Source organism: Opisthocomus hoazin, chromosome 4 (genome assembly GCF_030867145.1).
Source record: "Opisthocomus hoazin isolate bOpiHoa1 chromosome 4, bOpiHoa1.hap1, whole genome shotgun sequence".
In the NCBI taxonomy this organism is placed as follows: Eukaryota; Metazoa; Chordata; class Aves; order Opisthocomiformes; family Opisthocomidae; genus Opisthocomus; species Opisthocomus hoazin.
In genome coordinates, this window is record NC_134417.1 from 94,879,112 (window position 1) to 94,948,886 (window position 69,775).

The window sequence follows — 69,775 nt, forward strand, 5'->3', positions numbered from 1 at the left end:
GGGTAGATGAGGGGAGAGCCGTGGACGTTGTCTACCTAGACTTCAGCAAGGCTTTCGACACAGTCTCCCATGATATCCTCCTAGGGAAGCTGAGGAAGTGTGGGCTGGATGAGTGGTCGGTGAAGTGGATAGAGAACTGGCTGAATGGCCGAGCTCAGAGGGTTGTCATCAGCGGCGCTGAGTCTAGTTGGAGGCTGGTAACAAGTGGTGTCCCCCAGGGGTCAGTACTGGGCCCAGTCTTGTTTAACTTCTTCATCAATGACCTGGATGAAGAGTTAGAATGTACCCTCATCAAGTTTGCTGACGACACCAAACTGGGAGGTGTGGTAGATACACCAGAAGGCTGTGCTGCCATTCAGCGTGACCTGGATAGGCTGGAAAGCTGGGCAGAGAGGAACCTGATGAGGTTCAACAAAGGCAAATGCAGGGTCCTGCACCTGGGGAGGAACAACCTCATGCACCAGTACAGGCTTGGGGTGGACCTGCTGGAGAGCAGCTCTGCGGAGAGGGACCTGGGCGTCCTGGTGGACGACAGGTTAACCATGAGCCAGCAGTGTGCCCTGGCTGCCAAGAAAGCCAATGGCATCCTGGGGTGCATCAAGAAGAGTGTGGCCAGCAAGACGAGGGAAGTTCTCCTTCCCCTTTACACTGCCCTAGTGAGGCCTCATCTAGAGTACTGTGTCCAGTTCTGGGCTCCCCAGTTCAAGAAAGATGAAGAGCTACTGGAGAGAGTCCAGCGGAGGGCTACGAGGATGATGAGGGCACTGTAACATCTCCCCTACGAGGAGAGGTTGAGGGAACTGGACTTGTTCAGCCTGAAGAAGAGAAGGCTGAGAGGGGACCTTATAAATGCTTACAAATATCTGAAGGGTGGGTGTCAGGAGGATGGGGCCAAGCTCTTTTCAGTGGTGCCCAGTGACAGGACAAGGGGCAATGGGCACAAACTGAAGCAGAGGAAGTTCCGTCTGAACATGAGGAAGAACTTCTTCCCTCTGAGGGTGACGGAGCCCTGGCCCAGGCTGCCCAGGGAGGTTGTGGAGTCTCCTTCTCTGGAGATATTCAAGCCCCGCCTGGACAAGGTCCTTGTGCAGCTTGCTGTAGGTGACCCTGCTTCGGCAGGGGGGTTGGACTAGATGACCCACAGAGGTCCCTTCCAACCCCTACTATTCTGTGATTCTGTGATTTCCAAGAAATGCTTATCACAGTAATGGTTTTTCTGAGAACTCATTAGTATGTGTTAATGTCCTTCAGTCTTTGGGGGTCTTGAGATCATCTTGCAGTCTCCTGATCTCTGTAGTTTGCATACTTGTTCTTCCAAGGCCTAAAGGGATTATTCAGGAGTCTCTTATCTTAAAACCCTCCCAATTATTCACAAAGAACCAAGACTTGTTTTGGTTGTGCAATGATTCTGACCACTTGAAGTGATAACATCCCCTACATGTTACATTTGCTACATTCACAGGTACCAATACTATCTTGCAATTAATGGTATTTTGTAAAAGGGAATGTAAATGAGATGAAATGACATATGTAGATCTGTGTTTCACACTGCGAAAGCAACTAGAGTGGTAGAAACAATGTGAGATACATCCACAAAATTCTATGGTAATGGCTTTGAAAGGGAAAAATCTGATGAGGACTTGAAAAAGTGCTATTCTACTTGTAGTATTGGCAAAACGTGCTTAAAATACAGACCTGAAGAGGACGATACTAAATTAATGGTTGCGCTCCGTCAGAGATAGGGAAATGATCAAAAGGATGGAAATTTGGAAGCTGATGATCCTTCTGCTCCTCTTACGGAAGGGGAACTAGAGGGATTTAGCCCCATTACAGGAAGCACACGGAGAAGGAGGGGGGGGGGGGCGGCTGGATCAGCTCCCCTCCAAGCCCCTCTCTGAGAAGCAGTAGGGAATTGATGCCATGAAAAGCCGGAGCTGAAGACTCAATAGTTGGAAGACTATTAAGCAGGTATTCTTTATTGCGGCGCCGGGCACACGGGGGATCTCTCCTCCAAACGTGCGCACCAAACACCCTGTCATTTCAGGTTAAATACAATCACAATACACATATTCATTATATTTCCGAGAAATGTTTAGCATATTCGTGACTTTTCCAAGAACAAATTAGCATATGTTAATATCTTTCACGCATGTCTCTTAGTGTCCTCGGGTGGTCTTTGGGGGTCTCAAGATGAAGGCTTATACTCCTCATCAAGTGTCCGCTGGTTGACCTTTGTTTCTGCGCAGACTCAGTTCTAACATTACGTATACCGTGTCCTTCCAGGTTGTTTTGCTCCAGTCTTGTTGCCCTCTTGGTGCCTCTTTATCTCTGTAGCTTGGTACATCTGCCCTCCCAAGGCTGAGCTGTCTCTGGTAGAATTATTTAGGAGCCTCTCTATCTTAGAGCTTTCCTGCCTTCTCAAAACAGCAAGTCAAGTTTGTCTAAGTAGTGTTATTGAGGAGCCTCTTTATCTTAAAGCTTTCTTGTCTTCTCAGAACAGCAACGATCTAGTTTGGTTTAATTACAATCACTCTGGTAAGTGGAAATTTTACATTTACAGGTATCAGAATAATGGTCCAGTAGTAGTAAGAGTCCCTTTCTCAATAATTAATTTAAGATCATGGAAAGAGGCTGCAGGCACCTATGGGGAGGATACCAAAAGTGTAGCCAAGGTAATTGAAACTATAATTACCTACTTATTCAGTATCGAACACATGTAAGGGGAAATATCATCATAAATCAGTAGATACTGTTGGTGCGACAGGGCAAAAAGAAAATTGTCCTTTCTTAGAGCTGTTAAAATTTAATTTGGGAGAACAGTGGGTAACTCACCTGTTTCTGTATGTGTCTGAATGTCCGTTGCCTTTGTTAGAACGAGATCTATTAAGCATATTAGATGCACAAATAACTTTTGAAGATGGAGACATTAACTACTGATACCAGAATCAAAAGCCATAAAGGCAAGAGTGTTTATGTTACAGGATTCCTTTAAGGAGGAACAGATCCCAGAAGAAGTGAAAAATGCAGTAACTCCCTTTGGTTTGGGCAAGTGGAGTTCCGAGATGATCTAATTTAACAGAACCGGTAAAAGTGGCTTTGAAACCTGGAGCCAAGAAGGTAAGACCAAAACAATATCCTATTCAGTGAGAGGCTCGAGAATGATTGGAGGGGTTAATAACAAATTTTTTAGAATGTGGGCTTTTGGTAGAATGTGAATCAGAATATAATACTCCTATATTGCCAGTAAGGAAATCCAGAGGCAAGGAATATCGATTAGTCCAGGATTTAAGGGCTACAAACCAGATAGTCCAAGATATACACCCAGTAGTGGCCAATCCATACACTTTATCAACTTCTTTGAAAGAGGAACATAAATAGCTTACTGTACTTGATTTAAAGGATGCCTTCTTTTGCATACCTCTGGACATAAAAAGCCAAAGCATCTTTGCTTTTGAATGGGAGAATTGGAAGTATGGAAAAAACAGAACCAAGGAAGAGGTATATTGTTACAGTATGTGGATGACATTCTGATAGCAACAGAAAGTAAAGAAAAATGTTTTAAAATTAGTATCAGTTTATTGAATTTTCTGGGCCAAGGAAGATACAGAGTTTCCAGAATAAGGCCCAGATAGAAAAAAAGCAGTGATTTATTTGGGATTTGAGATCTCAAGGACAAAGACAATTAGGAAACAAAAGGAAAAAAAACACATTTGTCAAATTCCTGAATGTAACAGCCTGAAGGAGCCGAGAGCTTTTCTGGGGATGACTGGATGGTGTCGACTCTGGATTCTGAACTATGGATTATATGTGAAGCCACCATATGGAGCTCTAAGAGAATACAAAGACTGGTATTTGACTTAGACACCTGAATGTCAAAAATCATTCAAAGAATGTAAAAAGGCATTAATGATAGGTAAAAACATGCACTACACCACAGCAGGGGGGAATGGTCCTACCTGGCATCTTTGGCAGAAACCACCAGGGCAGACTCGAGGTCGACCCCTCAGGTTTTGGAGATGGGGATGTAGAGGATCCAAGGCCAGCTACACTCCAACTGAAAAAGAGATATTGGCAGCATATGAAGGGGGTCGAGCTGCTTCAGAAGTGCTTGGCACTGAAGCACAGCTTCTCTTCGCACCATGACTGTTGATGAAGTCAAAACGTCCACGTGCTGTAGCAGGGGATAAAGTCCCCGCAGTGCACCTGAAGAATATGTTAGGGCAGCCAGTCTGGGTTAGTCCTGCCACGGGCAAAGGCCAACCCAGCTGTGGGATAGCTTTTTCTCAAGGACCTGGGTGCTTTTGGTGGGTGATGCGGCAGGATGGGGAAGTCCGGTGTGTACCTCAAAGGAATGTGATTCTGGGTGAGAATAGCCAGTAATTTAAACTGTATGATGTTAATTGCGATAGAATACTGCATGTTGTCACTTCTATAAGTTGCTGTATGTTATATCAATAGTATTCCAGCAAGAACTATCCAGATTAATGAAGCATGAACTTTGACAAAATTGAGCAGAGCAGCGCTGATAGAATCAGATCTGGCTTCAGCAACTGGTGCTCAGCAACCTCCTCAGGATTGATATCTTCAGCATTCCACAGACCGTGGGCATGGGCCAAATCAGATACACCTGTTGTGAGCTCCAGATGCAGCATGTGACCGCCCCACAGCACCCACCATCTCTCCTGCCCTGAAGGACTGTTATGATGTAGATGGTACAGAATAATCATGGAATCATAGAATCATAGCTTGGCAAAGTCCTCTAAGATCACCGAATCCATCCATCCACCCAACACCACCATGTCTTCTAAACCATATCCTGAAGTGCCACATCTACATGTTTTTTAAACACCTCCAGGGATGGGGACTCAACCACCTCCCTGGGCAGCCTGGGCCAAGGCCTGACCACTCCCTGGGAAATGGTCCTCAGGGACAGGGGAGCAGAACAGAGCTGGCAGGTCTTGAAGGATGTATTCCACAGAGCGCAAGAGCTCTCAATCCCCAAGTGTCAGAAGTCGGGCAGAGAAGGGAAAAGACAGGCATGGCTCAGACAGGAGATGCTGGTCAAACTAAGGAAGAAGAGGGAACTGCACAGGCAGTGGAAGCAGGGACTGGCTTCCTGGGAAGAGTATAGGGAAGCTGCCCGGTTGTGTAGGGATGGGGATCAGGAAGACCAAGGCACAGATGGAGCTGAACTTGGCAAGGGATGCGAAAAAGGGATGCGAAAAATAACAAGAAGGGCTTCTACAGGTATGTCAGCCGGAAAAAGATGGTCAGACAAAGCGTACTCCCGCTCATGAGCGAGACCGGCAAACTGGCAACAGCAGATGAGGAGAAAGCTGAGGTACTCAACAATTTTTTGCCTTAGTCTTCACTGGCAACCTCTCTCCTCACCCCTCCCGAGTCGATGGATGGCATGAAGGTGACCAGGAGGGTAAAATCCGTCCAGCTGTAAGTGAAGACCAGGTTCGGGACCTCCTGAGGAACCTAAACGTACAGAAGTCCATGGGACCTGATGAGATGCATCCCAGAGTCCTGAGGGAACTGGCTGACGTAGTTGCCAAGCCACTCTCCATGATATTTGAAAAGTCATGGCAGTTAGGGGAAGTTCCCAGTGACTGGAAAAAGGGAAACGTTGTGCCCCTTTTCAAAAAGGGTAGAAAGGAAGACCCTGGGAACTACCGACCTGTCAGCCTCACCTCTGTGCCTGGGAAGATCATGGAACAGATCCTCCTAGAAGATATGCTAAGGCACATGGAGGCCAGGGAGGTGATTCGAGACAGCCAGCATGGCTTCACCAAGGGCAAGTCCTGCCTCACCAACCTAGTGGCTTTCTATGATGGTATAACAACAAGGGTGGACAAGGGAAAACCAATGGATGTCATCTATCTGGATTTTTGTAAAGCCTTTGACACGGTCCCCCACAACATCCTTCTCTCTAAATTGGAGAGCCATGGATTTGATGGGTGGACCGTTCGGTGGATAAGGAATTGGTTGGATGGTCGCAGCCAAAGGGTAGTGGTCAATGGCTCAATGTCCGGATGGAGACCAGTGAGGAGTGGAGTCCCTCAGGGGTCCGTACTGGGACCGGTGCTGTTCAATATATTCATCAATGACATGGACAGCGACATCGAGTGCACCCTCAGCAACTTTGCAGATGACACCAAGCTGAGTGGTATGATTGATACACCAGAAGGACAGGATGCCATCCAGAGGGACCTGGACAAGCTGGAGAGGTAGGCCTGTGTGAACCTCATGAGGTTCAATAAGGCCAAGTGCAAGGTCCTACACCTGGGTCGGGGTAATGCCCACTATCAGTACAGGCTGGGGGATGAAAGGATCAAGAGCAGCCCTGCTGAGAGGGACTTGGGGGTACTGATAGACGAAAGGCTGGACATGAGCCAGCAATGTGCGCTGGCAGCCCAGAGGGCCAACCGTGTCCTGGGCTGCATCAGGAGAAGCGTGACCAGCAGGTCGAGAGAGGTGATTCTGCCCCTCTACTCTGCTCTGGTGAGACCTCACCTGGAGTACTGCGTTCAGCTGGGGAGCCCTGAGCACAAGAAGGACATGGAACTGTTGGAGCGGGTCCAAAGGAGGGCTACAAAAGTGATCCGAGGGCTGGAGCACCTCTCCGATGAGGACAGGCTGAGAGAGTTGGGCTTGTTCAGCCTGGAGAAGAGAAGGCTGTGGGGAGACCTGATTGCAGTCTTTCAGTACTTCAAGGGAGCCTATAGCAAAGATGGGGGCAATCTTTTTAGTAGAGACAACAGTGACAGGATGAGGGGTAATGGTTTTAAACTAAAACAGGGTAGGTTTAGGCTAGATATAAGGAAGAAATTCTTTACAATGAGGGTTGTGAAATACTGGAACGGGTTGCCCAGAGAGGTAGTGAAGGCCCCATCCCTGGAAATATTCCAGGCCAGGCTGGACAGGGCTCTGAGCAACCTGATCTAGTTAGTGGTATCCCTGCTCGCTGCGGGGGGGCTGGACTAGATGACCTCTAGGGGTCCCTTCCTACCCAAAACTTTCTATGATTCTATGATTCTATGATTGCCCTCCCCAGCCCAGTGCGGGAGGAGCGGGCAAGCAGACGCGTGGTTCTTTGGTACTGCCCGGGGCTGAAGCCAAAGCTCAGCAAGTGCAAGCAAAAACGCGCCAGCTGGTTTTCCCCTGGGAAGAAGGAAGGAATGGCTCCCCCCGAGGCAGCCTCTTTGGAATGGGCCGAGGTGGCCTCGGAGGTGACGGCGGCAGCTCCGGCGGGCGGCTGCGGGGAGGGGGGCTGGAGCGGTGGGGACGCGGCGCCGCCGGCTTCTGCGGAGGCCCTGGGCAGCAGCCGCCCCCCAGCGGGGCCGGGCGGGGCCGGGCGGGCGGCAGGACTACACCTCCCGTGCTGCACCGGCGGCAGACGGGCTCCCGGGCTGACGCGGCCACACAGCTCCCGAGGCCGCCTTTGTCCGTGCCCGCGGTCGGTGCTGGTGGCAGCAGGTTTGAAGGCCTTGGGGGGAAGGGAAGGCAGCTGCTGGCAGGTGAGTGAGCTTCTGGCCCGCTGTGCTCACGGCAATGCTGTGCTTGGCAGGGACCGTCTGTCCGTGCTGCGCCGGGGCGGCTGGTGACGGGAGAGGCCCCTCCTGCGGCCTCCGGAGCATCCCAGCTGCGTCTTGCCGATCGCTCTTTGTGTGTGCCTCCGTCTCCCCGCCGAGAGCCAGCGGCACGGGAGGGCTCCGGGCTGCTGCGGCAAGGTGGGGGTCAGGCGCAGCCCCGGTGACCCTGCTGTGTGGGCTGGCTGTGCACCCACCGCCCCTCTGCCCTGGCCCTTCCCTTGCACGGGGTGCTCCGAGCTCTCCCAGTGCTGCCCTTGGGATGCCGGAGCCCCCGGTGCTGCCGGGGCCCTGCCCGACAGTGGCAGGATTTGGGCAGAGGTGTTCAGCGAGTGTGTGGCAGAGTGTGCTGAGCCGGTGGTGCTTCTTGCTGCAGATGTCGGTGACTTTTGAGGATGTGGCCATCTACTTCTCCCCGGAGGAGTGGGCAGAGCTGGCGGGCTGGCAGCGGCGACTGTACCGGGAGGTGATGCTGGAGAACTACCAGGCGGTCGCCTCTCTGGGTGAGGACTCTCTCTGGCACTGCCGGGCTGGGGTGGATCCGGAGTTCAGCTCTTTGACTGAGCTGGAGCCCTTGAAAGGGAAAATCCCGCTGCTGCTGTTACTGGCCAAGTCCTGACGTAGCTATTGTGATTGCAGGTTTTGCCCTGCCAGGCAGCCTCCTGTGGAGAGCTATCCTGGTACAGAGAATGGAATGGGATAGGATAGGATAGGATAGGATAGGATAGGATAGGACAGGATAGGATAGGATAGGATAGGATAGGATAGGATAGGATAGGATAGGATAGGATAGGATAGGATAGGATAGGACAGAACGGAATAGAACAGAATAGAATAGAATAGAACAGAATAATATATAATGGACTGTTTCAGTTGGAAGGAACATACAAGGCTTATCTGGTCCAACTCCCTGACTACTTCAGGGATGGCAAAAAGTTAAAGCGTGCCATTAAGGGCATGGTCCAAGCGCTTCTCAAACACTGTCAGGATTGGGGCATTGACCACCTCTCCAGGAAGCCTGTTGCAGTGTTTGACCACCTCTCAGTAAGGAAATGCTTCTTTGTGTCCAGGCTAAACCTCCCCTGGCACAGGTTTGAGCATTCCCTAGGCGTTCTGTGTGCAGGAGAGCGGCCAAGGTCATGAGGACAAGGTAAGAGGAGGCTGTAGGCACCAGGAAGGGGGGCAAGAGATAGGAGCAGAGTGCGGCGAGATGCTGGGGCCACGGGCAGGGGGAAACCAGTACTGCTGTTCTGGCAGTGCAGGAGAGGTTGCCTCTGTCTCTGTCCCGGACAGGCTGGCCCTCCATCAAGCCGGAGATCATCTGCAAGATGGAGCGGGAAGAGATGCCGTGCCTGTCAGACCCCCTCAGGGCGCAGCAGAGGCACCAGACCCCGGTGGCAGGTGGGTAAAGCGGGGCTCGGGGAGGGGTGGGGATTCCAACAGCACCATTCCCTTGGGCCCAGATGCTCTGTGCCCCTCGGTGCTGCCTGGTGAGGCCTGTCCCATCACCAGCAGTGAACCTGGCCTCTCTTCCCCAGCACCCAGTGGCCCTGGAATGAGGAGCAAGGCTGAGGGGGTCCCTGAGGAGCAGTCGGCACCCAGTGCCCTGCTCCTGGGGATGCCCAAGCCAGGTGGGAGCCAGGAGGTCCCGTTGGAATACTCCCTGTTCCATCCCATCCCGGCCCCTGGTCTGGTGGAGAAGACCCCTGCCACCTGCCCCGAGTGTGGCAAGAGCTTCAAGAGCCAGACTGGGCTGACCAAGCACAAGCGGAGCCACACAGGCGAGCGGCCCTACAGCTGCACCGACTGTGGCAAGAGGTTCACCTCCAGGCATAACCTGGTCTATCACCAGCGTGCACACACTGGTGAGAAGCCCTTCGCCTGCAGCCATTGCCCCAAGGCTTACAGGGACAAAACCGCCCTCACCGTCCACCAGCGCTTCCACACGGGTGAGAAGCCCTACAAGTGTGGTCAGTGTGGCAAGAGCTACAGCCAGAAGGCCAGCCTGGTCAGCCACCAGCACATCCACACTGGGGAGCGCCCCTTTGCCTGCGCCCTCTGCCCCAAGGCCTTCAGAGCCAAGAGTGTCCTCACTGCCCACCAGCGCATCCACACAGGTGAGAAGCTCTACAAGTGTGGTCAATGTGGAAAGAGCTTCAGCCAGAAATGCAGCCTGGTCAGCCACCAGCTGAACCACACCGGGGAGCGTCCCTTCACCTGTGCCCACTGTCCCAAGGCCTTCAGAGCCAGGAGTGCCCTCACCGCCCACCAGCGCGTCCACACCGGGGAGCGTCCCTTCGCCTGCACCCGGTGCCCCAAGGCCTTCAGGGACAGGAAGACCCGCAGCATTCACCAGCGCATCCACACAAGTGAGAAGCTCTACAAGTGTGGTCAGTGTGGCAAGAGCTTCGGCCGGAAGGCCAGCCTGGTCTATCACCAGCGCATCCACACCGGGGAGCGCCCCTTTGCCTGCACCCACTGCCCCAAGGCTTTCAGGGCCAAGAACTTGCTCACTCTCCACCAGCGCATCCACACAGGTGAGAAGCCCTACAGGTGTGGTCAGTGTGACATGAGGTTCAGCCGGAGGAGCAACCTGGTCAGCCACCAGAGCATCCACACCACAGAGCGCCCCTTTGCCTGTGCCCACTGCCCCAAGTCCTTCAGAGACAAGAGTGTCCTCACTGCCCACCAGCGCGTCCACACGGGTGAGAAGCCCTACAAGTGTGGTCAGTGTGGCAGGAGGTTCAGCCGGAAGGGCAGACTGATCAGCCACCAGCGCATCCACACCGGGGAGCGCCCCTTCGCCTGCACCCACTGTCCCAAGGCTTTCAACGCCAAGCACAACCTCACTGCCCACCAGCGCATCCACACGGGTGAGAAGCTCTAGAAGTGTGGCTAGTGCAGCAAGAGCTTGAGCCAGAAGGGCAGCCTGCTCAGAATCAGCTCATCCACACTGGGGAGCGTCCCTTTGCCTGCGGCCACTTCCCCAAGGCCTTCAGGGATGAGGAGACCCTCACCACCGTCCAGCTCATCCACACTGACAAGGAGCCTTGCAAGTGCAGTGAGAAGCAGCACCAGAAGAGCCACCAGCGGGTGCACCAGGGGCAGTTGGCAGTACCACAGGGGGTCCAGTGGGTTGGGGGTTGTCCATCCCTGGTGGGGGAGCAGGTGGAGCCCAAGCACTTCCAGTGCAGTGGCTGCGAGAAGCAGTTGCGGGATGAGGGGATCGTGCTGGGTCACCAACAGAGCCCCAGCACACCCAGCCTGTGGCCACCTCTGCACCCAGTGCCCCCGAAAACAGCTACTGACATTCCCATGGGGCAGTGGGGATGTTGGGGTCGATGTAGCTTGAGAATTAGCATGACTAGGCCGTCTAAGTAAAACAGCATAACTCAACAGGCCCCTAGAAAGGACAGCTAAGAATAGCAATTGAGAAAGTTCTGAGAGTGTACATGATGTGGGTTAGGAAAAACAAGATGTGTTCAAGGACGTAGAGGCGGTCTGTTGCTATTGGCGTTAGTGCATCGTTACCAATTATAAGGGAATGTGGGGCATGTGAACAGTGTATGATTTATGTCTGTAGCCTATCCGATGTAAGCGTAATCGTGTGTAACAGATATGGCAAATGTATATAACCGCAGAAGCGGGGCAATAAATGTATCCGACAGTGGATCTTACCAAAGCGTGTGAGGATCGTTCCCGTCCCTTCACGGATGTTGGGACCTGGCATAGAGGCTGCTGCAGGGGTGTCTGCATGGGAGTCACCCAAAGTACCAACGTCCGTCTCCAACAGAGAAGCCACCCATGGACTGGGAGACAGTTGCAGCCGTGTCCCCTTCACCACTGGGTCCAGTTCCAGCTGCTGCCTGAGAAGACTCCTCGCTGGTGTGGGTTGGATCCTCCTTTGCTGCTGCCTTGGGATGTCCTGCACAGCCGCCATCACACTCGCCAGCTGGGGTGGGGTAGGGTAGTCACCAGCGCCTCTTCCCTGCTGTCCTGAGCCCCGCAGTGCCAGCAGCTTCTGCGGGAGAGGCGTGGGTGCAGGACTGGTTGCCAGGGCAGGGGAAATACAATAAATGTATCACAATGCAGTCAGAATGGTTTATGGGACAGAAGGGAAGATGCTGCTTTATTTTGGCGCCCATATAGTAAATAATAAGCTTCTTGCTGCTGACAACAAGCAGTGAGCTCCATAGCAAGGACAAGGGGCAACAGGCACAAACTGAAGCACAGGAAGTTCCGTCTGAACATGAGGAAGAATTTCTTCCCTCTGAGGGTGACGGAGCACTGAAACAGGTTTCCCAGGGAAGTGGTGGAGTCTCCTTCTCTGAAGATATTCAAAACCCGCCTGGACAAGGTCCTCTGCGGCCTGCTGTAGGTGACTCTGCTTTGGTGGGAGGGTTGGACTAGATGACCCACAGAGGTCCCTTCCAACCCCTACCATTCTGTGATTCTATGGCAGCACAGCGTGTGTTACTGCTCGCTGGCAGCAGCACCTCGGGGCCGACGTCCCTTTGCACATCCCCAGAAAACCTCTTCCGTGGCCCCTTCTTATTGGAACACAGCGAGAGGCTGGGATCTACCTGGGGGCTGCAGTGGGCAGCTGGGGCTGAAGAAGGGTCCCGAGGGAGCCGTGGGCATGTGGGTGAGGGCTCATCTCTGCGAGAGGAACCAACAATGCTGGGGCCTCCTGACCTCGCTGGGAACCGCCTGCTCTTCCCATCAGCTTTTAAATTTATTTTTCAGTCAGACAGGAGCACAAATTCACTTGTGCCCAAAGTTTCCTTCCATTCCCGCAAACGGCTGGAGGTGAAGTTGGAAGCCACGACCCTCAAAGCCTGGGTCCTACGTTTGGCTTCAGGCGTGCAAAGGCACCTTGGCTTTTCAGGGGTGCCCATGGCATGGGGGGAGTAGCTGCTGAGCTGTGGGGGGCTGTGGGTTTCTGGGGTTGCAGGGCGTGGGACAGCGGTGCAGATCACCCAGCGCCGGCTGCGTGGGGGAGCAGTGGGTGCAGTGGGAAGGCCGGGGTGCCCCAGAACTGTCTGCATTGCCGGGGGTACTTCAGGGGACCCGGCCGGCTGGGGCCAATCTCGACCCCCTACGCTGGCATGGCGGGTCCCCTCTGTTCCCCGTCCGCGCCCTGGTAGCCCCTCGGCAGCCGTCCGGGCTCCTGCAGCACTGGGCTAATGCAGCCAGGAAAGGGGTTGGTGTGGTGGGGACCAGCCAGTGCCCCCCGCGTGCTTTTCACCGCCCGACTTTCCACACCCCGCTCCCAGGGGCTCGGCAGAAGCCAGCAGCGCTGCGTCCCCACCGCTCCCGCCCAGATCCCCGCATCCGCCCGCCGGAGCTGCCAGCGTCACCTCCGAGCCCACCTCGGCCCATTCCAAAGAGGCTGCCTCGGGGGGAGTCGTTCCTTCCTTCTTCCCAGGGGAAAACCAGCTGGCGCGTTTTTGCTTGCACTTGCTGAGCTTTGGCTTCAGCCCCAGGCGGCACCGAAGAACCACGCGGCCGCTCGCCCGCTGCTATCGCGCTGGGCTGGGGAGGGCAATGGGAAGGAAGAGGCGGGACTCGGGGGTGGGGATGGAGACAGCTCGACCGAACAGCAATGGGAGGGAGCGGTAACAACAGTAATACTGATAAAAGGAATACTCAAAGCCAGGAACACACAACGCTGTTTTCTCCCCGCCCGATGCCCAGCTCCCTCCAGAGCAGCCATTCCCCTCCCCCGCCAGCTCCGCCAGCTCTATCGTGGCCATGACGTCACATGGTACCGAATGCCCGATTTGTTTGGCTGCTTTGGGTCAGCCCTCCTGGCTGTATCTCCTCCCAGATGCCTGTGAGAATGAACCCTGTGCCAGCCGAACCCAGGACAGTGTCCAGCCCTTCTTCTGTACCATCTACATCATGCCCAGTTCTTCAGGGAGTAATGGTTTTAAACTACAGGAGGGTGGATTTGGACTTTATATGAGAAGGAATTTTTTGACATTGAGGGTGGTGAAAGACTGGCCCATGTTGCCCAGAGAGGTAGTGGAGGCCCCATCCCTGGAAACATTCCAGGCCAGGTTGGATGGGGCTCTGAGCAACCTGATCCAGTTGAAGATGTCCCTGCTCACTGCAGGGGGTTCTGCCACATGGCTTCCAAAGGTTCCTTCTGAAGGAAGGGGTTAAAAGGGATTTTAGTAGAAGTACCATTATCTAATAGCTGAGGTGCGTTTAAAGAGAACTGATAGTGCCTATCTATTGTCTAAATTCACTGAAGCAGAGTCTTGCATCTCCATACAAAGGGGTCAGTTCCTGATAGGGTCGCCAGTTGCTGAAGCCAGGTCTGATTCTATCAGCGCTGCACCTTGCTTGGTTTCATCAAAGTTGATCCCTCATTAATCTGGACTATTTTACTGTAAGACTTTTGATATGACATACAGCAACTGTGGTAGTGATCACACACGCTGGCAGGGGGAATTAGCAATTAGAATCATAGAATCATAGAACCATAGAATGTCTCCAGTTGGAAGGACTAACTAAAATTAAACCACATGGCTCAGTGAGTCTTCCAGATGCTCCTTGAACTCTGACAGGATTGGTGCCATGACCATTTCTCTGGGTAGTCTGTTCCAGCGACCAGCCTCCCTCTCAGTGAAGAACCTTTTCCTAAAGTCCAGTCTGAACTTCTCCTGATGCAGCTTCATTCCCTTTCCTTGTGTCCTAGCACTGGTCACCAGAGAGTGTAAGCAGTGATGAGGTCACCGCTCAGCCTTCTCTTCTCCAGGCTGAACAAACCTCAAAAGCTCAACTAAGCTGAATTAACATCATAGAGTTCAAATGATTGGCTATTCTCACCCAAGATCACATCCCCTTGAAGTACACATTGGACTTCCCCATCCTGCCACATCACCCACCAAATGCACCCAGGTCCTTGAGCAAAAGCGATCCCACAGCTTTGCCCGTGGCAGGACTAACCCAGACTGGCTGTCCTAACATATTCTTCAGGTGCACTTCAGGGACTTTATCCCCTGCTACAGGATGTGGAAGTCTGGACTGGGCAGAAATGGCTTTCAGAGCGATTTGGATTATTTTCTCCCCTTTCTCAAAAACTGCTGCTCTATTGCCCAACACAAGGATGTTTTCAATGCATGGAAGGTGTTGCGGAGCTTCACTCTGTTCCAGCAGAGTCCGGATCAGTCCATAGCAAATGGTGGGGCTGTGTTTTCACCGCTGGGGCAGTCGGTTCCAGGTGTACTGGATGCCTCTCCAAGTGAAAGCAAGCGCTGGCCTGCACTCTGCAGCCAAAGGGCTTGAGACAAATGCATCAGCGATGTCAGTGGTGGCATACCACTTGGCTGCCTTGGACTCCAGTTGATATCAAAGTTCTCGCATGTCCGTCATGGCAGTACTCAGGGGCAGCGTGACTTCATTGAGGTCACCATAGACCACTGTCAAGTCTCTACTCTCCATTACACTTTTGCCCTGGCCATACAGGACTGGTAAAGGATGAGCGAGTCCTGCTGATCACACCTTGACTCTCCAGTTGACGAATCAGCTTCTGGATGGGCATCAGGGAGTCTCGGTTGGTGTGATATTGCCACTGGTGCACTGTTGTGATAGGGGTCGGCACCTGTTGTTCTTCAGCCCTCAGCATCCCCACAACAGAATCACAGAATCACAGAATCACAGAATAGTAGGGGTTGGAAGGGACCTCTGTGGGTCATCTAGTCCAACCCCCCTGCCGAAGCAGGGTCACCTACAGCAGGCCGCACAGGACCCCGTCCAGGCGGGTCTTGAATATCTCCAGAGAAGGAGACTCCACAACCTCCCTGGGCAGCCTGTTCCAGTGCTCCGTCACCCTCAGAGGGAAGAAGTTCTTCCTCATGTTCAGACGGAACTTCCTGTGCCTCAGTTTGTGCCCATTGCCCGTTGTCCTGTCACTGGGCACCACTGAAAAGAGCTTGGCCCCATCCTCCTGACACCCACCCTTCAGATATTTGTAGGCATTTATAAGGTCCCCTCGCAGCCTTCTCTTCTTCAGGCTGAACAAGCCCAGTTCCCTCAACCTCTCCTCGTAGGGGAGATGCTCCAGTCCCCTCATCATCCTCGTAGCCCTCTGCTGGACTCTCTCAAGTAGCTCTTCATCTTTCTTGAACTGGGGAGCCCAGAACTGGACACAGTACTCCAGATGACGCCTCACTAGGGCAGTGTAGAGGGCAAGGAGAACCTCCCTCGTCCTGCTAGCCACACTCTTCTTCATGCACCCCAGGATCCCTTTGGCTTTCTTGGCAGCCAGGGCACACTGCTGGCTCATGGTTAACCTGTCGTCCACCAGGACACCCAGGTCCCTCTCCGCAGAGCTGCTCTCCAGCAGGTCCACCCCAAGCCTGTACTGGTGCATGAGGTTGTTCCTCCCCAGGTGCAGGACCCTGCACTTGCCCTTGTTGAACCTCATGAGGTTCCTCTCTGCCCAGCTTTCCAGCCTATCCAGGTCACGCTGAATGGCAGCACAGCCTTCTGGTGTATCTACCACACCTCCCAGTTTGGTGTCGTCAGCAAACTTGCTGAGGGTACATTCTAACTCTTCATCCAGGTCGTTGATGAAGAAGTTAAACAAGACTGGGCCCAGTACTGACCCCTGGGGGACACCACTTGTCACCAGCCTCCAACTAGACTCAGCGCCGCTGATGACAACCCTCTGAGTTCTGCCATTCAGCCAGTTCTCTATCCACTTCACCGACCACTCATCCAGCCCACACTTCCTGAGCTTCCCTAGGAGGATATCATGGGAGACTGTGTCGAAAGCCTTGCTGAAGTCAAGGTAGACAACGTCCACGGCTCTCCCTTCGTCTACCCAGCCAGTCATGTCATCGTAGAAAGCTATCAGATTGGTCAGGCATGATTTCCCTGTGGTGAATCCATGCTGACTACTCCTGATAAGCTTCTTTTCTTCCACTTGCTTCATGATGGCCTCCAGGATAAGCTGCTCCATCACCTTTCCCGGGATGGAGGTGAGGCTGACCGGCCTGTAGTTCCCTGGGTCCTCCTTCTTGACCTTTTTGAAGATTGGAGTGACATTGGCCTTTCTCCAGTCCTCGGGCACCTCTCCTGTCCTCCAGGACCTCTCAAAGATGATGGAGAGTGGCTCGGCAATGACATCCGCCAGCTCCCTCAGCACTCGTGGGTGCATTCCATCGGGGCCCATGGATTTGTGGACGTCCAGATTGCTTAAGCGATCCCTCACACAGTCCTCCTCAACCAAGGGAAAGTCGTCCTCTTTGTAGGCTTCTTCTTTTACCTCCGGGGCTTGGGATTCCTGAGGGCCAGTCTTAGCACTGAAGACTGAAGCAAAGAAGGCATTCAGTAGCTCTGCCTTCTCCGTGTCCTCCGTCACCAGGACACCTCAAGGTCACAAGGATCCTCAAGAGACCGGACAAGGTGGACAGCTGTTCACTGTCCTCTGTCTTCAAGGCAGCTATACCAAAAGCCCACCAGTGCCCTTTAGGGTCCTTGGAATCCCCTCTCCTGAGGCAGTCTGTGCCAAGGATGCACAGAGACTTGGGGCCAGTCACACCATGATGCTTTTGCCACTCGTTCCCAGTTAGGCTCACTTCAGCCTCCAACACAGTCAGCTGTTGGGATCCCCCTGTCACTCCAGAAATACCGATGGGTTCTGACCTTTTGTAATCTGATGGCATTAGGGTACACTACAAGCTTATACTCCTGTGGAGCTGACATGCCAGGCCATCAAATCCATACAGACCAGTAAACCCGGTTGTTCTTCTCCTCCACCTGGCTGGAGGCAGGACCCCTCTAGTCCTAGCCATAGCAGTTGTTGTGGAGGAATGAGTTCATGTGGCACACGTGGGTTACCCCACCCTTGGTACTCACATCTTGTAAAAACCAGTCAGCAGCTCCTTGCCTAGGGTCAGCAGTAAACTCCACCCTTCTACTTTGTCTGGGGAGCTGCCCACTGTAAACTGGAGCAGCAATGTTTTTGAGAGAGCGCCCATTCCTGATTGTTTCTCCTTGCAACTCGCACACTTGTGCCTTTTGCACTGAGACATTTCTCCATCCACCTCCTCATGTCCTCTCCCTGGTCATGAAGGTAAAACCACAGGCTGCCTCATGGTGTGTACCATCTCTCTTGAGACAGGGAATGTTTTCTCGTAGTAGCTGAGACACTGATCTGTACAGGTGGGGAGTAGGACCTATGTGAGTTTTCAGTTTTTTGAACAGCTTTTTGCACTGCTCAGACAGCCTTTCCACAGCAGAAACCAGACGTGTGGGAAGAACAGATTGTCTTTGTATTGCTGGAGGTGGCCAGCCTCTTCATTCACTGTTGGTGCCTCTTCTGCTTTCCGGCCCGTTGCTGCCCATGAATGGGCGTATGACGATGGTGCACTCTGTACGAACTTCTGCCATATGGATCATGCTCATTTGGACTTCATCAGGGTCTGTGGGTGACTACAGGTTGTCCAGGCCATAATAAATCAGCCCTTGCACAGCCAACCCCTCAGTGTGGGTCGGTGGACTTGCTTGGACTCGTGTGTCAAATACCAAAGAGTTAACAAAAGGGAGTGGTTCAACTCGAGCAAGGAGCTCAGCTTTTCTTTTCAGACAGAAGTAAAGGGTGATGGTCCAACACTCAAATCCACTGTGTGACACCTGGGCTGAGGCAAAGGCCTTACAGCCAGATGCTGCTTCAGTTAAAGAACAAATGCTGTCCTTTCAGCTCTGTCAGCCTGACCTCGGGCCAGGGAAGATTGTGGAGCGATTCATGCTGAGTGCACTCACCAGGCATGTGAAGGACAACCAGGGGATCAAGCCCAGCCAGCATGGGTTTATGACTACATACAAGAAAGACATGGAGGGGCTGGAGCGTGTCCAGAGCAGGGCAGCGAGGCTGGTGAAGGGTCTGGAGAAGAAGTCTGCTGAGGAGAGGCTGAGGGAGCTGGGGCTGTTCAGTCTGGAGAAGAGGAGGCTGAGGGGAGACCTTCTCGCTCTCTATAACTACCTGACAGGAGGGTGTAATGAGGGGGTTTGGTCTCTTCTCCCAGGTAACCAGCAACATGATGAGAGGCAATGGCCTCAAGCTCTGTCAGGGAAGGTTCAGATTGGACATTGGTAAAAATTTCTTTGCTGAGTGGTCAGGCCTTGGCCCAGGCTGCCCAGGGCAGTGGGGGACTCCCCATACCTGAAGGAGTTTAAAAACTGTATAGATGTATAAGGGATTATGTCTCTGGGTCTGTCTCTGTCTCTGTCTCTCAAAGGCAGGAGAAGTGATGGTGGTTCACTGGAACCTGTAAGGTCTGTGTATGATGTAGATGGTACAGAATAAGGGCTGGATACTGTCCTGGGTTCGGCTGGCACAGGGTTCATTCTCACAGGCATTTGGGAGGGGACACAGCCAGAAGGGCTGACCCAAAGCAGCCAAACAAATCGGGCATTCGGTACCATGTGACGTCATGCCCAGGACTGAGCTGGCGGAGCTGGCGGGGGAGGGGAATGGCTGCTCCGGAGGGAGCTGGGCATCGGGCGGGGAGAAAACAGCGTTGTGTGTTCCTGGCTTTGTGTGTTCCTTTTATCAGTATTACTGTTGTTACCGCGCCCTCCTTTTCCTGTTCGGTCGAGCTGTCTCCATCCCAACCCCCGAGTCCCGCCTCTTCCTTCCCATTGCCCTCCCCAGCCCAGCGCGATAGGAGCGGGCGAGCGGCCGCGTGGTTCTTTGGTGCTGCCCAGGCTGAAGCCAAAGCTCAGCAAGTGCAAGCAAAAACGCGCCAGCTGGTTTTCCCCTGGGAAGAAGGAAGGAACGACTCCCCCCGAGGCAGCCTCTTTGGAATGGGCCGAGGTGGGCTCGGAGGTGACGGCGGCAGCTGCGGCAGGCGGCTGCGGGGAGCGGGGCGGGAGCGGTGGGGACGCGGCGCTGCTGGCTTCTGCCGAGCCCCTGGGAGCGGGGTGCGGACAGTCGGGCGGTGAAAAGCCCGCACGGCTCCGCAGCCGCCTTCCTCCAGCCCGCAAGGTTGGGTGGGGGGAAACCGCATCCACTCCGGGGGCCCTGGGCAGCAGTCGCCCCCCAAACCGATCCGAGCCGAGCGGGACCGGGCGGGGCCGGGCGGGCGGCAGGACTACACCTCCCGTGCTGCACCGGCGGCGGGCGGGCTCCCGGACTGACGCGGCCACGCTGCCCCCGGGGCCGCCTTTGTCCGTGCCCGAGGTCGGTGCTGGTGGCAGCAGGTTTGAAGGCCTTGGGGGGAAGGGAAGGCAGCTGCTGGCAGGTGAGTGAGCTTCTGGCCCGCTGTGCTCACGGCAATGCTGTACTTGGCAGGGACCGTCTGTCCGTGCTGCGCCGGGGCGGCTGGTGACGGGAGAGGCCCCTCCTGCGGCCTCCGGAGCATCCCAGCTGCGTCTTGCCGATCGCTCTTTGTGTGTGCCTCAGTCTCCCCGCCGAGAGCCAGTGGCACAGGAGGGCTCCGGGCTGCTGCGGCAAGGTGGGGGTCAGGCGCAGCCCCAGTGACCCTGCTGTGTGGGCTGGCTGTGCACCCACCGCCCCTCTGCCCTGGCCTTCCCTTGCACGGGGTGCTCCGAGCTCTCCCAGTGCTGCCCTTGGGATGCCGGAGCCCCCGGTGCTGCCGGGGCCCTGCCCGACAGCCGCAGGATTTGGGCAGAGGTGTTCAGCGAGTGTGAGGCAGAGTGTGCTGAGCCGGTGGTGCTTCTTGCTGCAGATGTCGGTGACATTTGAGGACGTGGCCATCTACTTCTCCCCCGAGGAGTGGGCAGAGCTGGCGGGCTGGCAGCGGCGACTGTACCGGGAGGTGATGCTGGAGAACTACCAGGCGGTCGCCTCGCTGGGTGAGGACTCTCTCTGGCACTGCCGGGCGTGGGTGGAGCCGGAGCTCAGGTCTTTGACTGAGCTGGAGCCCTTGAAAGGGAAAATCCCGCTGCTGCTGTTACTGGCCAAGTCCTGGCGTAGCTGTTGTGATGGCAGGTGTTACCCTGCAGAGAGTGGTCATTGGTATGGAGAACAGGATACGACAGAACAGAATAGAATAGAATAATATACAATGGACTGCTTCAGTTGGAAGGAATATACAAGGATCATCTGGTCCAACTCCCTGACCACTTCAGGGCTGGCCAAAAGTTAAAGCGTGTCACTAAGGGCATGGTCCAAGCGCCTCTCAAACACTGTCAGGACTGGGGCATCAGCCAACTCTGCAGGAAGCCTGTTGCAGTGTTTGACCACCCTCTCGGTAAGGAAATGCTTCTTCTTGTCCAGCTGAAACCTCCCCTGGCACAGGTTTGAGCCATTCCCAGGCGTCCAGTCTGCAGGAGAGTGGCGGATGTGACAAGGGCGAGGCGAGAGGCGGGTGTAGGCTCCGGGAAGCGGGGCAGCATAGACAAGCAGTGCAAGAGGAGATGGTGGGGCTGTGGGCAGGGGAGCTGGTGCTGTTGTCCCAGCAGTGCAGGAGAGGTTGCTTCTGTCTTTGCTCTGGACAGGCTGGCCCACCCCCAAGCCAGAGATCATCTGCAAGATGGAGCGGGAAGAGATGCAGTGCATTCCAGACCCTCTCAGTGCGCACCGAATGCACCAGACCCCTTTTGCAGGTGAGTACCAGGGGGGATGGGGGGGCATGTGGTGGGGTGAGGGGTTCTTGCAGCACTGTCCCCTTGGCACTAGATGCTCCATGTCCCGGTGCTGCCAGGTGAGGTCTCTCTGCTGTCCCATGGTGCAGGGAGCTGCTGACCATCAGCTGTGTGCTTCAGGCAGGAAGGGTGGGGGGCTGGCTTGGTGCTTGTGCCAGTTCCCATGGTGAAGCATCCCACGTCCTGTCCTGTCGCTGTCAGTGACCCCGGCCTCTCTTCTGCAGCAGCTGGTGGCCCTGGAGTGAGGAGGGAGGCTGAGGAAGTCCTTGAGGAGCTGTCAGCACCCAGTGCCCTGGTCCTGGGGATGCCCAAGCCGGGTGGGAGCCAGGAGGTCCTGTTGGGCTGCTCCCTGTTCCATCCCATCCCGGCCCCTGGTCAGATGGAGAAGACCCCTGCCACATGCCCCGAGTGCGGCAAGAGCTTCAAGAGCCAGACTACGCTGACCAAGCACAAGCGGAGGCACACAATCGGGCGGCCCTTCAGCTGCACCGACTGTGGCAAGCGGTTCACCTCCAGGCATGACCTGGCCAGGCACCAGCGTGTGCACACCGGTGAGAAGCCCTTCGCCTGCAGCCACTGCCCCAAGGCCTTCAGGGAAAGGAAGGGTCTCATCGTCCACGAGCGCATCCACACAGGGGAGCGTCCTTTTGCTTGTGCGCACTGCCCCAAGGCCTTCAGGGACAAGAAGACCTTCACTGTGCACCAGTTGGTCCACAGCGGCGAGAAGCCCTTTGCCTGCAGCTACTGTGGCCACCGCTTCAGCCATAAGGGCCACCTGGTCAGACACCAGCGCATCCACACTGGGGAGCGTCCTTTTGCTTGTGCGCACTGCCCCAAGGCCTTCAAGGACAGGAAGACCTTCACCATGCACCAGCGGGTCCACAGCGGCGAGAAGCCCTTTGCCTGCAGCCACTGTGGCCACCGCTACAGGCGGAAGAGTGACCTTGTTATCCACCAGCGCATCCACACCGGAGAGCGTCCCTTTGCCTGCACCCATTGCCCCAAGGCGTTCAGGGACAGGAAGACCTTGACCATGCATCAGCGAATCCATAATAGCGAGCACTTTGCCTGCGCCCACTGCCCCAAGGCCTTCCACTATAGGAGGACACTCACCCTCCACCTGTGGGTCCACAGAGGAGAAAATCCCTTTGCCTACAGCCACTGTAGCCACCGCTTCAGCCAGAAGGGCAACCTGGTCAGCCACCAGCGCATCCACACCGGGGAGTACCCCTTTCCCTGCACCCACTACCCCAAGGCCTTCAGATTCAAGAATGTCCTCAATGCCCACCAGCGCATCCACACGGGTGACAAGCCCTACAAGTGTGGTCAGTGTGGCAAGAGCTTCATTGAGAAGCGCAACCTGTTCAGCCACCAGCGCATCCACACCGGGGAGCGCCCCTTTGCCTGCTCCCACTGCCCCAAGACCTTCAGAGCCAAGAATGTCCTCACGGCCCACCAGCGCATCCACACGGGTGAGAACCCCTACAAGTGTGGTCAGTGTGGCAAGGGCTTCATCCAGAAGCGCAACCTGGTCAACCACCAGCGCATCCACACCGGGGAGTACCCCTTTGCCTGCGCCCACTGCCCCAAGGCCTTCACATCCAAGAGCGTCCTCAATGCCCACCAGCGCATCCACACAGGTGAGAAGCCCTACAAGTGTGGTCAGTGTGGCAAGAGCTTCATGCAGAAGGGCAACCTGGTCAGCCACCAGAGCATCCACACCGGGGAGCGCCCCTTTGCCTGCGCCCACTGCCCCAAGGCCTTCAGAACCAAGAGTGTCCTCACTGCCCACCAGCGCATCCACACAGGTGAGAAGCCCTACAAGTGTGGTCAGTGTGGCAAGAGCTACACCCACAGGAGCGTCCTCTTCAGACATCAGCTCATCCACACTAAGCACCCCTTTGCCTGAACCCACTGCCTCAAGGCCTTCCAGGATGAAGAGACCCTCACCACCAACCAGCTCCTCCACACCGATGAGGAGCCTTGCAAGTGCAGTGAGTACAGCAAGACCTGCAGTCAGAAGCAGCACCAGAAGAGCCACCAGCGGGTGCAGCAGGGGCCATTGGCGGTGCCGGAGGGCATCCATTGGGATGAGGGGTGTCCATTCCTGGTGGGGGAGCAGGTGGAGCCCAAGCACTTCCAGTGCAGTGGCTGCGAGAAGCAGTTGTGGGATGAGGGGATCGTGCTGGGTCACCAATAGAGCCCCAGCACACCCAGCCTGTGGCCACCTCTGCACCCAGGTGCCCCCCAAAACAGCTACTGACATTCCCATGGGGCAGTGGGGGCTGCTGCAGGGGTGTCTGCATGGGAGTCACCCAAAGCACCAATGTCCGTCTCCACCAGAGAAGCCATCCATGGACTGGGAGAGAGTCGCAGCCGTGTCCCCTTCACCACTGGGTCCAGCTCCAGCTGCTGCCTGAGAAGCCTCCTCACTGGCGTGGATTGGATCCTCCTTTGCTGCTGCCTTGGGATGTCCTGCACAGCCACCATCACACTCGTCAGCTGGGGTAGAGTTGTCACTAGTGCCCCTTGCCCACTGTGCTGAGCCCCGTGGTGCCGGCAGCTTCTGCGGGAGAGGCGTGGGTGCAGGACTGGCTGCCAGGGCAGGGGAAATACAATAAATGAATCACAGTGCAGTCAGAATGGTTTATGGGACAGAGGGGAAGACGCTGCTTTATTTTGGCTCCCAGATAGTAAATGAAAAGCTTCTTGCTGCTGACAAGAAGCAGTGAGCACCATGGCAGCACAGCGGGTGTTACTGCTCTCTGGCGGCAGCACCTCAGGGCTGAGGTCCCCTTGCTCGTGAGCAGAGAACCCCTTCGCTGGCCCATTCTTGTTGGAACACAGCGAGAGGCTGGGATCTGCCAGGGGGCTGCAGTGGGCAGCTGGGGCTGAAGCAGGGTCCCAAGGGAGCCGTGGGGATGTGGGTGAGGGCTCATCTCCGCGAGAGGAACCAACCATGCTGGGGCCTCCCGACCTCACTGGGAACCACCTGCTCTTCCCATCAGCTTTTAAATTTATTTTTTCATCAGACAGGAGCACAAATTCACTTGTGCCCAAAGTTTCCCTCTATTCGTGCAAACGGCTGGAGGTGAAGTTGGTGGCCACGTCCCTCAAAGCCTGGGTCCTATGTTTGGCTTCAGGCATTCAAAGGCACCTTGGCTTTTCAGGGGTGCCCAGGGCATTGGGGGAGTAGCTGCTGAGCTGTGGGGGGCTGTGGGTTTCTGGGGTTGCAGGGCGTGGGACAGCAGTGCAGATCACCCAGCGCCGGCTGCGTGGGGGAGCAGTGGGTGCAGTGGGAAGGCCGGGGTGCTCCAGCACTGTCTGCATTGCCGGGGGTACTTCAGAGGACCCGGCCGGCTGGGGCCAATCTCTACCCCCTACGCGGGCACGGCGGGTCCCCTCTGTTCCCCGTCCGCGGCCTGGTAGCCCCTCAGTAGCCGTCCGGGCTGCTGCAGCGCTGGGCTAATGCAGCCAGGAAAGGGGTTGGTGTGGTGGGGACCAGCCGGTGCACCCCAGGTGCTTTTCACCGCCCAGCTTTCCACACCCCACTCCCAGGGGCTTGGCAGAAGCCAGCAGCGCCCTATCCCCACCGCTCTCGCCCTGATCCCCGCATCCTCCTGTCACCGAAAATCTGGGAATAAAACCTCGTAACACCAATGTAGTGTTAAAAGGCAGGCATTCTTTATTGCAGCGCAGGATGCACAGGGGATAATTCACTGAACGTGCATACCCCATACCTTTTCCGTATAGTTTATATAGATCAAAATATACATATTTATTAGGTTACATAACTTATCCCTTTCATAGTGAAATTAGTTCATTTTCATACACTCCTCCCACCCGCGCTTGCGCAGTGCCTTCTAGTGGTGGTCGTCGGGGCTCTCAAGATGAAGGCTCATCTTCTTCATCACAGTGTCCGCTGGTTGACCCCAGCTTCTGCACATGCGCAGTCCTCTTCTGGCTCTTGTCCCGTAGCTAGGTTGCTGTAACTATGTTGCTGTAGCTAGGTCGCCTTGACTGGCTCTAGGCGACCGCTATCATTTCAGGTGGGAAACATGGGACTTATTGTTTCAGTTAATTTAGACAATACATAAAAACCACAAACACACCTGCAACCATAGTAATGCTATTCCTATTAAAAATCCCCCTTTACCGTTATTGTTTAACATTGATAATTACCTGGAAACCAAACTCTCTGTTGCTGGACCTAACATCCAGATGGGCAGGGGCTATACAAGGGACATAACTAGCAGCATGGTTTATGTTTATTGTGAACAGATTCTATCACTCTGGTTACACGCCCGCCGGAGCTGCTGCTGTCACCTCCGAGCCCACCTCGGCCTATTCCAAAATGGCTGCCTCGTGGGGAGCCATTCCTTCCTACTTCCCAGGGGAAAACCAGCTGGCGCGTTTTTGCTTGCACTTGCTGAGCTTTGGCTTCAGCCCAGGCGGCACCAAAGAACCACGCGGCCGCTCGCCCGCTGCTCCCGTGCTGGGCTGGGGAGGGCAATGGGAAGGAAGAGGCGAGACTCGGGGGTGGGGATGGAGACAGCTCGACCAAACAGCAAAGGGAGGGAGCGGTAACAACAGTAATACTGATAAAAGGAACACACAAAGCCAGGAACACACAACGCTGTTTTCTCCCCGCCAGATGCCCAGCTCCCTCCAGAGCAGCCATTCCCCTCCCCCGCCAGCTCCGCCAGCTCTATCGTGGGCATGACGTCACATGGTACCGAATACCCGATTTGTTTGGCTGCTTTGGGTCAGCCCTCCTGGCTGTGTCCCCTCCCAGATGCCTGTGAGAATGAACCCTGCGCCAGCCGTACCCAGGACAGTATCCAGCCTTTATTCTGTACCATCTACATCATGGCCAGATCTACAGGGAGTAATGGTTTTAAACTACAGGAGGGTGGATTTAGACTGGATATGAGAAGGTATTTTTTTACATTGAGGGTGGTGAAAGACAGGCCCATGTTGCCCAGAGAGGTAGTGGAGGCCTCATCCCTGGAAACATTCCAGGCCAGGTTGGACGGGGCTCTGAGCAACCTGATCCAGTTGAAGATGTCCCTGCTCACTGCAGGGGGTTCTGCCACATGGCTTCCAAAGGTTCCTTCTGAAGGAAGGGGTTAAAAGGGATTTTAGTAGAAGTACCATTATTTAATAGCTGAGGTGCATTTAAAGAGAACTGATAGTGCCTATCTATTGTCTAAATTAACCGAAGCAGAGTCTTGCATCTCCATACAAAGGGGTCAGTTCCTGATAGGGGCTGGGAGTCGCCTAGAACCGGTTAAGACCGACCCTGCTGTATGGATGGGAGCCAGAAGAGAACTGACTTTGCACAGAAACAAAGGTCAATCAGCTAACACCGTGATGAAGAGGATGGGCCTTCATCTTGGGACCCCCGATGACCACCACCAGGAGGCACTGCGCAAGCACAGCTGGGAGGAGTCTATGGAAATTACTTCTTGGAACTGATTTTACTATGGAAATTACTTCTTAGAACTAATTATAATATGAAAATTATTTCTTGCAACTGATTTTGATATGAAACAAGAATAGATGCATATGTATAGACGTATTGGGAAATCTAATGTATGTGTAATATTTGATTGTATAAATTGAAGTGACAAGTTGCTGCTTGGCACGCACGACTTTGGTGGGACTACCCCCCGTGCTGCCTGGTGCTGAATAAACATACCTACTTTACAGTCTTACAGATAGTGGAGTCTGCTTTCCGCACGTCACTTCCAACCCAAAGCATTCTATGATTCTACGTTCTTGTGCTTTCCCATAAATCACCACCACTTCTCCTGTCTTTGAGAGACAGAGAGAGAGATAGATACCCACCCAGAGATATCATCCCTTAGTCTACGGGCCATCCCTCTAAACTGTCCATTGAGTTAATTTAGTCCATGACTTTGGGCTCCATCTGTCATAACATTCATGCAAGGCAGGAGAGATGGTGGGTGCTGTTGGATGGTCACATGCTGCATCTGGAACTCGTGGCTAGTGTATTTGGTGCGGCCCATGACCACAGTCTGTGGTTTGAAGATGTCGATCTCAAGGAAGTTGCTGGTCGCCAGTTGCTGAAGCCAGGTCTGATTCTATCAGCGCTGCACCTTGCTTGGTTTCATCAAAGTTGATCCCTCATTAATCTGGACTATTTTACTGTAAGACTTTTGATATGACATACAGCAACTGTGGTAGTGATCACACACGCTGGGCAGGGGTAATTAGCAATTAGAATCATAGAACCATAGAATATCTCCAGTTGGAAGGACTAACTCAAATTAAACCACATGGCTAAGTGAGTCTTCCAGATGCTCCTTGAACTCTGACAGGATTGGTGCCATGACCATTTCTCTGGGTAGCCTGTTCCAGTGACCAGCCGCCCTCTCAGTGAAGAACCTTTTCCTAAAGTCCAGTCTGAACTTCTCCTGATGCAGCTTCATTCCCCTGCCTTGTGTCCTAGCACTGGTCACCAGAGACTTCCTCATCCTGCCGCATCACCCACCAAATGCACCCAGGTCCTTGAGCAAAAGCGATACCACAGCTGGGTTGGCCTTTGCCCGTGGCAGGACTAACCCAGACTGGCTGTCCTAACATATTCTTCAGGTGCACTACAGGGACTTTATCCCCTGCTACAGGATGTGGAAGTCTGGACTGGGCAGAACTGGCTTTCAGAGCGATTTGGATTATTTTCTCCCATTTCTTAAAAACTGCTGCTGCTCTATTGCCCAACACAAGGACGTTTTCAATGCATGGCAGGTGTTGCGGAGCTTCACTCTGTTCCAGCAGAGTCTGGATCAGTCCATGGCAAATGATGGGGCTGTGTTTTCACCCCTGGGGCAGTCGGTTCCAGGTGTACTGGACGCCCCTCCAAGTGAAAGCAAGCGCTGGCCTGCACTCTGCAGCCAAAGGGCTTGAGACAAATGCATCAGCGATGTCAGTGGTGGCATACCACTTGGCTGCCTTGGACTCCAGTTGATATCAAAGTTCTCGCATGTCCGTCATGGCAGTACTCAGGGGCAGCGTGACTTCATTCAGGCCACCATAGACCACTGTCAAGTCTCTACTCTCCATTACACTTTTGCCCTTGCCATACGGGACTGGTAAAGGATGAGCAAGTCCTGCTGATCACACCTTGACTCTCCAGTTGACGAATCAGCTTCTGGATGGGCATCAGGGAGTGTCGGTTGGTGTTATATTGCCACTGGTGCACTGTTGTGATAGGGGTCAGCACCTGTTGTTCTTCAGCCCTCAGCATCCCCACAACACAAGGATCCTCAAGAGACCGCACAAGGTGGACAGCTGTTCACTGTCCTCTGTCTTCAAGGCAGCTATACCAAAAGCCCACCAGTGCCCTTTAGGGTCCTTGGAATCCCCTCTCCTGAGGCAGTCTGTGCCAAGGATGCACAGAGACTTGGGGCCAGTCACACCATGGTGCTTTTGCCACTCGTTCCCAGTTAGGCTCACTTCAGCCTCCAACACAGTCAGCTGTTGGGATCCCCCTGTCACTCCAGAAATACTGATGCGTTCTGACCTTTTGTAATCTGATGGCATTAGGGTACACTACAAGCTTATACTCCTGTGGAGCTGACATGCCAGGCCATCAAATCCATACAGACCAGTAAACCCGGTTGTTCTTCTCCTCCACCTGGCTGGAGGCAGGGCCCCTCTAGTCCTGGCCATAGCAGTTGTTGTGGAGGAATGAGTTCATGTGGCACGCATGGGTTACCACACCCTTGGTACTCACATCTTGTAAAAACCAGTCAGCAGCTCCTTGCCTAGGGTCAGCAGTAAACTCCACCCTTCTACTTTGTCTGGGGAGCTGCCCACTGTAAACTGGAGCAGCAACGTTCTTGGGAGAGCCCCCATTTCTGATTGTTTCTCCTTGCAACTCGCACAATTGTGCCTTTTGCACTGAAATATTTCTCCATCCCACCTCCTCATGTCCTCTCCCTGGTCACGCAGGTAAAACCACAGGCTGCCTCATGGTGTGTACCATCTCTCTTGAGACAGGGAATGTTTTCTCGTAGTAGCTGAGACACTGATCTGTACAGGTGGGGAGTAGGACCTATGTGAGTTTTCAGTTTTTTGAACAGGTTTTTGCACTGCTCGGACAGCCTTTCCACAGCAGAAACCAGACGTGTGGGAAGAACAGAGATTGTCTTTGTATTGCTGGAGGTGGCCAGCCTCTTCATTCACTGTTGGTGCCTCTTCTGCTTTCCAGCCTATTGCTGCCCATGAATGGGCGTACGACGATGGTGCACTCTGTACGAACTTCCACCACATGGATCATGCTTATTTGGACTTCATCAGGGTCTGTGGGTGACTACGGGTTGTCCAGGCCATAATAAATCAGCCCTTGCACAGCCAACCCCTCAGTGTGGGTCGGTGGACTTGCCGGACTTGTCAGTGCCAGAAGGGGACCTGCTTGGACTCGTGTGTCAAATACCAAAGAGTTAACAAAAGGGAGTGGTTCAACTCGAGCAAGGAGCTCAGCTTTTCTTTTCAGACAGAAGTAAAGGGTGATGGTCCAACACTCAAATCCACTGTGTGACACCTGGGCTGAGGCAAAGGCCTTACAGCCAGATGCTGCTTCAGTTAAAGAACAAATGCCGTCCTTTCAGCTCTGTCAGCCCGATCTCGGTGCCGGGGAAGATTGTGGAGCGATTCATCCTGAGTGCGCTCACCAGGCATGTGAAGGACAACCAGGGGATCAGGCCCAGCCAGCATGGGTTCATGACTACATACAAGAAAGACATGGAGGGGCTGGAGTGTGTCCAGAGAAGGGCAGCGAGGCTGGTGAAGGGTCTGGACAGCAAGTGTGCTGAGGAGCGGCTGAGGGAGCTGGGGCTATTCAGTCTGGAGAAGAGGAGGCTGAGGGGAGACCTTCTCGCTCTCTTCAACTACCTGACAGGAGGGTGTAGTGAGGGGGTTTGGTCTCTTCTCCCAAGTAACCAGCAACAGGACGAGAGGCAATGGGCTCAAGTTGCGTCAGGGAAGGTTCAGATTGGACAAATCGGGTATTCGGTACCAGGTGACGTCAGGTCCACGAATGAGCTGGGGGAGGGGAATCGCTGCTCCAGAGGGAGCTGGGCATCAGGTGGGGAGAAAACAGCGTTGTGTGTTCCTGGCTTTGTGTGTTCCTTGTATCAGTATTACTGTTGTTACCGCTCCCTCCCTTTGCTGTTCGGTCGAGCTATCTCCATCCCCACCCCCGAGTCCCGCCTCTTCCTTCCCATTGCCCTCCCAAGCCCAGCACGGGAGCAGAGGGTGAGCGGCCGCGTGGTTCTTTGGTGCCGCCCGTGGCAAAAACGCGACAGCTGGTTTTCCCCTGGGAAGAGGAAGGAATGGCTCCCCTCGAGGCAGCCTCTTTGGAATGGGGCGAGGTGGGCTCGGAAGTGACGGTGGCAGATCTGCCAGACGGCTGCGGGGAGCGGGGCGGGAGCCGTGGGGACCCGGCGCCACCGGCTTCTGCCCAGCCCCTGGGAGCGGGGTGCGGACAGTCGGGCGGTGAAAAGCCCTCACGGCTCCGCAGCCGCCTTCCGCCGGCCCGCAAGTTTGGGGAGGGGAACCACATCCCCAAGGAGGGGCACCATGATTCTGCACTTGTTCAGGGCTGAAGTTGCAGAACGCTGGAGGTGCCCAACACCCTAGGCATCTGCCCGTGCTACTCCACACACTCCACCACACATAACTACCCAGCCTCGGGGCAGATCTCCAGACAATATTCTTCATGTGCTTGCTCACCTTAGACAAAACTGAAACACTATTCACAAGAATCATAGAATGCTGTGGGTTGGAAGGGAGCTTCAGAGGTCATCTAGCCCAGCCCCCTCCAGTGAGCAGCGACATCTTCAACCAGACCAGGTTGCTCAGAGCCCCGTCCAGCCTGGCCTTGAATGTTTCCAGGGATGGGGCCTCCACTGCCTCTCTGGGCAAAGTGTGCCAGGGTTTCACTAGCCTCATTGTAAAAAGTTTCTTCCTTATATCGAGTCTAAATCCACCCTCCCTTAGTTTAAAGCCATTACTTCTCGTCCCATTGCAACAAGCCCTGCTGAAAACATTTTCCCCACCTTTCCTATAGGCCCCATTCAGGTACTGGAAGTCTGCAAGCAGGTCTCCCTGCAGCCTTCTCTTCACCAGGCTGAGCAGCACCAACTCTCTCAGCCATTCCTCATACGAAAGGTGCTCCTGCTCTCGGATCATCTTTGTGGCCCTGTGGACACACTCTTATAGCTCCAATGTCCTCCTTGTGCTGGGGGCTCCAGAGCTAGACGCAGTACTTCAGATGGGGCCCACCACAGCAAAGCAGAATGGCAGAATCACCTCCCTCGACCTGCAGGCCATGCTTCTCTTGATGCTGCCAGGATAGTAGTCAAAATACGTCTATTCCCAAGAAATGCCAATAGAAAAATTTTAACTACCCAAGGATATTCAAGATACTGAAAAGTTGGGGGAGGAAACATCACAGAAGATGGTAGCGAAGGTGCCATTCTGCACTTCCTGTTAAGGGAGAAGCTGCTGCCTGAGCATTCACACACTGTTCAAGGAGTTGCACACACACCACCCGAGACTTTAACTGCTGGGACCAGGGTCCCTTCTCAGTGGGCAACTCCAGTGAGCCAGTGGGTGCCCCTTTTCGATTACACACACACACACACTCACTCACTCACTCTTGGGCACTTCCTCATCCCTCAGGCTCAACCCAAAGCTTCCTGAAGCACTCTCTGACATGACATGCGCTAGATGAATTTATTGAGTGGTATAGCATAAAACACCTTGAGCTAGGGGGCTCCAGAGAGGGACCCTGAACAAAGAAATCCCTGGGCAATTATAGCCTGACAACTTACACTCCCACCCCACATGAGTTCTCCACCTGGTGTCCAAGCCACAGCTGACCTAATGGTGTATTTGGGTTTGGGGGCTTTTGTCCCTCATTGGGCCACTCCATTGACTCTGAGTGGGCTGAAGATTCTTCCCTCCTCTTCAGAGAGGCCCTGCTGCTGTCAGCAGATGACTTAACTTCCTTATCTTTGAGCCACAACTGAGTCCTTGGGGTCTCCTTCACTGAGCTTGGTAAGGGTTCAGTGGGAGTTCACTGTATCCAGGTGGCAAATTCACAGGTGCGGCTGTTATGGTTTAGCCTGGCTGGATGCCAGGTGCCCACCAATGCCCCTCTATCACTCCCCCTCCTCAGCTGGACAGGGGAGAAAAAATATGAAGAAAGGCTTATGGGTCGAGACAAGGGCAGGGAGAGATCACTCACCAGGTACCCTCAGGGACAAATCAGATTGAACTTGGGAAAAAAGAGTTTGATTTATCACCAATCAAATCAGAATAGGATAATGAGAAATCAAAACAAATCTTAAAAACACCTTCCCCCCACCCCTCCCTTCCTCCCGGGCTTAACTTCACTCCCCATTTTCTACCTCCTCCCCCCAAGCGGCGCAGGGGGATGGGGAATGGGGGTTGCGGTCAGTTCATCACACCTTGTCTCTGCCGCTCCTTCCTCCTGAGGGGGAGGGCTCCTCTGACTCTGCCCCTGCTCCAGTGCGGGGTCCCTCCCACGGGAAACAGTTCTCCACGCGTCACTGGAGTTGACCACCAATGCTCGGAAAGTCAGTGATATGAACTTATACATATATCTACGTGTATATATATGAGCAGCATACCGGAACACAAAACAGCGCCTCTTCTCCCTTTCTGACCGGCTTTTTCTATACCACGAGGAACTCCAAAGGACTAGCAGGGCAGCCTTGAAGAGCCACAGCTGTAATTAAAACAAGGTAATAAGAAAAAAAACCTGCTGATAAAAAGAAGAGTGCTTGAACTATGAGTGAAGTATCCTAATGAGCCTGGTAAAAACCCCACCCTCGAGCAGCCAAGGTCCCCTACCAAGACAAGCCCCTTCCCCACGGAACCTGCACAGCAGAGAGGAAGGAGACTGCGAGTGCCCGTGGAGACGAGACCTGCGCGGAGCACCGGGGCCGAGGGTGAGTCCGCGTCACTGTCACAGCGCGGTGACCCCTTGCTGGCAGCGGAGAAACGTTTCCCGCGTGTGAGCCAAAGGGTGCGAGCCTCGGGGTGTTCCCAGCCAGCACCCAGCTCTGCGCAGACCCGGAACGGGCAAAACTCTGGGTTCTGCCTGGGGATCGGCTTCTGCAGAGCGGGTCCAAGAACCAGATCTGGGGACAACAGCTCGGGGGGGGGGAACCTCATCCCCGCGGGGGCCCAGGGCAGCAGCCGCCCCCCAAACCGAGCCGAACCGAGCGGGGCCGGGCGGGCGGCAGGACTACACCTCCCGTGCTGCACCGGCGGCGGGCGGGCTCCCGGGCTGACGCGGCCACGCTGCTCCCGGGGCCGCCTTTGTCCGTGCCCGCGGTCGGTGCTGGTGGCAGCAGGTTTGGAGGCCTTGGGGGCAAGGGAAGGCAGCTGCTGGCAGGTGAGTGAGCTTCTGGCCCGCTGTGCTCACGGCAGTGCTGTGCTTGGCAGGGACCGTCTGTCCGTGCTGCGCCGGGGCGGCTGGTGACGGGAGAGGCCCCTCCTGCGGCCTCCGGAGCATCCCAGCTGCGTCTTGCCGATCGCTCTTTGTGTGTGCCTCCGTCTCCCCGCCGAGAGCCAGCGGCACGGGAGGGCTCCGGGCTGCTGCGGCAAGGTGGGGGTCAGGCGCAGCCCCGGTGACCCTGCTGTGTGGGCTGGCTGTGCACCCACCGCCCCTCTGCCCTGGCCTTCCCTTGCACGGGGTGCTACGAGCTCTCCCAGTGCTGCCCTTGGGATGCCGGAGCCCCCGGTGCTGCCGGGGCCCTGCCCGACAGCGGCAGGATTTGGGCAGAGGTGTTCAGCGAGTGTGAGGCAGAGTGTGCTGAGCCGGAGGTGCTTCTTGCTGCAGATGTCGGTGACGTTTGAGGACGTGGCCATCTACTTCTCCCCCGAGGAGTGGGCAGAGCTGGCGGGCTGGCAGCGGCGACTGTACCGGGAGGTGATGCTGGAGAACTACCAGGCGGTCGCCTCGCTGGGTGAGGACTCTCTCTGGCACTGCCGGGCTGGGGTGGAGCCGGAGTTCAGCTCTTTGACTGAGCTGGAGCCCTCGAAAGGGAAAATCCTGCTGCTGCTGTTACTGGCCAAGTCCTGACGTAGCTGTTGCGATGGCAGGTGTTACCCTGCAGAGAGTGGTCATTGGTATGGAGAATAGGATACGACAGAACAGAATAGAATAGAATAATATACAATGGACTGCTTCAGTTGGAAGGAACATACAAGGCTCATCTAGTCCAACTCCCTGACCACTTCAGGGCTGGCCAAAAGTTAAAGCGTGTCACTAAGGGCATGGTCCAAGCGCCTCTCAAACACTGTCAGGACTGGGGCATCAGCCAACTCTGCAGGAAGCCTGTTGCAGTGTTTGACCACCCTCTCGGTAAGGAAATGCTTCTTCTTGTCCAGCTGAAACCTCCCCTGGCACAGGTTTGTGCCGTTCCCAGGTGTCCAGTCTGCAGGAGATTGGCAGATGTGACAAGGGCGAGGCGAGAGGAGGGTGTAGGCGCCGGGAAGCGGGGCAGCATAGACGAGCAGTGCAAGAGGATATGGTGGGGCTGCGGGCAGGGGGAGCTGGTGCTGTTGTCCCAGCAGTGCAGGAGAGGTTGCTTCTGTCTTTGCTCTGGACAGGCTGGCCCACCACCAAGCCAGAGATCATCTGCAAGATGGAGCGGGAAGACATGCAGTGCATGCCAGACCCTCTCAGTGCGCAGCGAATGCACCAGACTCCTTTTGCAGGTGAGTACTGGGGGGGATGGGGGGGCATGTGGTGGGGTGAGGGGTTCTTGCAGCACTGTCGCCTTGGCACTAGATGCTCCATGTCCTGGTGCTGCCAGGTGAGGTCTCTCTGCTGTCTTATGGTGCAGGGAGCTGCTGACCATCAGCTGTGTGCTTCAGGCAGGAAGGGTGGGGGGCTGGCTTGGTGCTTGTGCCAGCTCCCATGGTGAAGCGTCCCACGTCCTGTCCTGACGCTGACAGTGACCCCGGCCTGTCTTCTGCAGCAGCTGGTGGCCCTGGAGTGAGGAGGGAGGGTGAGGAAGTCCTTGAGGAGCTGTTAGCACCCAGTGCCCTGGTCCTGGGGATGCCCAAGCCGGGTGGGAGCCAGGAGGTCCTGTTGGGCTGCTCCCTGTTCCATCCCCTCCCGGCCTCTGGTCGGATGGAGAAGACCCCTGCCACGTGCCCCGAGTGCGGCAAGAGCTTCAAGAGCCAAACTACGCTGACCAAGCACAAGCGGAGGCACACAATCGGGCAGCCCTTTAGCTGCACTGACTGTGGCAAGCGGTTCACCTCCAGGCATGACCTGGCCAGGCACCAGCGTGTGCACACCGGTGAGAAGCCCTTCGCCTGCAGCCACTGCCCCAAGGCCTTCAGGGAAAGGAAGGATCTCATCGTCCACGAGCGCATCCACACAGGGGAGCGTCCTTTTGCTTGTGCGCACTGCCCCAAGGCCTTCAGGGACAAGAAGACCTTCACTGTGCACCAGTTGGTCCACAGCGGCGAGAAGCCCTTTGCCTGCAGCTACTGTGGCCACCGCTTCAGCCATAAGGGCCACCTGGTCGGACACCAGCGCATCCACACTGGGGAGCGTCCTTTTGCTTGTGCGCACTGCCCCAAGGCCTTCAAGGACAAGAAGACCTTCACCATGCACCAGCGGGTCCACAGCGGCGAGAAGCCCTTTGTCTGCAGCTACTGTAGCCACCGCTTCAGCCAGAAGCGCCACCTGGTCAGACACCAGCGCATCCACACTGGGGAGCGTCCTTTTGCTTGTGCGCACTGCCCCAAGGCCTTCAAGGACAGGAGGAACTTCGCCATGCACCAGCGGGTCCACAGTGGCGAGAAGCCCTTTGCCTGCAGCCACTGTGGCCACCGCTACAGGCGGAAGAGTGACCTTGTCATCCACCAGCGCATCCACACCGGAGAGCGTCCCTTTGCCTGCACCCATTGCCCCAAGGCCTTCAGGGAAAGGAAGACCTTGACCATGCACCAGCGAATCCATAATGGCGAGCACTATGCCTGCGCCCACTGCCCCAAGGCCTTCCTGTATAGGAGGACCCTCACCCTCCACCTGTGGGTCCACAAAGGAGAGAAGCCCTTTGCCTGCAGCCACTGTGGCCATCGCTTCAGTCACAGGAGCTACCTGGTGAGGCACCAGCGCATCCACACCGGGGAGTTCCCCTTTGTCTGCGCCCACTGCCCCAAGGCCTTCAGATTCAAGAATGTCCTCAATGCCCACCAGCGCATCCACACGGGTGAGAAGCCCTACAAGTGTGGTCAGTGTGGCAAGAGGTTCACACGGAAGGTCAACCTGGTCAGCCACCAGAGCATCCACACCGGGGAGCGCCCCTTTGCCTGTGCCCACTGCCCCAAGGCCTTCAGATCTGAGAATGTCCTCACTGCCCACCAGCGCATCCACACAGGTGAGAAGCCCTACAAGTGTGGTCAGTGTGGCAAGAGCTTCATCGAGAAGCGCAACCTGGTCAGCCACCAGAGCATCCACACCGGGGAGCGCCCCTTTGCCTGCTCCCACTGCCCCAAGGCCTTCAGAGCCAAGAATGTCCTCAATGCCCACCAGCGCATCCACACCGGGGAGCGCCCCTTTGCCTGTGCCCACTGCCCCAAGGCCTTCAGAGCCAAGAGTGTCCTCAATGCCCACCAGCGCATCCACACGGGTGAGAAGCCCTACAAGTGTGGTCAGTGTGGCAAGAGCTTCATTGAGAAGCGCAACCTGGTCAGCCACCAGCGCATCCACACCGGGGAGCGCCCCTTTGCCTGTGCCCACTGCCCCAAGGCCTTCAGAACCAAGAATGTCCTCACTGCCCACCAGCGCCTCCACACAGGTGAGAACCCCTACAAGTGTGGTCAGTGTGGCAAGAGCTTCATCGAGAAGCGCAACCTGGTGAACCACCAGCGCATCCACACCGGGGAGCGCCCCTTTGCCTGTGCCCACTGCCCCAAGGCCTTCACATCCAAGAGTGTCCTCACTGCCCACCAGCGCATCCACACAGGTGAGAAGCCCTACAAGTGTGGTCAGTGTGGCAAGAGCTTCATCGAGAAGCGCAACCTGGTCAACCACCAGCGCATCCACACCGGGGAGCGCCCCTTTGCCTGTGCCCACTGCCCCAAGGCCTTCACATCCAAGAGTGTCCTCAATGCCCACCAGCGCATCCACACGGGTGAGAAGCCCTACAAGTGTGGTCAGTGTGGCAAGAGCTACACCCACAGGAGCGTCCTCTTCAGACATCAGGCTGCCCAGGGAGGTTGTGGAGTCTCCTTCTCTGGAGATATTCAAGACCCGCCTGGACAAGATCCTGTGCAGCCTACTGTAGGTGACCCTGCTTCGGCAGGGGGGTTGGACTAGATGACCCACAGAGGTCCCTTCCAACCCCTACTATTCTGTGATTCTGTGATTCTGTGATCAGCTCATCCACACTAAGCACCCCTTTGCGTGAACCCACTGCCTCAAGGCCTTCCAGGATGAGGAGACCCTCACCACCAACCAGCTCCTCCACACCGATGAGGAGCCTTGCAAGTGCAGTGAGTGCAGCAAGACCTGCAGTCAGAAGCAGCACCAGAAGAGCCACCAGCGGATGCAGCAGGGGCCATTGACGATGCCGGAGGGCATCCGTTGGGATGAGGGGTGTCCATTCCTGGTGGGGGAGCAGGTGGAGCCCAAGCACTTCCAGTGCAGTGGCTGCAAGAAGCAGTTGCGGGATGAGGGGATCGTGCTGGGTCACCAGTAGAGCCCCAGCACACCCAGCCTGTGGCCACCTCTGCACCCAGGTGCCCCCCAAAACAGCTACTGACATTCCCATGGGGCAGTGGGAGCTGCTGCAGGGGTGTCTGCATGGGAGTCACCCAAAGCACCAATGTCCGTCTCCACCAGAGAAGCCATCCATGGACTGGGAGACAGTCACAGCTGTGTCCCCTTCACCACTGCGTCCAGCTCCAGCTGCTGCCTGAGAAGCCTCCTCACTGGCGTGGATTGGATCCTCCTTTGCTGCTGCCTTGGGATGTCCTGCACAGCCACCATCACACTCGCCAGCTGGAGTAGGGTTGTCAGCAGTGCCCCTTCCCCTCTGCTGAGCCCTGCAGTGCCGGCAGCTTCTGCGGGAGAGGCGTGGGTGCAGGACTGGCTGCCAGGGCAGAGGAAATACAATAAATGAATCACAATGCAGTCAGAATGGTTTATGGGACAGAGGGGAAGACGCTGCTTTATTTTGGCTCCCAGACAGTAAATGAAAAGCTTCTTGCTGCTGACAAGAAGCAGTGAGCTCCATGGCAGCACAGCGGGTGTTACTGCTCTCTGGCGGCAGCACCTCAGGGCTGAGGTCCCCTTGCTCGTGAGCAGAGAACCCCTTCGCTGGCCCCTTCTTGTTGGAACACAGCGAGAGGCTGGGATCTGCCTGGGGGCTGCAGTGGGCAGCTGGGGCTGAAGCAGGGTCCCAAGGGAGCCGTGGGGATGTGGGTGAGGGCTCGTCTCCACGAGAGGAACCAACCATGCTGGGGCCTCCTGACCTCGCTGGGAACCGCCTGCTTTTCCCATCAGCTTTTAATTTTATTTTTCAGTCAGACAGGAGCACAAATTCACTTGTGCCCAAAGTTTCCCTCTATTCGTGCAAACGGCTGGAGGTGAAGTTGGTGGCCACGTCCCTCAAAGCCTGGGTCCTACGTTTGGCTTCAGGCGTGCAAAGGCACCTTGGCTTTTCAGGGGTGCCCATGGCATGGGGGGAGTAGCTGCTGAGCTGTGGGGGGCTGTGGGTGCTGGGGTTGCAGGGTGTGGGACAGCGGTGCAGATCACCCAGCGCCGGCTGCGTGGGTGAGCAGTGGGTGCAGTGGGAAGGCCGGGGTGCTCCAGCACTGTCTGCATTGCCGGGGGTACTTCAGAGGACCCGGCCGGCTGGGGCCAATCTCTACCCCCTACGCGGGCACGGCGGGTCCCCTCTGTTCCCCGTCCGCGGCCTGGTCCCCTCAGTAGACGTCCGGGCTGCTGCAGCGCTGGGCTAATGCAGCCAGGAAAGGGGTTGGTGGGGACCAGCCGGTGCACCCCAGGTGCTTTTCACCGCCCAGCTTTCCACACCCCACTCCCAGGGGCTTGGCAGAAGCCAGCAGCGCCCTATCCCCACCGCTCTCGCCCTGATCCCCGCATCCTCCTGTCACCGAAAATCTGGGAATAAAACCTCGTAACACCAATGTAGTGTTAAAAGGCAGGCATTCTTTATTGCAGCGCCGGATGCACGGGGGATAATTCACCGAATGTGCATACCCCATACCTTTTCCGTATCGTTTATATAGATCAAAATATACATATTTATTAGGTTACATAACTTATCCCTTTCATAGTGAAATTAGTTCATTTTCATACACTCCTCCCACCCGCGCTTGCGCAGTGCCTTCTAGTGGTGGTCGTCGGGGCTCTCAAGATGAAGGCTCATCTTCTTCATCACAGTGTCCGCTGGTTGACCCCAGCTTCTGCACATGCGCAGTCCTCTTCTGGCTCTTGTCCCGTAGCTAGGTTGCTGTAACTATGTTGCTGTAGCTAGGTCGCCTTGACTGGCTCTAGGCGACCGCTATCATTTCAGGTGGGAAACATGGGACTTATTGTTTCAGTTAATTTAGACAATACATAAAAACCACAAACACACCTGCAACCATAGTAATGCTATTCCTATTAAAAATCCCCCTTTACCATTATTGTTTAACATTGATAATTACCTGGAAACCAAACTCTCTGTTGCTGGACCTAACATCCAGATGGGCAGGGGCTATACAAGGGACATAACTAGCAGCATGGTTTATGTTTATTGTGAACAGATTCTATCACTCTGGTTACACGCCCGCCGGAGCTGCCGCCGTCACCTCCGAGCCCACCTCGGCCTATTCCAAAATGGCTGCCTCGTGGGGAGCCATTCCTTCCTTCTTCCAAGGGGAAAAGCTCGCGCGTTTTTGCTTGCACTTGCTGAGCTTTGGCTTCAGCCCAGGCGGCACCAAAGAACCACGCGGCCGCTCACCCGCTGCTCCCGCGCTGGGCTAGGGAAGGCAATAGGAAGGAAGAGGCGGGACTCGGGGGTGGGGATGGAGACAGCTCGACCAAACAGCAAAGGGAGGGAGCGGTAACAACAGTAATACTGATAAAAGGAACACACAAAGCCAGGAACACACAACGCTGTTTTCTCCCCGCCAGATGCCCAGCTCCCTCCAGAGCAGCCATTCCCCTTCCCCGCCAGCTCCGCCAGCTCAGTCGTGGGCATGACGTCACATGGTACCGAATACCCGATTTGTTTGGCTGCTTTGGGTCAGCCCTCCTGGCTGTTTCCCCTCCCAGATGCCTGTGAGAATTAACCCTGCGCCAGCCGAACCCAGGACAGTATCCAGCCTTTATTCTGTACCATCTACATCATGGCCAGATCTACAGGGAGTAATGGTTTTAAACTACGGGAGGGTGGATTTAGACTGGATATGAGAAGGTATTTTTTTACATTGAGGGTGGTGAAAGACTGGCCCATGTTTCCCAGAGAGGTATTGGAGGCCCCATCCCTGGAAACATTCCAGGCCAGGTTGGATGGGGCTCTGAGCAACCTGATCCAGTTGAAGATCTCCCTGATCACTGCAGGGGGTTCTGCCACATGGCTTGCAAAGGTTCCTTCTGAAGGAAGGGGTTAAAAGGGATTTTAGTAGAAGTACCATTATCTAATAGCTGAGGTGCATTTAAAGAGAACTGATAGTGCCTATCTATTGTCTAAATTAACCGAAGCAGAGTCTTGCATCTCCATACAAAGGGGTCAGTTCCTGATAGGGGCTGGGAGTCGCCTAGAACCGGTTAAGACCGACCCTGCTGTATGGATGGGAGCCAGAAGAGAACTGAGTTTGCGCAGAATCAAAGGTCAATCAGCTAACACTGTGATGAAGAGGATGGGCCTTCATCTTGGGACCCCCGATGACCACCACCAGGAGGCACTGCGCAAGCACAGCTGGGAGGAGTCTATGGAAATTACTTCTTGGAACTGATTTTACTATGGAAATTACTTCTTAGAACTAATTATAATATGAAAATTATTTCTTGCAACTGATTTTGATATGAAACAAGAATAGATGCATATGTATAGACGTATTGGGAAATCTAATGTATGTGTAATATTCGATTGTATAAATTGAAGAGACAAGTTGCTGCTTGGCACGCACGACTTTAGTGGGACTACCCCCCGTGCTGCCTGGTGCTGAATAAACATACCTACTTTACAATCTTACAGATAGTGGAGTGTGCTTTCCGCACATCACTTCCAACCCAAAGCATTCTATGATTCTACGTTCTTGTACTTTCCAATAAATCACCACCACTTCTCCTGTCTTTGAGAGACAGAGAGAGAGATAGATACCCACCCAGAGATATCATCCCTTAGTCTACGGGCCATCCCTCTAAACTGTCCGTTGAGTCCATTTAGTCCATGACTTTGGGCTCCATCTGTCATAACAGTCCTGCAGGGCAGGAGAGATGGTGGGTGCTGTTGGATGGTCACATGCTGCATCTGGAACTCGTGGCTAGTGTATTTGGTGCGGCCCATGCCCACGGTCTGTGGTTTGAAGATGTCGATCTCGAGGAAGTTGCTGGTCGCCAGTTGCTGAAGCCAGGTCTGATTCTATCAGCGCTGCACCTTGCTTGGTTTCATCAAAGTTGATCCCTCATTAATCTGGACTATTTTACTGTAAGACCTTTGATATGACATACAGCAACTGTGGTAGTGATCACACACGCTGGCAGGGGGAATTAGCAATTAGAATCATAGAATCATAGAACCATAGAATATCTCCAGTTGGAAGGACTAACTCAAATTAAACCACATGGCTCAGTGAGTCTTCCAGATGCTCCTTGAACTCTGACAGGCTTGGTGCCATGACCACTTCTCTGGGTAGCCTGTTTCAGTGACCAGCCGCCCTCTCAGTGAAGAACCTTTTCCTAAAGTCCAGTCTGAACTTCTCCTGATGCAGCTTCATTCCCCTGCCTTGTGTCCTAGCACTGGTCACCAGAGACTTCCCCATCCTGCCGCATCACCCACCAAATGCACCCAGGTCCTTGAGCAAAAGCGATCCCACAGCTGGGTTGGCCTTTGCCCGTGGCAGGACTAACCCAGACTGGCTGCCCTAACATATTCTTCAGGTGCACTACAGGGACTTTATCCCCTGCTACAGGATGTGGAAGTCTGGACTGGGCAGAACTGGCTTTCAGAGCGATTTGGATTATTTTCTCCCATTTCTTAAAAACTGCTGCTGCTCTATTGCCCAACACAAGGACGTTTTCAATGCATGGCAGGTGTTGCGGAGCTTCACTCTGTTCCAGCAGAGTCTGGATCAGTCCATGGCAAATGATGGGGCTGTGTTTTCACCCCTGGGGCAGTCGGTTCCAGGTGTACTGGACGCCCCTCCAAGTGAAAGCAAGCGCTGGCCTGCACTCTGCAGCCAAAGGGCTTGAGACAAATGCATCAGCGATGTCAGTGGTGGCATACCACTTGGCTGCCTTGGACTCCAGTTGATATCAAAGTTCTCGCATGTCCGTCATGGCAGTACTCAGGGGCAGCGTGACTTCATTCAGGCCACCATAGACCACTGTCAAGTCTCTACTCTCCATTACACTTTTGCCCTGGCCATACGGGAGTGGTAAAGGATGAGCGAGTCCTGCTGATCACACCTTGACTCTCCAGTTGACGAATCAGCTTCTGGATGGGCATCAGGGAGTCTCGGTTGGTGTGATATTGCCACTGGTGCACTGTTGTGATAGGGGTCGGCACCTGTTGTTCTTCAGCCCTCAGCATCCCCACAACACAAGGATCCTCAAGAGACCAGACAAGGTGGACAGCTGTTCACTGTCCTCTGTCTTCAAGGCAGCTACACCAAAAGCCCACCAGTGCCCTTTAGGGTCCTTGGAATCCCCTCTCCTGAGGCAGTCTGTGCCAAGGATGCACAGAGACTTGGGGCCAGTCACACCATGGTGCTTTTGCCACTCGTTCCCAGTTAGGCTCACTTCAGCCTCCAACACAGTCAGCTGTTGGGATCCCCCTGTCACTCCAGAAATACTGATGCGTTCTGACCTTTTGTAATCTGATGGCATTAGGGTACACTACAAGCTTATACTCCTGTGGAGCTGACATGCCAGGCCATCAAATCCATACAGACCAGTAAACCCGGTTGTTCTTCTCCTCCACCTGGCTGGAGGCAGGGCCCCTCTAGTCCTGGCCATAGCAGTTGTTGTGGAGGAATGAGTACATGTGGCACGCATGGGTTACCCCACCCTTGGTACTCACATCTTGTAAAAACCAGTCAGCAGCTCCTTGCCTAGGGTCAGCAGTAAACTCCACCCTTCTACTTTGTCTGGGGAGCTGCCCACTGTAAACTGGAGCAGCAACGTTCTTGGGAGAGCCCCCATTTCTGATTGTTCCTCCTTGCAACTCGCACACTTGTGCCTTTTGCACTGAGATATTTCTCCATCCCACCTCCTCATGTCCTCTCCCTGGTCACGCAGGTAAAACCACAGGCTGCCTCATGGTGTGTACCATCTCTCTTGAGCCAGGGAATGTTTTCTCGTAGTAGCTGAGACACTGATCTGTACAGGTGGGGAGCAGGACCTATCCAAGTTTTCAAACAGTTTTTTGAACAGGTTTTTGCACTGCTCGGACAGCCTTTCCACAGCAGAAACCAGACGTGTGGGGAAGAACAGAGATTGTCTTTGTATTGCTGGAGGTGGCCAGCCTCTTCATTCACTGTTGGTGCCTCTTCTGCTTTCCAGCCTATTGCTGCCCATGAATGGGCGTACGACGATGGTGCACTGTGTACGAACTTCCGCCACATGGATCATGCTCATTTGGACTTCATCAGGGTCTGTGGGTGACTACGGGTTGTCCAGGCCATAATAAATCGGCCCTTGCACAGCCAACCCCTCAGTGTGGGTCGGTGGACTTGCCGGACTTGTCAGTGCCAGAAGGGGACTTGCTTGGACTCGTGTGTCAAATACCAAAGAGTTAACAAAAGGGAGTGGTTCAACTCGAGCAAGGAGCTCAGCTTTTCTTTTCAGACAGAAGTAAAGGGTGATGGTCCAACACTCAAATCCACTGTGTGACACCTGGGCTGAGGCAAAGGCCTTACAGCCAGATGCTGCTTCAGTTAAAGAACAAATGCCGTCCTTTCAGCTCTGTCAGCCCGATCTCGGTGCCGGGGAAGATTGTGGAGCGATTCATCCTGAGTGCGCTCACCAGGAATGTGAAGGACAACCAGGGGATCAGGCCCAGCCAGCATGGGTTCATGACTACATACAAGAAAGACATGGAGGGGCTGGAGTGTGTCCAGAGAAGGGCAGCGAGGCTGGTGAAGGGTCTGGACAGCAAGTGTGCTGAGGAGCGGCTGAGGGAGCTGGGGCTATTCAGTCTGGAGAAGAGGAGGCTGAGGGGAGACCTTCTCGCTCTCTTCAACTACCTGACAGGAGGGTGTAGTGAGGGGGTTTGGTCTCTTCTCCCAAGTAACCAGCAACAGGACGAGAGGCAATGGGCTCAAGTTGCGTCAGGGAAGGTTCAGATTGGACAAATCGGGTATTCGGTAACAGGTGACGTCATGTCCACGAATGAGCTGGGGGAGGGGAATCGCTGCTCCAGAGGGAGCTGGGCATCAGGTGGGGAGAAAACAGCGTTGTGTGTTCCTGGCTTTGTGTGTTCCTTTTATCAGTATTATTGCTGTTACCGCTCCCTCCCTTTGCTGTTCCGTCGAGCTATCTCCATCCCCACCCCCGAGTCCCGCCTCTTCCTTCCCATTGCCCTCCCAAGCCCAGCACGGGAGCAGAGGGTGAGCGGCCGCGTGGTTCTTTGGTGCCGCCTGTGGCAAAAACTCGACAGCTGGTTTTCCCCTGGGAAGAGGAAGGAATGGCTCCCCTCGAGGCAGCCTCTTTGGAATGGGGCGAGGTGGGCTCGGAAGTGACGGTGGCAGATCTGCCAGACGGCTGCGGGGAGCGGGGCGGGAGCCGTGGGGACCCGGCGCCACCGGCTTCTGCCCAGCCCCTGGGAGCGGGGTGCGGACAGTCGGGCGGTGAAAAGCCCTCACGGCTCCGCAGCCGCCTTCCGCCAGCCCGCAAGTTTGGGGAGGGGAACCACATCCCCAAGGGGGGGGGCACCATGATTCTGCACTTGTTCAGGGCTGAAGTTGCAGAACGCTGGAGGTGCCCAACACCCTAGGCATCTGCCCGTGCTACTCCACACACTCCACCACACATAACTACCCAGCCTCGGGGCAGATCTCCAGACAATATTCTTCATGTGCTTGCTCACCTTAGACAAAACTGAAACACTATTCACAAGAATCATAGAATGCTGTGGGTTGGAAGGGAGCTTCAGAGGTCATCTAGCCCAGCCCCCTCCAGTGAGCAGCGACATCTTCAACCAGACCAGGTTGCTCAGAGCCCCGTCCAGCCTGGCCTTGAATGTTTCCAGGGATGGGGCCTCCACTGCCTCTCTGGGCAATCTGTGCCAGGGTTTCACTACCCTCATTGTAAAAAGTTTCTTCCTTATATCGAGTCTAAATCCACCCTCCCCTAGTTTAAAGCCATTACTTCTCGTCCCATTGCAACAAGCCCTGCTGAAAACATTTTCCCCACCTTTCCTATAGGCCCCATTCAGGTACTGGAAGGCTGCAAGCAGGTCTCCCTGCAGCCTTCTCTTCACCAGGCTGAGCAGCACCAACTCTCTCAGCCATTCCTCATACGAAAGGTGCTCCTGCTCTCGGATCATCTTTGTGGCCCTGTGGACACACTCTTATAGCTCCAATGTCCTCCTTGTGCTGGGGGCTCCAGAGCTAGACGCAGTACTTCAGGTGGGGCCCACCACAGCAAAGTAGAATGGCAGAATCACCTCCCTCGACCTGCAGGCCATGCTTCTCTTGATGCTGCCAGGATAGTAGTCAAAATACGTCTATTCCCAAGAAATGCCAATAGAAAAATTTTAACTACCCAAGGATATTCAAGATACTGAAAAGTTGTTATAATGGGGGAGGAAACATCACAGAAGATGGTAGCGAAGGTGCCATTCTGCACTTCCTGTTAAGGGAGAAGCTGCTGCCTGAGCATTCACACACTGTTCAAGGAGTTGCACACACACCACCCGAGACTTTAACTGCTGGGACCAGGGTCCCTTCTCAGTGGGCAACTCCAGTGAGGCAGTGGGTGCCCCTTTTCGATTACACACACACACACACACTCACTCACTCACTCACTCACTCACTCACTCTTGGGCACTTCCTCATCCCTCAGGCTCAACCCAAAGCTTCCTGAAGCACTCTCTGACATGACATGTGCCAGATGAATTTATTGAGTGGTATAGCATAAAACACCTTGAGCTAGGGGGCTCCAGAGAGGGACCCTGAACAAAGAAATCCCTGGGCAATTATAGCCTGACAATTTACACTCCCACCCCACATGAGTTCTCCACCTGGTGTCCAAGCCACAGCTGACCTAATGGTGTATTTGGGTTTGGGGGCTTTTGTCCCTCATTGGGCCACTCCATTGACTCTGAGTGGGCTGAAGATTCTTCCCTCCTGTTCAGAGAGGCCCTGCTGCTGTCAGCAGATGACTTAACTTCCTTATCTTTGAGCCACAACTGAGTCCTTGGGGTCTCCTTCACTGAGCTTGGTAAGGGTTCAGTGGGAGTTCACTGTATCCAGGTGGCAAATTCACAGGTGCGGCTGTTATGGTTTAGCCTGGCTGGATGCCAGGTGCCCACCAATGCCCCTCTATCACTCCCCCTCCTCAGCTGGACAGGGGAGAAAAAATATGAAGAAAGGCTTATGGGTCGAGACAAGGGCAGGGAGAGATCACTCACCAGGTACCCTCAGGGACAAATCAGATTGAACTTGGGAAAAAAGAGTTTGATTTATCACCAATCAAATCAGAATAGGATAATGAGAAATCAAAACAAATCTTAAAAACACCTTCCCCCCACCCCTCCCTTTCTCCCGGGCTTAACTTCACTCCCCATTTTCTACCTCCTCCCCCCAAGCGGCGCAGGGGGATGGGGAATGGGGGTTGCGGTCAGTTCATCACACCTTGTCTCTGCCGCTCCTTCCTCCTGAGGGGGAGGGCTCCTCTGACTCTGCCCCTGCTCCAGTGCGGGGTCCCTCCCACGGGAAACAGTTCTCCACGCGTCACTGGAGTTGACCACCAATGCTCGGAAAGTCAGTGATATGAACTTATACATATATCTACGTGTATATATATGAGCAGCATACCGGAACACAAAACAGCGCCTCTTCTCCCTTTCTGACTGGCTTTTTCTATACCACGAGGAATTCCAAAGGACTAGCAGGGCAGCCTTGAAGAGCCACAGCTGTAATTAAAACAAGGTAATAAGAAAAAAAACCTGCTGATAAAAAGAAGAGTGCTTGAACTATGAGTGAAGTATCCTAATGAGCCTGGTAAAAACCCCACCCTCGAGTAGCCAAGGTCCCCTACCAAGACAAGCCCCTTCCCCACGGAACCTGCGCAGCAGAGAGGAAGGAGACTGCGAGTGCCCGTGGAGACGAGACCTGCGCGGAGCACCGGGGCCGAGGGTGAGTCCGCGTCACTGTCACAGCGCGGTGACCCCTTGCTGGCAGCGGAGAAACGTTTCCCGCGTGTGAGCCAGAGGGTGCGAGCCTCGGGGTGTTCCCAGCCAGCACCCAGGTCTGCGCAGACCCGGAACGGGCAAAAGTCTGGGTTCTGCCTGGGGATCGGCTTCTGCAGAGCGGGTCCAAGAACCAGATCTGGGGACAACAGCTCGGCGGGGGGAACCTCATCCCCGCGGGGGCCCTGGGCAGCAGCCGCCCCCCAAACCGAGCCGAACCGAGCGGGGCCGGGCGGGCGGCAGGACTACACCTCCCGTGCTGCACCGGCGGCGGGCGGGCTCCCGGGCTGACGCGGCCACGCTGCTCCCGGGGCCGCCTTTGTCCGTGCCCGCGGTCGGTGCTGGTGGCAGCAGGTTTGAAGGCCTTGGGGGGAAGGGAAGGCAGCCGCTGGCAGGTGAGTGAGCTTCTGGCCCGCTGTGCTCACGGCAATGCTGTGCTTGGCAGGGACCGTCTGTCCGTGCTGCGCCGGGGCGGCTGGTGACGGGAGAGGCCCCTCCTGCGGCCTCCGGAGCATCCCAGCTGCGTCTTGCCGATCGCTCTTTGTGTGTGCCTCCGTCTCCCCGCCGAGAGCCAGCGGCACGGGAGGGCTCCGGGCTGCTGCGGCAAGGTGGGGGTCAGGCGCAGCCCCGGTGACCCTTCCCTTGCACGGGGTGCTCCGAGCTCTCCCGGTGCTGCCCTTGGGATGCCGGAGCCCCCGGTGCTGCCGGGGCCCTGCCCGACAGCGGCAGGATTTGGGCAGAGGTGTTCAGCGAGTGTGTGGCAGAGTGTGCTGAGCCGGTGGTGCTTCTTGCTGCAGATGTCGGTGACGTTTGAGGATGTGGCCATCTACTTCTCCCCGGAGGAGTGGGCAGAGCTGGCGGGCTGGCAGCGGCGACTGTACCGGGAGGTGATGCTGGAGAACTACCAGGCGGTCGCCTCGCTGGGTGAGGACTCTCTCTGGCACTGCCGGGCTCGGGTGGAGCCGGAGCTCAGGTCTTTGACTGAGCTGGAGCCCTTGAAAGGGAAAATCCCGCTGCTGCTGTTACTGGCCAAGTCCTGACGTAGCTGTTGTGATGGCAGGTGTTACCCTGCAGAGAGTGGTCATTGGTATGGAGAATAGGATACGACAGAATAGAATAGAATAGAATAATATACAATGGACTGCTTCAGTTGGAAGGAACATACAAGGATCATCAAGTCCAACTCCCTGACCACTTCAGGGCTGGCCAAAAGTTAAAGCGTGTCACTAAGGGCATGGTCCAAGCGCCTCTCAAACACTGTCAGGACTGGGGCATCAGCCAACTCTGCAGGAAGCCTGTTGCAGTGTTTGACCACCCTCTCGGTAAGGAAATGCTTCTTCTTGTCCAGCTGAAACCTCCCCTGGCACAGGTTTGGGCTGTTCCCAGGTGTCCAGTCTGCAGGAGAGTGGCCGAGGTGACAAGGGCGAGGCGAGAGGCGGGTGTAGGCGCCGGGAAGCGGGGCAGCATAGACGAGCAGTGCAAGAGGATATGGTGGGGCTGCGGGCAGGGGGAGCTGGTGCTGTTGTCCCAGCAGTGCAGGAGAGGTTGCTTCTGTCTTTGCTCTGGACAGGCTGGCCCACCACCAAGCCAGAGATCATCTGCAAGATGGAGCGGGAAGAGATGCAGTGCATGCCAGACCCTCTCAGTGCGCAGCGAATGCACCAGACTCCTTTTGCAGGTGAGTACTGTGGGGGATGGGGGGGCACGTGGTGGGGTGAGGGGTTCTTGCAGCACTGTCGCCTTGGCACTAGATGCTCCATGTCCCGGTGCTGCCAGGTGAGGTCTCTCTGCTGTCCTATGGTGCAGGGAGCTGCTGACCATCAGCTGTGTGCTTCAGGCAGGAAGGGTGGGGGGCTGGCTTGGTGCTTGTGCCAGTTCCCATGGTGAAGTGTCCCACGTCCTGTCCTGATGCTGACAGTGACCCCGGCCTCTCTTCTGCAGCAGCTGGTGGCCCTGGAGTGAGGAGGGAGGGTGAGGAAGTCCTTGAGGAGCTGTTAGCACCCAGTGCCCTGGTCCTGGGGATGCCCAAGCCGGGTGGGAGCCAGGAGGTCCTGTTGGGCTGCTCCCTGCTCCATCTCATCCCGGCCCCTGGTCGGATGGAGAAGACCCCTGCCACGTGCCCCGAGTGTGGCAAGAGCTTCAAGAGCCAGACTACGCTGACCAAGCACAAGCGGAGGCACACAATCGGGCAGCCCTTTAGCTGCACCGACTGTGGCAAGCGGTTCACCTCCAGGCATGACCTGGCCAGGCACCAGCGTGTGCACACCGGTGAGAAGCCCTTCGCCTGCAGCCACTGCCCCAAGGCCTTCAGGGAAAGGAAGGATCTCATCGTCCACGAGCGCATCCACACAGGGGAGCGTCCTTTTGCTTGTGCGCACTGCCCCAAGGCCTTCAGGGACAAGAAGACCTTCACTGTGCACCAGTTGGTCCACAGCGGTGAGAAGCCCTTTGCCTGCAGCTACTGTGGCCACCGCTTCAGCCATAAGGGCCACCTGGTCAGACACCAGCGCATCCACACTGGGGAGCGTCCTTTTGCTTGTGCGCACTGCCCCAAGGCCTTCAAGGACAAGAAGACCTTCACCATGCACCAGCGGGTCCACAGCGGCGAGAAGCCCTTTGCCTGCAGCTACTGTGGCCACCGCTTCAGCCAGAAGCGCCACCTGGTCAGACACCAGCGCATCCACACTGGGGAGCGTCCTTTTGCTTGTGCGCACTGCCCCAAGGCCTTCAAGGACAGGAGGAACTTTGCCATGCACCAGCGGGTCCACAGCGGCGAGAAGCCCTTTGCCTGCAGCCACTGTGGCCACCGCTACAGGCGGAAGAGTGACCTTGTCATCCACCAGCGCATCCACACCGGAGAGCGTCCCTTTGCCTGCACCCATTGCCCCAAGGCCTTCAGGGAAAGGAAGACCTTGACCATGCACCAGCGAATCCATAATGGCGAGCACTATGCCTGCGCCCACTGTCCCAAGGCCTTCCTGTATAGGAGGACCCTCACCCTCCACCTGTGGGTCCACAAAGGAGAGAAGCCCTTTGCCTGCAGCCACTGTGGCCACCGCTTCAGTCACAGGAGCTACCTGGTGAGGCACCAGCGCATCCACACCGGGGAGTTCCCCTTTGTCTGCGCCCACTGCCCCAAGGCCTTCAGATTCAAGAATGACCTCAATGCCCACCAGCGCATCCACACGGGTGAGAAGCCCTACAAGTGTGGTCAGTGTGGCAAGAGGTTCACACGGAAGGTCAACCTGGTCAGCCACCAGAGCATCCACACTAGGGAGCGCCCCTTTGCCTGTGCCCACTGCCCCAAGGCCTTCAGATCTGAGAATGTCCTCACTGCCCACCAGCGCATCCACACAGGTGAGAAGCCCTACAAGTGTGGTCAGTGTGGCAAGAGCTTCATCGAGAAGCGCAACCTGGTCAACCACCAGAGCATCCACACCGGGGAGCGCCCCTTTGCCTGCTCCCACTGCCCCAAGGCCTTCAGAACCAAGAATGTCCTCAATGCCCACCAGCGCATCCACACCGGGGAGCGCCCCTTTGCCTGCGCCCACTGCCCCAAGGCCTTCACATCTAAGAGTGTCCTCAATGCCCACCAGCGCATCCACACAGGTGAGAAGCCCTACAAGTGTGGTCAGTGTGGCAAGAGCTTCATTGAGAAGCGCAACCTGGTCAGCCACCAGCACATCCACACCGGGGAGCGCCCCTTTGCCTGTGCCCACTGCCCCAAGGCCTTCAGAGCCAAGAATGTCCTCACTGCCCACCAGCGCATCCACACGGATGAGAACCCCTACAAGTGTGGTCAGTGTGGCAAGAGCTTCATCGAGAAGCGCAACCTGGTGAACCACCAGCGCATCCACACCGGGGAGCGCCCCTTTGCCTGTGCCCACTGCCCCAAGGCCTTCACATCCAAGAGTGTCCTCAATGCCCACCAGCGCATCCACACAGGTGAGAAGCCCTACAAGTGTGGTCAGTGTGGCAAGAGCTTCATTGAGAAGCGCAACCTGGTCAACCACCAGCGCATCCACACCGGGGAGCGCCCCTTTGCCTGTGCCCACTGCCCCAAGGCCTTCACATCCAAGAGTGTCCTCAATGCCCACCAGCGCATCCACACGGGTGAGAAGCCCTACAAGTGTGGTCAGTGTGGCAAGAGCTACACCCACAGGAGCGTCCTCTTCAGACATCAGCTCATCCACACTAAGCACCCCTTTGCCTGAACCCACTGCCTCAAGGCCTTCCAGGATGAGGAGACCCTCACCACCAACCAGCTCCTCCACACCGATAAGGAGCCTTGCAAGTGCAGTGAGTGCAGCAAGACCTGCAGTCAGAAGCAGCACCAGAAGAGCCACCAGCAGATGCAGCAGGGGCCATTGGCGATGCCAGAGGGCATCCGTTGGGATGAGGGGTGTCCATTCCTGGTGGGGGAGCAGGTGGAGCCCAAGCACTTCCAGTGCAGTGGCTGCAAGAAGCAGTTGCGGGATGAGGGGATCGTGCTGGGTCACCAGTAGAGCCCCAGCACACCCAGCCTGTGGCCACCTCTGCACCCAGGTGCCCCCCAAAACAGCTACTGACATTCCCATGGGGCAGGGGGGGCTGCTGCAGGGGTGTCTGCATGGGAGTCACCCAAAGCACCAATGTCCGTCTCCACCAGAGAAGCCATCCATGGACTGGGAGACAGTCGCAGCCGTGTCCGCTTCACCACTGGGTCCAGCTCCAGCTGCTGCCTGAGAAGCCTCCTCGCTGGCGTGGGTTGGATCCTCCTTTGCTGCTGCCTTGGGATGTCCTGCACAGCCACCATCACACTCGCCAGCTGGGGTAGAGTTGTCACTAGTGCCCCTTGCCCACTGTGCTGAGCCCAGTGGTGCCGGCAGCTTCTGCGGCAGAGGCGTGGGTGCAGGACTGGCTGCGAGGGCAGAGGAAATACAATAAATGAATCACAATGCAGTCAGAATGGTTTATGGGACAGAGGGGAAGACGCTGCTGTATTTTGGCTCCCAGATAGTAAATGAAAAGCTTCTTGCTGCTGACAAGAAGCAGTGAGCTCCATGGCAGCACAGCGTGTGTTACTGCTCTCTGGCGGCAGCACCTCAGGGCTGAGGTCCCCTTGCTCGTGAGCAGAGAACCCCTTCGCTGGCCCCTTCTTGTTGGAACACAGCGAGAGGCTGGGATCTGCCTGGGGGCTGCAGTGGGCAGCTGGGGCTGAAGCAGGGTCCCAAGGGAGCCGTGGGGATGTGGGTGAGGGCTCGTCTCCACGAGAGGAACCAACCATGCTGGGGCCTCCTGACCTCGCTGGGAACCGCCTGCTCTTCCCATCAGCTTTTAATTTTATTTTTCAGTCAGACAGGAGCACAAATTCACTTGTGCCCAAAGTTTCCCTCTATTCGTGCAAACGGCTGGAGGTGAAGTTGGTGGCCACGTCCCTCAAAGCCTGGGTCCTACGTTTGGCTTCAGGCGTGCAAAGGCACCTTGGCTTTTCAGGGGTGCCCATGGCATGGGGGGAGTAGCTGCTGAGCTGTGGGGGGCTGTGGGTGCTGGGGTTGCAGGGTGTGGGACAGCGGTGCAGATCACCCAGCGCCGGCTGCGTGGGTGAGCAGTGGGTGCAGTGGGAAGGCCGGGGTGCTCCAGCACTGTCTGCATTGCCGGGGGTACTTCAGAGGACCCGGCCGGCTGGGGCCAATCTCTACCCCATACGCGGGCACGGCGGGTCCCCTCTGTTCCCCGTCTGCGGCCTGGTCCCCTCAGTAGACGTCCGGGCTGCTGCAGCGCTGGGCTAATGCAGCGAGGAAAGGGGTTGGTGGGGACCAGCCGGTGCACCCCAGGTGCTTTTCACCGCCCAGCTTTCCACACCCCACTCCCAGGGGCTTGGCAGAAGCCAGCAGCGCCCTATCCCCACCGCTCTCGCCCTGATCCCCGCATCCTCCTGTCACCGAAAATCTGGGAATAAAACCTCGTAACACCAATGTAGTGTTAAAAGGCAGGCATTCTTTATTGCAGCGCCGGATGCACGGGGGATAATTCACCGAATGTGCATACCCCATACCTTTTCCGTATAGTTTATATAGATCAAAATATACATATTTATTAGGTTACATAACTTATCCCTTTCATAGTGAAATTAGTTCATTTTCATACACTCCTCCCACCCGCGCTTGCGCAGTGCCTTCTAGTGGTGGTCGTCGGGGCTCTCAAGATGAAGGCTCATCTTCTTCATCACAGTGTCCGCTGGTTGACCCCAGCTTCTGCACATGCGCAGTCCTCTTCTGGCTCTTGTCCCGTAGCTAGGTTGCTGTAACTATGTTGCTGTAGCTAGGTCGCCTTGACTGGCTCTAGGCGACCGCTATCATTTCAGGTGGGAAACATGGGACTTATTGTTTCAGTTAATTTAGACAATACATAAAAACCACAAACACACCTGCAACCATAGTAATGCTATTCCTATTAAAAATCCCCCTTTACCATTATTGTTTAACATTGATAATTACCTGGAAACCAAACTCTCTGTTGCTGGACCTAACATCCAGATGGGCAGGGGCTATACAAGGGACATAACTAGCAGCATGGTTTATGTTTATTGTGAACAGATTCTATCACTCTGGTTACACGCCCGCCGGAGCTGCCGCCGTCACCTCCGAGCCCACCTCGGCCTATTCCAAAATGGCTGCCTCGTGGGGAGCCATTCCTTCCTTCTTCCAAGGGGAAAAGCTCGCGCGTTTTTGCTTGCACTTGCTGAGCTTTGGCTTCAGCCCAGGCGGCACCAAAGAACCACGCGGCCGCTCACCCGCTGCTCCCGCGCTGGGCTAGGGAAGGCAATAGGAAGGAAGAGGCGGGACTCGGGGGTGGGGATGGAGACAGCTCGACCAAACAGCAAAGGGAGGGAGCGGTAACAACAGTAATACTGATAAAAGGAACACACAAAGCCAGGAACACACAACGCTGTTTTCTCCCCGCCAGATGCCCAGCTCCCTCCAGAGCAGCCATTCCCCTTCCCCGCCAGCTCCGCCAGCTCAGTCGTGGGCATGACGTCACATGGTACCGAATACCCGATTTGTTTGGCTGCTTTGGGTCAGCCCTCCTGGCTGTTTCCCCTCCCAGATGCCTGTGAGAATTAACCCTGCGCCAGCCGAACCCAGGACAGTATCCAGCCTTTATTCTGTACCATCTACATCATGGCCAGATCTACAGGGAGTAATGGTTTTAAACTACGGGAGGGTGGATTTAGACTGGATATGAGAAGGTATTTTTTTACATTGAGGGTGGTGAAAAACTGGCCCATGTTGCCCAGAGAGGTATTGGAGGCCCCATCCCTGGAAACATTCCAGGCCAGGTTGGATGGGGCTCTGAGCAACCTGATCCAGTTGAAGATGTCCCTGCTCACTGCAGGGGGTTCTGCCACATGGCTTGCAAAGGTTCCTTCTGAAGGAAGGGGTTAAAAGGGATTTTAGTAGAAGTACCATTATCTAATAGCTGAGGTGCATTTAAAGAGAACTGATAGTGCCTATCTATTGTCTAAATTAACCGAAGCAGAGTCTTGCATCTCCATACAAAGGGGTCAGTTCCTGATAGGGGCTGGGAGTCGCCTAGAACCGGTTAAGACCGACCCTGCTGTATGGATGGGAGCCAGAAGAGAACTGAGTTTGCGCAGAATCAAAGGTCAATCAGCTAACACTGTGATGAAGAGGATGGGCCTTCATCTTGGGACCCCCGATGACCACCACCAGGAGGCACTGCGCAAGCACAGCTGGGAGGAGTCTATGGAAATTACTTCTTGGAACTGATTTTACTATGGAAATTACTTCTTAGAACTAATTATAATATGAAAATTATTTCTTGCAACTGATTTTGATATGAAACAAGAATAGATGCATATGTATAGACGTATTGGGAAATCTAATGTATGTGTAATATTTGATTGTATAAATTGAAGAGACAAGTTGCTGCTTGGCACGCACGACTTTGGTGGGACTACCCCCCGTGCTGCCTGGTGCTGAATAAACATACCTACTTTACAATCTTACAGATAGTGGAGTGTGCTTTCCGCACATCACTTCCAACCCAAAGCATTCTATGATTCTGCGTTCTTGTACTTTCCAATAAATCACCACCACTTCTCCTGTCTTTGAGAGACAGAGAGAGAGATAGATACCCACCCAGAGATATCATCCCTTAGTCTATGGGCCATCCCTCTAAACTGTCCGTTGAGTCCATTTAGTCCATGACTTTGGGCTCCATCTGTCATAACAGTCCTGCAGGGCAGGAGAGATGGTGGGTGCTGTTGGATGGTCACATGCTGCATCTGGAACTCGTGGCTAGTGTATTTGGTGCGGCCCATGCCCACGGTCTGTGGTTTGAAGATGTCGATCTCGAGGAAGTTGCTGGTCGCCAGTTGCTGAAGCCAGGTCTGATTCTATCAGCGCTGCACCTTGCTTGGTTTCATCAAAGTTGATCCCTCATTAATCTGGACTATTTTACTGTAAGACCTTTGATATGACATACAGCAACTGTGGTAGTGATCACACACGCTGGCAGGGGGAATTAGCAATTAGAATCATAGAATCATAGAACCATAGAATATCTCCAGTTGGAAGGACTAACTCAAATTAAACCACATGGCTCAGTGAGTCTTCCAGATGCTCCTTGAACTCTGACAGGCTTGGTGCCATGACCACTTCTCTGGGTAGCCTGTTTCAGTGACCAGCCGCCCTCTCAGTGAAGAACCTTTTCCTAAAGTCCAGTCTGAACTTCTCCTGATGCAGCTTCATTCCCCTGCCTTGTGTCCTAGCACTGGTCACCAGAGACTTCCCCATCCTGCCGCATCACCCACCAAATGCACCCAGGTCCTTGAGCAAAAGCGATCCCACAGCTGGGTTGGCCTTTGCCCGTGGCAGGACTAACCCAGACTGGCTGCCCTAACATATTCTTCAGGTGCACTACAGGGACTTTATCCCCTGCTACAGGATGTGGAAGTCTGGACTGGGCAGAACTGGCTTTCAGAGCGATTTGGATTATTTTCTCCCATTTCTTAAAAACTGCTGCTGCTCTATTGCCCAACACAAGGACGTTTTCAATGCATGGCAGGTGTTGCGGAGCTTCACTCTGTTCCAGCAGAGTCTGGATCAGTCCATGGCAAATGATGGGGCTGTGTTTTCACCCCTGGGGCAGTCGGTTCCAGGTGTACTGGACGCCCCTCCAAGTGAAAGCAAGCGCTGGCCTGCACTCTGCAGCCAAAGGGCTTGAGACAAATGCATCAGCGATGTCAGTGGTGGCATACCACTTGGCTGCCTTGGACTCCAGTTGATATCAAAGTTCTCGCATGTCCGTCATGGCAGTACTCAGGGGCAGCGTGACTTCATTCAGGCCACCATAGACCACTGTGAAGTCTCTACTCTCCATTACACTTTTGCCCTGGCTATACGGGAGTGGTAAAGGATGAGCGAGTCCTGCTGATCACACCTTGACTCTCCAGTTGACGAATCAGCTTCTGGATGGGCATCAGGGAGTCTCGGTTGGTGTGATATTGCCACTGGTGCACTGTTGTGATAGGGGTCGGCACCTGTTGTTCTTCAGCCCTCAGCATCCCCACAACACAAGGATCCTCAAGAGACCAGACAAGGTGGACAGCTGTTCACTGTCCTCTGTCTTCAAGGCAGCTATACCAAAAGCCCACCAGTGCCCTTTAGGGTCCTTGGAATCCCCTCTCCTGAGGCAGTCTGTGCCAAGGATGCACAGAGACTTGGGGCCAGTCACACCATGGTGCTTTTGCCACTCGTTCCCAGTTAGGCTCACTTCAGCCTCCAACACAGTCAGCTGTTGGGATCCCCCTGTCACTCCAGAAATACTGATGCGTTCTGACCTTTTGTAATCTGATGGCATTAGGGTACACTACAAGCTTATACTCCTGTGGAGCTGACATGCCAGGCCATCAAATCCATACAGACCAGTAAACCCGGTTGTTCTTCTCCTCCACCTGGCTGGAGGCAGGGCCCCTCTAGTCCTGGCCATAGCAGTTGTTGTGGAGGAATGAGTACATGTGGCACGCATGGGTTACCACACCCTTGGTACTCACATCTTGTAAAAACCAGTCAGCAGCTCCTTGCCTAGGGTCAGCAGTAAACTCCACCCTTCTACTTTGTCTGGGGAGCTGCCCACTGTAAACTGGAGCAGCAACGTTCTTGGGAGAGCCCCCATTTCTGATTGTTCCTCCTTGCAACTCGCACACTTGTGCCTTTTGCACTGAGATATTTCTCCATCCCACCTCCTCATGTCCTCTCCCTGGTCACGCAGGTAAAACCACAGGCTGCCTCATGGTGTGTACCATCTCTCTTGAGCCAGGGAATGTTTTCTCGTAGTAGCTGAGACACTGATCTGTACAGGTGGGGAGTAGGACCTATCCAAGTTTTCAAACAGTTTTTTGAACAGGTTTTTGCACTGCTCGGACAGCCTTTCCACAGCAGAAACCAGACGTGTGGGGAAGAACAGAGATTGTCTTTGTATTGCTGGAGGTGGCCAGCCTCTTCATTCACTGTTGGTGCCTCTTCTGCTTTCCAGCCTATTGCTGCCCATGAATGGGCGTACGACGATGGTGCACTGTGTACGAACTTCCGCCACATGGATCATGCTCATTTGGACTTCATCAGGGTCTGTGGGTGACTACGGGTTGTCCAGGCCATAATAAATCAGCCCTTGCACAGCCAACCCCTCAGTGTGGGTCGGTGGACTTGCCGGACTTGTCAGTGCCAGAAGGGGACTTGCTTGGACTCGTGTGTCAAATACCAAAGAGTTAACAAAAGGGAGTGGTTCAACTCGAGCAAGGAGCTCGGCTTTTCTTTTCAGACGGAAGTAAAGGGTGATGGTCCAACACTCAAATCCACTGTGTGACACCTGGGCTGAGGCAAAGGCCTTACAGCCAGATGCTGCTTCAGTTAAAGAACAAATGCCGTCCTTTCAGCTCTGTCAGCCTGATCTCGGTGCCGGGGAAGATTGTGGAGCGATTCATCCTGAGTGCGCTCACCAGGCATGTGAAGGACAACCAGGGGATCAGGCCCAGCCAGCATGGGTTCATGACTACATACAAGAAAGACATGGAGGGGCTGGAGTGTGTCCAGAGAAGGGCAGCGAGGCTGGTGAAGGGTCTGGACAGCAAGTGTGCTGAGGAGCGGCTGAGGGAGCTGGGGCTATTCAGTCTGGAGAAGAGGAGGCTGAGGGGAGACCTTCTCGCTCTCTTCAACTACCTGACAGGAGGGTGTAGTGAGGGGGTTTGGTCTCTTCTCCCAAGTAACCAGCAACAGGACGAGAGGCAATGGGCTCAAGTTGCGTCAGGGAAGGTTCAGATTGGACAAATCGGGTATTCGGTACCAGGTGATGTCATGTCCACGAATGAGCTGGGGGAGGGGAATCGCTGCTCCAGAGGGAGCTGGGCATCAGGTGGGGAGAAAACAGCGTTGTGTGTTCCTGGCTTTGTGTGTTCCTTTTATCAGTATTACTGTTGTTACCGCTCCCTCCCTTTGCTGTTCCGTCGAGCTATCTCCATCCCCATCCCCGAGTCCCGCCTCTTCCTTCCCATTGCCCTCCCAAGCCCAGCGCGGGAGCAGAGGGTGAGCGGCCGCGTGGTTCTTTGGTGCCGCCTGTGGCAAAAACTCGACAGCTGGTTTTCCCCTGGGAAGAGGAAGGAATGGCTCCCCTCGAGGCAGCCTCTTTGGAATGGGGCGAGGTGGGCTCGGAAGTGACGGTGGCAGATCTGCCAGACGGCTGCGGGGAGCGGGGCGGGAGCCGTGGGGACTCGGCGCCACCGGCTTCTGCCCAGCCCCTGGGAGCGGGGTGCGGACAGTCGGGCGGTGAAAAGCCCTCACGGCTCCGCAGCCGCCTTCCTCCAGCCCGCAAATTTGGGGAGGGGAACCACATCCCCAAGGGGGGGGGCACCATGATTCTGCACTTGTTCAGGGCTGAAGTTGCAGAACGCTGGAGGTGCCCAACACCCTAGGCATCTGCCCGTGCTACTCCACACACTCCACCACACATAACTACCCAGCCTCGGGGCAGATCTCCAGACAATATTCTTCATGTGCTTGCTCACCTTAGACAAAACTGAAACACTATTCACAAGAATCATAGAATGCTGTGGGTTGGAAGGGAGCTTCAGAGGTCATCTAGCCCAGCCCCCTCCAGTGAGCAGCGACATCTTCAACCAGACCAGGTTGCTCAGAGCCCCGTCCAGCCTGGCCTTGAATGTTTCCAGGGATGGGGCCTCCACTGCCTCTCTGGGCAATCTGTGCCAGGGTTTCACCACCCTCATTGTAAAAAGTTTCTTCCTTATATCGAGTCTAAATCCACCCTCCCCTAGTTTAAAGCCATTACTTCTCGTCCCATTGCAACAAGCCCTGCTGAAAACATTTTCCCCACCTTTCCTATAGGCCCCATTCAGGTACTGGAAGGCTGCAAGCAGGTCTCCCTGCAGCCTTCTCTTCACCAGGCTGAGCAGCACCAACTCTCTCAGCCATTCCTCATACGAAAGGTGCTCCTGCTCTCGGATCATCTTTGTGGCCCTGTGGACACACTCTTATAGCTCCAATGTCCTCCTTGTGCTGGGGGCTCCAGAGCTAGACGCAGTACTTCAGGTGGGGCCCACCACAGCAAAGTAGAATGGCAGAATCACCTCCCTCGACCTGCAGGCCATGCTTCTCTTGATGCTGCCAGGATAGTAGTCAAAATACGTCTATTCCCAAGAAATGCCAATAGAAAAATTTTAACTACCCAAGGATATTCAAGATACCGAAAAGTTGTTATAATGGGGGAGGAAACATCACAGAAGATGGTAGCGAAGGTGCCATTCTGCACTTCCTGTTAAGGGAGAAGCTGCTGCCTGAGCATTCACACACTGTTCAAGGAGTTGCACACACACCACCCGAGACTTTAACTGCTGGGACCAGGGTCCCTTCTCAGTGGGCAACTCCAGTGAGGCAGTGGGTGCCCCTTTTCGATTACACACACACACACACTCACTCACTCACTCTTGGGCACTTCCTCATCCCTCAGGCTCAACCCAAAGCTTCCTGAAGCAGAGTCTCTGACATGACATGTGCCAGATGAATTTATTGAGTGGTATAGCGCTGTAAAACACCTCGAGCTGGGGACCTCCAGAGAGGGACCCTGAACAAAGAAATCCCTGGGCAATTATAGCCTGACAACTTACACTCCCACCCCACATGAGTTCTCCACCTGGTGTCCAAGCCACAGCTGACCTAATGGTGTATTTGGGTTTGGGGGCTTTTGTCCCTCATTGGGCCACTCCATTGACTCTGAGTGGGCTGAAGATTCTTCCCTCCTCTTCAGAGAGGCCCTGCTGCTGTCAGCAGATGACTTAACTTCCTTATCTTTGAGCCACAACTGAGTCCTTGGGGTCTCCTTCACTGAGCTTGGTAAGGGTTCAGTGGGAGTTCACTGTATCCAGGTGGCAAATTCACAGGTGCGGCTGTTATGGTTTAGCCTGGCTGGATGCCAGGTGCCCACCAATGCCCCTCTATCACTCCCCCTCCTCAGCTGGACAGGGGAGAAAAAATATGAAGAAAGGCTTATGGGTCGAGACAAGGGCAGGGAGGGATCACTCACCAGGTACCCTCAGGGACAAATCAGATTGAACTTGGGAAAAAAGAGTTTGATTTATCACCAATCAAATCAGAATAGGATAATGAGAAATCAAAACAAATCTTAAAAACACCTTCCCCCCACCCCTCCCTTTCTCCCGGGCTTAACTTCACTCCCCATTTTCTACCTCCTCCCCCCAAGCGGCGCAGGGGGATGGGGAATGGGGGTTGCGGTCAGTTCATCACACCTTGTCTCTGCCGCTCCTTCCTCCTGAGGGGGAGGGCTCCTCTGACTCTGCCCCTGCTCCAGTGCGGGGTCCCTCCCACGGGAAACAGTTCTCCACGCGTCACTGGAGTTGACCACCAATGCTCGGAAAGTCAGTGATATGAACTTATACATATATCTACGTGTATATATATGAGCAGCATACCGGAACACAAAACAGCGCCTCTTCTCCCTTTCTGACTGGCTTTTTCTATACCACGAGGAACTCCAAAGGACTAGCAGGGCAGCCTTGAAGAGCCACAGCTGTAATTAAAACAAGGTAATAAGAAAAAAAACCTGCTGATAAAAAGAAGAGTGCTTGAACTATGAGTGAAGTATCCTAATGAGCCTGGTAAAAACCCCACCCTCGAGTAGCCAAGGTCCCCTACCAAGACAAGCCCCTTCCCCACGGAATCTGCGCAGCAGAGAGGAAGGAGACTGCGAGTGCCCGTGGAGACGAGACCTGCGCGGAGCACCGGGGCCGAGAGTGAGTCCGGGTCACTGTCACAGCGCGGTGACCCCTTGCTGGCAGCGGAGAAACGTTTCCCGCGTGTGAGCCAAAGGGTGCGAGCCTCGGGGTGTTCCCAGCCAGCACCCAGGTCTGCGCAGACCCGGAACGGGCAGAAGTCTGGGCTCTGCCTGGGGATCGGCTTCTGCAGAGCGGGTCCAAGAACCAGATCTGGGGACAACAGCTCGGGGGGGGGAACCTCATCCCCGCGGGGGCCCAGGGCAGCAGCCGCCCCCCAGCCGATCCGAGCCGAGCGGGGCCGGGCGGGCGGCAGGACTACACCTCCCGTGCTGCACCGGCGGCGGGCGGGCTCCCGGGCTGACGCGGCCACGCTGCTCCCGGGGCCGCCTTTGTCCGTGCCCGCGGTCGGTGCTGGTGGCAGCAGGTTTGAAGGCCTTGGGGGGAAGGGAAGGCAGCTGCTGGCAGGTGAGTGAGCTTCTGGCCCGCTGTGCTCACGGCAGTGCTGTGCTTGGCAGGGACCGTCTGTCCGTGCTGCGCCGGGGCGGCTGGTGACGGGAGAGGCCCCTCCTGCGGCCTCCGGAGCATCCCAGCTGCGTCTTGCCGATCGCTCTTTGTGTGTGCCTCCGTCTCCCCGCCGAGAGCCAGCGGCACGGGAGGGCTCCGGGCTGCTGCGGCAAGGTGGGGGTCAGGCGCAGCCCCGGTGACCCTGCTGTGTGGGCTGGCTGGGCACCCACCGCCCCTCTGCCCTGGCCTTCCCTTGCACGGGGTGCTCCGAGCTCTCCCAGTGCTGCCCTTGGGATGCCGGAGCCCCCGGTGCTGCCGGGGCCCTGCCCGACAGCGGCAGGATTTGGGCAGAGGTGTTCAGCGAGTGTGAGGCAGAGTGTGTTGAGCCGGTGGTGCTTCTTGCTGCAGATGTCGGTGACGTTTGAGGACGTGGCCATCTACTTCTCCCCCGAGGAGTGGGCAGAGCTGGCGGGCTGGCAGCGGCGACTGTACCGGGAGGTGATGCTGGAGAACTACCAGGCGGTCGCCTCGCTGGGTGAGGACTCTCTCTGGCACTGCCGGGCTGGGGTGGATCCAGAGCTCAGCTCTTTGACTGAGCTGGAGCCCTTGAAAGGGAAAATCCCGCTGCTGCTGTTACTGGCCAAGTCCTGAAGTAGCTGTTGTGATGGCAGGTGTTACCCTGCAGAGAGTGGTCATTGGTATGGAGAATAGGATACGACAGAACAGAATAGAATAGAATAATATACAATGGACTGCTTCAGTTGGAAGGAACATACAAGGATCATCTAGTCCAACTCCCTGACCACTTCAGGGCTGGCCAAAAGTTAAAGCGTGTCACTAAGGGCATGGTCCAAGCGCCTCTCAAACACTGTCAGGACTGGGGCATCAGCCAACTCTGCAGGAAGCCTGTTGCAGTGTTTGACCACCCTCTCGGTAAAGAAATGCTTCCTCGTGTCCAGCTGAAACCTCCCCTGGCACAGGTTTGGGCTGTTCCCAGGTGTCCAGTCTGCAGGAGAGTGGCCGAGGTGACAAGGGCGAGGCGAGAGGCGGGTGTAGGCGCCGGGAAGCGGGGCAGGAGAGAGGAGCAGTGCAAGAGGAGATGGTGGGGCTGGGGGCAGGGGGAGCTGGTGCTGTTGTCCCAGCAGTGCAGGAGAGGTTGCTTCTGTCTTTGCTCTGGACAGGCTGGCCCACCACCAAGCCAGAGATCATCTGCAAGATGGAGCGGGAAGAGATGCAGTGCATGCCAGACCCTCTCATTGCGCAGCGAATGCACCAGACCCCTTTTGCAGGTGAGTACTGGGGGGGATGGGGGGGCATGTGGTGGGGTGAGGGGTTCTTGCAGCACTGTCCCCTTGGCACTAGATGCTCCATGTCCTGGTGCTGCCAGGTGAGGTCTCTCTGCTGTCCCATGGTGCAGGGAGCTGCTGACCATCAGCTGAGTGCTTCAGGCAGGAAGGGTGGGGGCTGGCTTGGTGCTTGTGCCAGTTCCCATGGTGAAGTGTCCCACGTCCTGTCCTGACGCTGACAGTGACCCCGGCCTCTCTTCTGCAGCAGCTGGTGGCCCTGGAGTGAGGAGGGAGGGTGAGGAAGTCCTTGAGGAGCTGTCAGCACCCAGTGCCCTGGTCCTGGGGATGCCCAAGCCGGGTGGGAGCCAGGAGGTCCTGTTGGGCTGCTCCCTGCTCCATCCCATCCCGGCCCCTGGTCGGACGGAGAAGACCCCTGCCACGTGCCCCGAGTGCGGCAAGAGCTTCAAGAGCCAGACTACGCTGACCAAGCACAAGCGGAGGCACACAATCGGGCAGCCCTTTAGCTGCACCGACTGTGGCAAGCGGTTCACCTCCAGGCATGACCTGGCCAGGCACCAGCGTGTGCACACGGGTGAGAAGCCCTTCACCTGCAGCCACTGCCCCAAGGCCTTCAGGGAAAGGAAGGGTCTCATCGTCCACGAGCGCATCCACACAGGGGAGCGTCCTTTTGCTTGTGCGCACTGCCCCAAGGCCTTCAGGGACAAGAAGACCTTCACTGTGCACCAGTTGGTCCACAGCGGCGAGAAGCCCTTTGCCTGCAGCTACTGTGGCCACCGCTTCAGCCATAAGGGCCACCTGGTCAGACACCAGCGCATCCACACTGGGGAGCGTCCTTTTGCTTGTGCGCACTGCCCCAAGGCCTTCAAGGACAGGAAGACCTTCACCATGCACCAGCGGGTCCACAGTGGCGAGAAGCCCTTTGCCTGCAGCTACTGTGGCCACCGCTTCAGCCAGAAGCGCCACCTGGTCAGACACCAGCGCATCCACACTGGGGAGCGTCCTTTTGCTTGTGCGCACTGCCCCAAGGCCTTCAATGACAGGAGGAACTTCGCCATGCACCAGCGGGTCCACAGTGGCGAGAAGCCCTTTGCCTGCAGCCACTGTGGCCACCGCTACAGGCGGAAGAGTGACCTTGTCATCCACCAGCGCATCCACACCGGAGAGCGTCCCTTTGCCTGCACCCATTGCCCCAAGGCCTTCAGGGAAAGGAAGACCTTGACCATGCACCAGCGAATCCATAACGGCGAGCACTTTGCCTGCGCCCACTGCCCCAAGGCCTTCCTGTATAGGAGGACCCTCACCCTCCACCTGTGGGTCCACAAAGCAGAGAAGCCCTTTGCCTGCAGCCACTGTGGCCACCGCTTCAGTCACAGGAGCTACCTGGTGAGGCACCAGCGCATCCACACCGGGGAGTTCCCCTTTGTCTGCGCCCACTGCCCCAAGGCCTTCAGATTCAAGAATGACCTCAATGCCCACCAGCGCATCCACACGGGTGAGAAGCCCTACAAGTGTGGTCAGTGTGGCAAGAGGTTCACACGGAAGGTCAACCTGGTCAGCCACCAGAGCATCCACACCGGGGAGCGCCCCTTTGCCTGTGCCCACTGCCCCAAGGCCTTCAGATCTGAGAATGCCCTCACTGCCCACCAGCGCATCCACACAGGTGAGAAGCCCTACAAGTGTGGTCAGTGTGGCAAGACCTTCATCGAGAAGCGCAACCTGGTCAGCCACCAGAGCATCCACACCGGGGAGCGCCCCTTTGCCTGCTCCCACTGCCCCAAGGCCTTCAGAACCAAGAATGTCCTCACTGCCCACCAGCGCATCCACACCGGGGAGTACCCCTTTGCCTGCGCCCACTGCCCCAAGGCCTTCACATCCAAGAGTGTCCTCAATGCCCACCAGCGCATCCACACAGGTGAGAAGCCCTACAAGTGTGGTCAGTGTGGCAAGAGCTTCGTGCAGAAGGGCAACCTGGTCAGCCACCAGAGCATCCACACCGGGGAGCGCCCCTTTGCCTGTGCCCACTGCCCCAAGGCCTTCAGAACCAAGAATGTCCTCACTGCCCACCAGCGCATCCACACGGGTGAGAAGCCCTACAAGTGTGGTCAGTGTGGCAAGAGCTACACCCACAGGAGCGTCCTCTTCAGACATCAGCTCATCCACGCTAAGCACCCCTTTGCCTGAACCCACTGCCTCAAGGCCTTCCAGGATGAGGAGACTCTCACCACCAACCACCTCCTCCACACCAATGAGGAGCCTTGCAAGTGCAGTGAGTGGAGCAAGACCTGCAGTCAGAAGCAGCACCAGAACAGCCACCAGCGGATGCAGCAGGGGTCATTGGCGGTGCCGGAGGGCATCCATTGGGATGAGGGGTGTCCATTCCTGGTGGGGGAGCAGGTGGAGCCCAAGCACTTCCAGTGCAGTGGCTGCAAGAAGCAGTTGTGGGATGAGGGGATCATGCTGGGTCACCAGTAGAGCCCCAGCACACCCAGCCTGTGGCCACCTCTGCACCCAGGTGCCCCCCAAAACAGCTACTGACATTCCCATGGGGCAGTGGGGGCTGCTGCAGGGGTGTCTGCATGGGAGTCACCCAAAGCACCAATGTCCGTCTCCACCAGAGAAGCCATCCATGGGCTGGGAGAGAGTGGTGGCCGTGTCCCCTTCACCACTGGGTCCAGCTCCAGCTGGTGCCTGAGAAGCCTCCTCACTCGCGTGGGTTGGATCCTCCTTTGCTGCTGCCTTGGGATGTCCTGCACAGCCACCATCGCACTCGCCAGCTGGGGTAGGGTAGTCACCAGCGCCTCTTCCCCACTGTCCTGAGCCCCGTGGTGCCAGCAGCTTCTGCGGCAGAGGCGTGGGTGCAGGACTGGCTGCCAGGGCAGAGGAAATACAATAAATGAATCACAATGCAGTGAGAATGGTTTATGGGACAGGGGAAGACGCTGCTTTATTTTGGTGCCCCCATAGTAAATGAAAAGCTTCTTCCTGCAGATGACAAGCAGTGAGCTCCATGGCAGCACAGCGGGTGTTACTGCTCTCTGGCGGCAGCACCTGAGGGCTGAGGTCCCCTTGCTCGTGAGCAGAGAACCCCTTCGCTGGCCCCTTCTTGTTGGAACACAACGAGAGGCTGGGATCTGCCTGGGGGCTGCAGTGGGCAGCTGGGGCTGAAGCAGGGTCCCGAGGGAGCCGTGGGGATGTGGGTGAGGGCTCATCTCCACGAGAGGAACCAACTGTGCTGGCGCCTCCCGACCTCGCTGGGAACCGCCTGCTTTTCCCATCAGCTTTTAATTTTATTTTTCAGTCAGACAGGAGCACAAATTCACTTGTGCCCAAAGTTTCCCTCTATTTGTGCAAACGGCTGGAGGTGAAGTTGGTGGCCACGTCCCTCAAAGCCTGGGTCCTACCTTTGGCTTCAGGCATGCAAAGGCACCTTGGCTTTTCAGGGGTGCCCAGGCCATGGGGGGAGTAGCTGCTGAGCTGTGGGGGGCTGTGGGTGCTGGGGTTGCAGGGCGTGGGACAGCAGTGCAGATCACCCAGCGCCGGCTGCGTGGGGGAGCAGTGGGTGCAGCGGGAAGGCCGGGGTGCCCCAGGACTGTCTGCATTGCCGTGGGTACTTTAGGGGACCCGGCCGGTTGGGGCCCAGCGCTGCCCCATTCGCGGGCACGGTGGGTCCCTTCTGTTCCCCGACTGTGGCCTGGTAGCCCCTCGGCAGCCGTCCGGGCTGCTGCAGCACTGGGCTAATGAAGCCAGGAAAGGGGTTGGTGTGGTGGCGACCAGCCAGTGCCCCCTGGGTGCTTTTCACCGCCCGACTGTCCGCACCCCGCTCCCAGGGGCTCGGCAGAAGCCGGCGGCACCGCGTCCCCACCGCTCCCGCCCTGCTCCCCGCAGCCGCCCGGCAGAAGCCGGCGGCACCGCGTCCCCACCTCTCCCGTCCTGCTCCCCGCAGCCGCCTGTCGGAGCTGCCGCCGTCACCTCCGAGACCACCTCGGCCCATTGCAAAGAGGCTGCCTCAGGGGGAGCCATTCCTTCCTTCTTCCCAGGGGAAAACCAGCTGGCGCGTTTTTGCTTGCACTTGCTGAGCTTTGGCTTCAGCCCAGGCGGCACCAAAGAACCACGCGGCCGCTCGCCCGCTGCTCCCGCGCTGGGCTGGGGAGGGCAATGGGAAGGAAGAGGCGGGACTCGGGGGTGGGGATGGAGACAGCTCGACCGAACAGCAAAGGGAGGGAGCGGTAACAACAGTAATACTGATAAAAGGAACACACACAGCCAGGAACACACAACGCTGTTTTCTCCCCACCCGATGCCCAGCTCCCTCCGGAGCAGCCATTCCCCTCCCCCGCCAGCTCCGCCAGCTCTATTGTGGGCATGACATCACATGGTACCGAATGCCCGATTTGTTTGGCTACTTTGGGTCAGCCCTCCTGGCTGTGTCCCCTCCCAGATGCCTGTGAGAATGAACCCTGTGTAAGCCGAACCCAGGACAGTGTCCAGCCCTTATTCTGTACCATCTGCATCATGCCCAGATCTTCAGGGAGTAATGGTTTTAAACTACGGGATGGTAGATTTGGACTGGATATGAGAAGGAATTTTTTTACGTTGAGTGGTGAAAGACTGGCCCATGTTGCCCAGAGAGGTAGTGGAGGCCCCATCCCTGGAAACATTCCAGGCCAGGTTGGACGGGGCTCTGAGCAACCTGATCCAGTTGAAGATGTCCCTGCTTACTGCATGGGGTTCTGCCACATGGCTTGCAAAGGTTCCTTCTGAAGGAAGGGGTTAAAAGGGATTTTATTAGAAGCACTGTCCTGGGCTCAGCCAGGACAGGGTTAATTTTCACCAGAATCCAGGAAGGGACACAGCCGGGTGGGCTGACCCAACCCCAAGCTGACCAAAAAGAGCTGGGTATTCCATACCATGAGCCATCATACTGGGTTCTGGTGGGAGGGAGGGGTGGCGCGGGCGGGAACTCACTCCCGCTTGGGAGCGCACGGCGCCAGTTGTGGATGGCGGCTCTCTGGGTTGTGCGGTTCGTGTCATGTTTTCTCCTTATCTGTATCGTTGCTGTTACTGTTCCCTTTGTTTGCTGTTCTGTTAAACTGCACTTATCCCGACCCACCGGTTTCTGCCTGTTTGTTTTCCATTCTCCTCCACACCCCGGTGGGGGGAGGGGTGGCTGCGTGGCACTTTTGTTGCCGGCTGCAGCCGAAAGCAAAACATTTGGCGCCCAAGCATGGGGCTGGGATAACGGCAGGCCTGAGCAGCGGGTGTTAAAATTGCTTTCTTAGATTTTGTTAAATTTTTTTATACGCGTTTTTCTGTGTTAGTTAAGTAGTTGCCAGTAAAAAAGTTTCTGTCTTTGATTAGATGGTTGTGGTATTTGAATCCTTGTTTGCTGTATCTGTTCGCTGCCATGCTTTTCCTTACCTCGGGGAAAAGGACCAGGATGATGATTTTGCTCTACTGTACGATATCGACTTACGACATGATAACATCACTGAGCATGAAATTAGGCTTGTATTTGCATGCGGCACTGCAGTCATTTCCATACCTCGGATCCTATGTCCTAGAATTTGTTAATAATCAAACCCAATCTGTGGGGAAAACTGGAGGGGATACCTCCCCCCACTGTTTCGCCCCCCCTCTCTCCATCAGGCTAGTCCTAATGGCTTTTGAGAATTTCGAGTACCCGTGGGATGCTCAAGCCAGCACTCTCCTTTTGTTCTTCCTCCTGAATGGGTTTTGGGTCTTGTTTAGGGTTAAACAGGTAGTTAA

General features: G+C 55.6%; 2 protein-coding genes across 6 annotated transcripts in view; both read left to right on the forward strand.

Annotated features, from left to right (window-relative positions):
* The first annotated feature begins 7,425 nt into the window (after positions 1–7,425).
* LOC104339331 (uncharacterized) lies at positions 7,426–55,869 on the forward strand. 5 transcript variants are annotated; one of them, XM_075420018.1, is made up of 5 exons: positions 32,831–33,226; positions 34,123–34,249; positions 34,896–35,003; positions 35,267–37,509; positions 50,146–55,867. In XM_075420018.1, exons 1-5 carry the CDS (start codon positions 33,083–33,085, stop codon positions 52,102–52,104), a joined length of 4,581 nt encoding a protein of 1,526 aa, XP_075276133.1. In that variant the 5' UTR covers positions 32,831–33,082; the 3' UTR covers positions 52,105–55,867. The 5 variants fall into 5 exon arrangements, with proteins under 5 accessions (XP_075276132.1, XP_075276133.1, XP_075276128.1 ...); XM_075420017.1 differs by lacking the exons at positions 32,831–33,226; positions 34,123–34,249; positions 34,896–35,003; positions 35,267–37,509; positions 50,146–55,867 and adding exons at positions 7,426–7,523; positions 7,972–8,098; positions 8,889–8,996; positions 9,134–11,475; XM_075420013.1 differs by lacking the exon at positions 50,146–55,867 and having other exon boundaries at positions 35,270–41,486.
* A 7,127-nt stretch (positions 55,870–62,996) lies between these two features.
* The window catches only part of LOC142361231 (uncharacterized), a 25,844-nt gene continuing 19,065 nt past the window's right edge, over positions 62,997–69,775 (forward strand). Inside the window, 3 exon segments of the mRNA XM_075420067.1 lie at positions 62,997–63,237; positions 63,884–63,991; positions 64,254–66,009. Of these exon segments, the coding sequence (XP_075276182.1) occupies positions 62,997–63,237; positions 63,884–63,991; positions 64,254–66,009 (2,105 nt within the window).

What these genes read in the sequence shown, in the direction of transcription:
- LOC104339331 (XM_075420018.1), top strand. Translation starts at nt 33,083, where the DNA reads ATGAGCCTGGTAAAAACCCCACCCTCGAGCAGCCAAGGTCCCCTACCA. An exon ending in GCGGAGCACCGGGGCCGAGG is followed by an intron (nt 33,227 to 34,122) that starts GTGAGTCCGCGT and finishes TTCTTGCTGCAG; the next exon opens with ATGTCGGTGACGTTTGAGGA. An exon ending in GCGTCCTCTTCAGACATCAG is followed by an intron (nt 37,510 to 50,145) that starts GCTGCCCAGGGA and finishes GCCAGGCACCAG; the next exon opens with CGTGTGCACACCGGTGAGAA.